This window comes from Lygodium microphyllum, chromosome 11 (genome assembly GCF_053477565.2).
Source record: "Lygodium microphyllum isolate KBCC chromosome 11, Lygodium_microphyllum_v1.1.10, whole genome shotgun sequence".
NCBI lineage: Eukaryota > Viridiplantae > Streptophyta > Polypodiopsida > Schizaeales > Lygodiaceae > Lygodium > Lygodium microphyllum.
In genome coordinates, this window is record NC_141145.1 from 113,237,376 (window position 1) to 113,309,464 (window position 72,089).

The following is a 72,089-nucleotide window of genomic DNA, read 5'->3' on the forward strand; positions in this document are numbered from 1 at the left end:
GATGGAAACCCGCCAATATCACCATCATTCCAAGATGATGGCCAAGATGGACTTACTCATAGAGCACATGGGTGCCTACATCCCCGCCATTGCCCCCCCTCGGATCGACCCAAGAAGTATGTCCCTCCCCATGAGGCTAACTGCCCTCCCCCCTTGGAGACCGGGCGTAGCCCACAAGGTCTCGGTGGTACCCATGGCATTCCCCATAGCACTTATGAGATGGGTGAGCCCTCCACTCGACATGATGAGCCCCTCCTTCCCTCCCCCATTACGAATCCTTCAAGCCCATCCTTGGCACCCCAACTCCCCTGTAACGAAAGCTACTTCACTCAGGGGAATGGCTCCAATGCAAATCTTGGGCAGCATGGAATGCACGGAGTGCATGGGCAGCATGCATATGGCAATGGGCAGCATGCATATGGTAATGGGCAGCCTGAAGAAAGCCTTGTATGGATTGAAGCAAGCACCTAGAGCATGGTCTGACAAGATAGGACAGTATCTTGTCACTATTGGCTTTCAGATTTCCAAGGCAGATTTCTCACTTTATGTGAGAAAAACAAAGAAAGGTATCATGCTACTTGTCATTTATGTTGATGATTTGATTATGACAGGCGACAGTGATGAAGATATCCTTCATGTGAAAATGCTATTGAAGCAGAAGTTTGAGATGAAGGATTTGGGAGAGCTGCGTTATTTCTTGGGCATTGAGGTGATTAGATCACCAAGTGGGATACAGCTTTTGCAGAGGCAGTATGGATTGGACATGCTGTCCAAATATGGGATGACAGGCTGTAAGCCTATTTCAGTTCCTTTGGAGCAGAATGTGAAGCTGAGCACAGATGCAGGTGAGCTTCTAGAAGACCCTACTATGTACAGACGCATAGTAGGAAGTTTGATTTATATGACTATTACCAGGCCAGATTTGAGCTATGCTGTTGGACTGGTAAGTCAGTTTATGCAGGCTCCAAGGAAACCACATTTGGATGCGGCTAGACGCATACTCAGGTATGTGAAGTCCACATTGCAGTATGGACTATTTTATGAGACTGGGGTTCAGATACAGTTGCATGGATACACTGATGCTGATTGGGCTGGTAGTATTTCTGATAGACGATCTACCAGTGGATATGTGTTCTCTTTTGGGAGTGCTGCAGTCACTTGGAGCAGCAAGAAACAACCTACAGTTGCCTTGTCGAGCACAGAGGCTGAGTACAGGGGTGCAGCAATGGCTGCATGTGAGGTAGCTTGGTTGCATAAGCTACTTTATGATATGCATCAGTCTACAGATGGGCCAGTTGTCATTTATTGTGACAACATGAGTAGTATACACTTGGCAAATAACCCAGTCTATCATGCTAGAACAAAGCACATTGAGGTGCATTATCACTATGTGCGAGAGAGGGTTTTACTAGGTCTTATTGATCTAGTTTATGTCAGCACAGAGGATCAGGTAGCTGACATATTCACAAAGGCATTGGGCGCAGAGAAGCTGTGCAAGTTCAGAGACCTGCTTGGTGTGCAGGAATTGGGATTGAGCTCGAGGGGGAGTGTTGAGATATCGAGCTCCACTCGTGATACGCCAGGGTGACCATTGTGTATTTATGTCACCGACTTGTCAGTTGCAAATGCGGTTGGTACACCGCCCATGAATAATAGCCACATGATAGCTATCCTTATCTACTCTAGTTCGTGGCTCAGTTAGTATGCCACTTTAGTTACTTGAGTTTTTTTGGCTTACACACAACTAAGAAGAGAAAAAAACGTTTTCAGCCTCCATCTCTGTGTGTCTTCCCCCATTGTGCAAGCGAGAAAGCTTTGAGCGAGACTCCTTCCTTCTCTCCCACAATCTTGACACTCGATATCTCAACACTCCCCCTCGAGCTCAATCCCAATTCCTGCACACCAAGTAGGTCTCTGAACTTGCGCAACTTCTCTGCACCCAATGCCTTCGTGAATATGTCAGCTACCTGATCCTCTGTGCTGACATAAACTAGATCAATAAGACCTAGTAAAACCCTCTCCCGCACATAGTGATAATGCACCTCAATGTGCTTTGTTCTAGCATGATAGACTGGGTTATTTGCCAAGTGTATACTACTCATGTTGTCACAATAAATGACAACTGGCCCATCTGTAGACTGATGCATATCATAAAGTAGCTTATGCAACCAAGCTACCTCACATGCAGCCATTGCTGCACCCCTGTACTCAGCCTCTCTGCTCGACAAGGCAATTGTAGGTTGTTTCTTGCTGCTCCAAATGACAGCAGCACTCCCAAAAGAGAACACATATCCACTGGTAGATCGTCTATCAGAAATACTACCAGCCCAATCAGCATCAGTGTATCCATGCAACTGTATCTGAACCCCAATCTCATAAAATAGTCCATACGGCAATGTGGACTTCACATACCTGAGTATGCGTCTAGCCGCATCCAAATGTGGTTTCCTTGGAGCCTGCATAAACTAACTTACCAATCCAACAGCATAGCTCAAATCTGGCTTGGTAATAGTCATATAAATCAAACTTCCTACTATGCGTGTGTACATAGTAGGGTCTTCCAGAAGCTCGCCTGCATCTACGCTCAGCTTCACATTCTGCTCCAAAGGAACTGAAATAGGCTTACAACCTGTCATCCCATATTTGGACAGCATGTCCAATCCATACTGCCTCTGCAAGAGCTGTATCCCACTTGGTGATCTAATCACCTCAATGCCCAAGAAATAACGCAGCTCTCCCAAATCCTTCATCTCAAACTTCTACTTCAATAGCATTTTCACATGAAGGATATCTTCATCACTGTCACCTGTCATAATCAAATCATCAACATAAATGACAAGTAGCATAATACCTTTCTCTGTTTTTCTCACATAAAATGAGAAATCTGCCTTGGAAATCTGAAAGCCAATAGTGACAAGATACTGTCCTATCTTGTCAGACCATGCTCTAGGTGCTTTCTTCAAGCCATACAATGCTTTCTCCAACCTGCAAACAAACTCATGATGAACAACATACACATAACCTGGTGGCTGCTCCATATATACCTCTTCTTGCAAATCACCATGCAAGAAGGCATTCTTTACATCCATCTGATGTAAAGACCATTCCTTTGATGTAGCCATAGCAATGATTGCTCTTACGGTTGCCATCCTTGCAACCGGACTGAATGTTTCTTCATAGTCAATGCCATATGTTTGTGCATACCCCTTGACTACTAATCTTGCCTTGTATCTGTTCACAGAACCATCTGCATTGTGCTTCACCTTATAAACCCACTTACAGCCAATTGCATTCTTATCTTTAGGCAAAGGTACCAATTCCCATGTAGCATTTGCTTCCAAGGCATCCATTTCTTCATCCATGGCTTTCTCCCATTTTTCTTTTCCCATGGCTTGCTCAAAAGAAGTGGGTTCTGGTTCTTGTATCACTTTGACCATATAGGCATAGTGAATGGCTGTAAATCCATCATATTTCAACCTATCCACAGGATACCTAGCTTTGGTAGACCTACGCACAGTAGGTTCACTCCCAGGTGCTCTCAAAACATCCCTGGTCTTCCTTACTCCAGGTGTAACAATAGAAGGAATACCCAACTCATCATCAATGCTCTGTTCTGAGCCACTGGATTCACCATCCACATAAGAGTGACCTGCATTCACATCAAACATGGGCTGATCTATCTTCTCTTTTCCTTTTCGTGAAACCTGCATACCACTATCTGCATTATTTTGAGGAGATTCTCCTTATCTCAATCTGCCTGTCCATGGTGAAGAATGTGAACCACTGCTAGAGGACACTCCAGGTCCACTAATATTTTGTGACTACTGCTGTGAATTCTGTGCAACATTACCATTTTATGCATCTACATCATCAATCACATTTACTAGTTTATACCAGCTACTCATCTCATCAAAAACAACATCTCTGCTCACTGTAAACTTACGAGTAGAAGGGTTATAGCATCTATACCCTTTTTGCCTGCAGAGAGTAACCAATAAAGATGCACTTCTCAGCTTTTGGATCCAACTTGGATCTCAACTCATCTGGCACATGAACATAGGCAATGCAACCAAAAATCTTCAAATGAGAAATATCTGGTTTCCTACCAGTATACCTCTCCTCTGGAGTCATCCCATGTATTGCTGCAGTGGGAGTCCTATTCATTATGTAGACTGCTGTAGCAATTGCTTCAGCCCAGTAAAAATCTGGCAAGTCTTTTTCGTTGAGCATGACACGAGATACCTCTCCAATATGCCTGTTTTTCCTTTCTGCAATTCCATTTTGTTGTGGGGTATGACTGCATGAATATTGCTGCTTTATGCTATGCTCCTGCAAGAACCTTGCAAACTCATTTGATAGGTACTCTCCCCCTCCATCTGACCTTAGGCATTTTATTTGCAAGCCTGTTTCTTTTTTAACCACAGCTTTAAGAGTTTTGAAATGCCCAAACACTTCACTTTTTCTTTTTCATAAAATACACCCAGACTTTTCTGCTGTAGTCATCAATAAACGTGACAAAATAATGACAGCCTCCAATAGATGTAGCTTTAGTAGTCCACACATCAGAGTGGATTAATTCCAATGGCTTCTTACTCTCTTGAACATGTCTAGAAAATGGTTTCCTTGCTTGTTTTCCAAATTGACAGGCTTCACATACCTTATGCATTTCTGCAACCTTGAATTTAGGCAATTCTACAACAATATTTTGGGCTTGCATTGATTTAAGTCGCTGTACATTAACATGACCAATGCGTTTATGCCAGATATCAATATATGCAAACTACACCAGTCCCATATGCAAACATTGCTGCACTCAATTCAGGCATGTCTACATCCAACGTAAACATTCTGCCCTTCTTCTTTCCTTTTGCTATCAAGCGACCTTTATTTTTCATATCCTCAACAAAGCATCCATGAGAATTAAATCTGACCTGCAAGCCCTGCTCAACCATTTGGCCAACAGAAACCAGGTTCTTGGTGATATTCGGGACATGAAATACATCCGACAGGTATTTCTTTTTTCCATCTTGCATAGACAAAGAATTTTTTCCAATCTGCACAATAGGATATGCAGTATCATCACCAATCTCCACAAATCCTAGGTTTTCCATTTTCCTTGCATCCTGCATCCATTCTGCATGACCTGTCATGTGGTTTGATGCACCTGAGTCAACATACCACACATCGTTGCTTTCTTCTGCACTTGTCACAGAATTGGTCATGTGCTGCACCATAAACAAATGCTCATTTCTGTCATCACCTTGTCTACTAGAAAATGCATAATTTCCTTGTTGCAATTTTCCATTCATGATGTCATTCTGCTTTTTATAGCAGTCTTTAGCCATATGACCCATTTTACCACAGTAGTAGCATTCAACATTGCTGTTTGCATTTTGGCCTCTTTGCCATCCACCACGACCTCTTTGGCTCCCCCTGCCTCTAGAGTTACCATGTCCTCCTCCATAGGACTGGTTTTCTTGAATTTGTTGCATATTTTGTTTTCTACCATGGCCTCCAGATCGGCCTCCTCTACCTTTGCCTCTAGCTCTTCCAGTATTTGAGTAGAAGACAGTTTCTTTTGAAGTTCCTCCTGAAGAAGATGCACCACCATTTCTCTTCTCCTCAAAAATTAGAAGAGCGATCAACTCCTCAAAATCAGGAAATCTTTCATGGACGGAAATGGATGTTTGGAACTGTGCATAATCCTTTCCTAGACCATTCAAGGTCACAGAAACTAAATCATCATCTTCCACTGGCGACCCAATGGAAGCAAGTGCATCTGCAATCTTCTTCACCTTCATGTGGTAGTTATTGATGCTCATACTTTCTCTTTGCACATTGTGCAACTCTTCCTTGAGCTGCATTTTCCTGCCTTGCGTATTTGTGCTATACATTTTTGACAAAGTATCACATGCCTCCTTTGGCATACTTGCATCCTGAATATGCACAATCATAGAGTCTGAAATAGTGATAGACAGCCAGTACATAAATTTTCTGGCTCTCTCATGCCATCCTTTAAATGCCTGCATTTGTTGTTGATTGGGAACATCAGGAAGAACTGGTTCTTGTTCGTTTCCTGCAACGAATTCCCAATATCCTTTTTCCATAAGGAAATTCGTCATTCTAAACTTCCATGCTTGGAAGTTGTTCTTGTCAAGCTTTTCAGTGACAATCTGTGAAAGAGAATCAGACGCCATTACAGAACACTGCAAAAAATTATGTCATTGTAAAAAACACAGCTTCAGCCTCACAAGGGCAAATCTGCAAAACTGACGAAAGTGGTATTTGACCACACAGTCACTTCCTAGTGACGATTTTGCATCAACTGGCAACAAGGATGATTCTGTAACTCCCAATGTCTTTGCGCATAGGCATACGATGCAATTTCTACAGTAACTTTTCACTGACCTGTAGAACAGTGGTCGCACAGCATAAAATAGGGCCTTTTCTTGAGTGCGTGCGGAAAACTTCCGCCTCCAAAACAGGCCCCAAAATGGCCTCGAATCAAAAAAACAGGGCAACCAAGGTATAAAGCCCTATCCGCAGCATATACTGCCCTCTTGCTACACCGCGAAGGGCGTCTCAATCTGAGACAATGCACTCTTGCACTTTTCGACTGTGCTACTTGCAGAGACTTGCTCCCAAACTCGAAAAATGAAAGCAACACTGGTCCTCTTACTAGAACACCATGAACTTGGTTTGCTTTCTTGAGCTCCTTACCACGAACCAGGCTCTGATACCATGTCACGATTGTGGGAGAGAAGGAAGGATTCTCACTTGTAGCTTTCTCACTTACACAATGGGGGAATACACACAAAGGTGGAGACTAAAAACAGTTTTTCTCTTCTTAGTTGTGTAAGCCAAAAAGAAATCTAGTGCAAAAAGAAATAGAAGAACCCTATATATGGGTCTCAAACCAAACTCAACTAACTAAGGTGGCATACTAACTGAGCCACGAACTAGAGTAGATAAGGATAGCTGTCATCTAGCTACTATTCATGGGCGATGTACCAACCGCATCTGCAGCTAACAAGTCGGTGACATAAATGCACAACGGTCACCCTGGCATATCATGGAGCTCGATATCTCAACATGTGGTAGTTGACCGAATCACTAAAGCAGCCCATTTCATCCCTACAAAATCCCTGTTTACAGCATCTCAATTTGCCACTCTGTTTATGAAGCATGTTTTTAAGTTGCATGGCTTACCCCACGTCATAGTACATGACCGGGACACCAAATTTATGAGTCAGTTTTGGCAGATAATTTTCAGCTCCATGGGGACCAAATTGGCTCCGTCTATAGCCTATCATCCCCAAACGGATGGGCAGACCGAGAGAGTCAATAAGTGGCTTGAAACTTATTTGCGACATTTTTTTCATGACGTGCAAAATTATTGGGACGTATGGCTACACTTGGCTGAATTTTCTTACAACAACTCCACTCATTCGAGCATTGGAGTCTCTCCCTTCAAAGCATTGTATGGTTATTGGGTGCCCCTTCCTACCGTGATCTTCAATGAAAAGCTCAACCCCCTTGGAAAAGAAGAATTGGACCGCATGCATTTTTACTTTAACAATGCAAGGTAAACCTCAAAAGGGCTCAAGAGCACATGAAGCTCCATGCTGATGCAAAAAAAAGACCCCTTGACTTTCAAGAGGGTGAATTGGTACTCCTCAAGGTCCCCAAGTCCCGTTATGCCACACTAAAGGACAGTTCTTGCAACAAGTTGGCACACCATTACTATGGGCCCTACAAAATCATTAAGAAGGTCGGGGACTTGGCTTACCATCTCCAACTCCCTCCCACTACTAAGATTCATGATGTCTTCCATGTGAGCCAATTGAAACCTTTCATTGGCACTCCCAAAGATCATGTAGAGGAGCTAGCACCCATAGATGAGGAGGGCCTTATCCATTACATTCCTGAAGCGGTCATTGGGCAACGTGAAAAGCAACTCCATACTTGTTCCATACATGAATACCTGATCAAATGGCAAGGCCTACCAATAGAGGAAGCCTCTTGGCACCTAACATCTATTTTGGATGAATTTTCACACCTCAAGGAGGCCGTATTGGCTGGAACTTAACCATGACACCTGTTTTGGGCTGCAATTTGCATCTAGACAGCCACCTGTTTTGTACCAGTTTTGGTCCTGGTCCATTTTCAGCCCCATCCTCCATACATGGGCTGAAAGTACACCTTGAGGGCTCCGTGCCAACACCTTACTTGCCCCGATCGAAGTTCCCTAGTGGAAGTTATGGCTGTTTTTCTCCAGCCATACCATCTGGGATAGCACACTAGTAATTCCTGAATAACCCTCTATTTTGTAACAGTTTTGGTCCTGACTTGATTGCAGCCCCACCCCACCCACATGGGATGAAAGTACATCTCATGGGCTCTATAACAACACCTCAAATGTCCCATTCGAAGTTTCTCACACAAAGTTATGGCTGATTTCCTACAGCATACCCTTACAGTCCATGACTACATCCCTTGTTTTTTAGGACAAAAACTTTATGAGACGGGATGGTTTGTAATGAATAGGGATTACGGGAACAGGGCATGGGAACATACCAGTCACACTAACGGTATATAAGGTGTAAGAGGGTATTTTGAGGCATCACAGAAATTATCAAGAAACTCTCTTTTCACCTTCTCAAGCTTCCATGTCCTCTTCTTCTTCCTCCTCTTCTTCTTCCTTTCTCCCTCTTTCTCTCTCTTCTTCTTGCCTTTCTCTCTCCTCCCCTTCAAAAAGGCGATGAAGTGTGAGGCTGACTATGGAGCATAGAGGATACACTTGACACTACAAGGTGTGAGGATAATCACAACCTTTAGTAAGGGTGACCTCATCAAACCTCAAGGGAAAGACAATGAATATTCTAACGTACCAGGCAAGCCTAGTAATGAGGACAAGGACTTGTTGAAGGAGTTGATACAAGCACATGTTGAACAGAGAGAAGCAATGAGCGAGGCCATGCTTGAAACAAGAAGGTCAGAAGACAATGCCAAGGATAGGCTTTAGACTTTAAAATATCATGCAAGACCACAAAAGAAGCCCAAGCCTTATAGACAAAGATATCGATGGAGAGCCAACACAATGCCACAATGGATATCTAAAGTGTTGCTACATTCTCAAGGGTATTATGCAGGTAATTGATGGATTTGGGTACCAAAACCCCCTGCTAAACCACCTCTGTCAACTGAAGACCAGGTTGTACCACCAGAAGCGAAGAAGCATAGGAAGAAATCTAAACAAAAATCCAAGTCTGGAGTCAATAACATCAGAGTGACTGAGCCCCTCACAATTGAAATCAAGAAATGAATATTAGACGTAATCATTGAGTGTGCACAAAGACCACTAGTGCCCAAGGAGCCTTTGACTTCCCAAGAGGATAAGGAGCACCACATGCGCAACACTGCTCATGATAAGACCGATTGCTCAACAAAGCAAATGGCAGAATCGTCTAACAGCCACGAGAAAATCTAGCCAGTGCCAAGTCCATCTAGGAGTTCCAAATCTCCTAAACCTTCTTTCCCTAAACGGACACATGAAGCACAATAGCAGTTGTCAATTACAATTGCTGAATCCCAATATCTATCTACATCTAAGCTTCCAAATGTCCAAGATGCAGGACATGATAGCACCCCTAATTCTCAACCTAGGGATATGCCTGTGAATCCACCGTGGCTAGCTCATTTCATGCTTGATCTGCACAAGTGAAATCTCAAAGGGAAACAAAAGACATGACCACTTCCGATCTTCCTAAGGACTTGACCCCGTAGTCTACCAATAGTAGCCACTCCACTGAACTAGCCGCTACTACTTTCAATCACGAATCACAGCAGTCATAGAAGTTCGGCGGTGATGATGCCCCTTACAGAAAGTGTCCTTAGCAATTCACCAATGAACCTAGAGATGAAGTGCATGATGAAGCTTGATCACAAGTTGATAGCCATCACATGTGCATACGTCCCTATGGATATCGAAAGGCCAACACCAGAGCACAGAAAACTCATAGTCAAAGAACCCCTAACTTGGGGTGAGCAACAACATGTTTGCTCCTGCTATGTATGTTGAGAATCTGCCAATCACACCCTATGTATGCCCCTTTGTATGGAACAACTAGGCTAGGAAGGTGCAGTTCATTCTAGGAAGAGAGACAGATCCCATAGGCACAGTGATGAAATGTGCTACCAAGCAATCCTATATAATGATGTACTTGACTATCACTTTCATATGATGATAATGCAATAGTATTTCTCTCTTTTTGTCAAGACTCTGTGTCATTGTCAGTCCTACACAAGATTGTGTTTATGAGTTCAAGTCTCAATCTTGAAACCTAATTCACTTGTGTAATAGTTGTCTTCTTTGTCAATGTCAACATGAGTAGTATCTTCATCTTCCATCCTCCATAGCTTCCGCCTTTGCCATGCTCTAGATCCCGCATTTCTCACATGGTATCAGAGCCCAGTTGGGCATGGCATTGCTTCTCCAGCCTCTCTTGATTCCTCTCAACCTCAATCTAGCTCAATGTCAGCTCATGACTCCATTTTTTTCTTGACCTTCATCTTGAACTGTTGTCTGCCATAGCCAGGACTGCACCCTGCCTCCTTGGAGCTCCTTGATCTCCTTCCACACTCAATATTTTGACCCGCTTTCTTCTGGAGATATCTTGCCTAGGTCAAGGCACAGCCTCTTATTACATCACAGTTCAACATTGCGCACATCAAATGGTAGCATTGCGGAAATTTGAGCTCACTGTAATTTCTGCGCCTGTTTCAGTCCGTACATCGATTCTCTCTCCACGCTGCGTGATTCATCCTGCAACCATAGGGCATTTAAAGGTTGACCCATGAACCTACTCCCTGAATATCGCGCGTGATCATTGCATCTACGAGCTGAGCCAGGTTGAAAACCAGTCGGGAGTTGTAATCCCTAAAAGCTCCACCATAGCTATTTTCTTTCAAGCTCATAAAACCATTTTTTTTCTCAGTCATGCTACTTGGATCACCCTATTGACATCCAGATTCACTGATTTAGTCAATGCCACACATCAAGGAGGGGAAGTTCTTGGAGATCCTTGGATATTTTCAAAGATTGGAAGACCAAGCATTCAACAACCACATCAAGCTCCTCTTCCAACTCATCCTTCTCACTCTTCTCACTCAACTGAAGGTTTTGCTAATCTGATCTGAGTATTTTCTCAGTGTTCAGCAAGATTTTACCAGCAAGGAGGGGACTCAAACAACGGGTTCATCAAGCAAAGGATCGGATCAAAAAACACCATCTTCAACTCTAGTATCCCTTGATACTTAAGAGTGTTGATTTAACACTATCTTCACTTGTGTTTTTTGACACATTGAAGATAAATTTGGTTGCCATTTACTCACAGATTTGAAGCAGATTCTTGGTCATATCTATGAGAACCAAGAAGATTTATATGTGGATACACTTTATGAAAAGTAACATGACTTATCTACACTACATAGAAGATTTTTGTGATCTACTTGCAGAGAGACATGGAGTTGCTCATACTAAAGTGCAATCAATGATTCCATCTAAAGTTTTTGAAGACACTCCAGTTACCTTGGCCATCATGAAGAATGAGATGTCTTTGCTTGAGGGGGACAAAGACATGGACATGAAGACTAAAGCTGCAAGCAAAGTCCATGGGGAACCAGACCAAGAAGACCATAAGATCAAAGAGCAAAGGAAGAAGGACAATAAGAAGATTTTCCATGCTGACAAAGAGAAATCGTATGGTGAAAAAGACCACAAGGGCCTATCGGTCCTTGTCTCTCATTTTTTGTTTTAAAAAAGCATTGTACCTGCCTTAATGTTCCTTTCATAAGCTTGAAAAAAAAACTCCTCATGTAGCCTTGTACTACAGCCTCTGTACACTTTGTGAGGCCCCTGTTACAGCCTCTGGATGTCCACCATGTTTATGGTACCCACACTTAGCCTTTTTCTGCGACAGCCTCTGGTGTTTTGCCATGTTTGTGGTATGCCCACACTTTGCAGGTGCTGCTCTCACTAAAGCCTCTACACACTTTGTACTTTCAGGTTGTGATTGAGGAGGGGTGTTGAGAATCTGCCAATCACACCCTATGTATGCCCCTTTGTATGGAACAACTAGGCTAGGAAGGTGTAGTTCATTCTAGGAAGAGAGACAGATCCCATAGGCACAGTGATGAAATGTGCTACCAAGCAATCCTATATAATGATGTGCTTGACTATCACTTTCATATGATGATAATGCAATAGTACTTGTCTCTTTTTGTCAAGACTCTGTGTCATTGTCAGTCCTACACAAGATTGTGTTTATGAGTTCAAGTCTCAATCTTGAAACCTAATTCACTTGTGTAACAGTTGTCTTCTTTGTCAATGTCAACATGAGTAGTATCTTCATCTTCAATCCTCCATAGCTTTCGCCTTTGCCATGCTCTAGATCCCGCATTTCTCACAATGTAGCTGTCACTGGAGAAGTCATAAAGGAGATCCCAAAAGCCATAGCTAGAGAATTGCGCTTGACACCCTCACTCTATACTGCTCAATGTGTAACAAACAAGGAAAAACTCAAAGCAATCAAACAAAAAGAGAAATGACAAGGTGATTTGTGTAGAAGTAGTACCCAAATCAAAGTTTGGTAGCCAAAATTGGCCACCGACTCATGACATTCACTGAGCAAAGGAAAACCCTTTGGACATTGACACATTATCCCACATACATTTCCCCAACCTCATTACGAGTGTTGGCAGCGGTCCATGAGGTCCAGCTTTCTATCATTGTCCAAAAACATCCCTTGTACGATAAATTGCTTGTAGAAGAAGATCTACACATGGCTAGCAGGCTAGGAGTAGGGAGCATGGTACTTGATGTTAGCGCATATGTCTTTTACCTCACTAAATACCCTGCAATCCTAGATCTCTGTTGGGGTAAAAGGCCCTTGGGCCTGCCCGTGTACACTAACCACCCATATTCTTTATTCATATATATGAGATAGTGCAATAAGGCTTTCATATATCATTCTTGACAACACCTACATTGTGTGTACTTTTCTCTCCCACATCTTCCTCTTCTCCTTCTCCACTGCCATTGCATCCCCTTTAATTGGTATCAGAGCTTTGGATCATATCTTGATCGTGGATCTTGGCCCGTACTTTAGCCTGTATTGAAGATCTAGAGCTTGGAGCTTCAATGCCAACCATGGCTTCTTCCCCCTGAGGTAAGATTTCATCTTCTGCCTCTCCTCGACCCTCATAGGGTCTTTGTAGGTGTTCCTTGGCTTCATTGGGCACCTTGTATGCCCCCATTTTCTCCCTTATCCTTAGCATAACTAGCAAGCCCCGCAGTAGCACCTCACGTTTTTTTGCACCTGTTTCAAAATTTGGCTCGAAAATCCCAAATTTTTCTCATATCTCAAGCATCTAGAACCCGATTTAGGCAAGATTTGAGTTGATTTATAGCAAGAAAATGTCATGCTCTTAGCTTATGTGATGCTCCCGAGGCTTAGTATTTGATGCCCAGATACTTTGGGGATGTTTGCACAATGTTTTGAGATGCTTTGGGACTTGGTTTGAGCTCCCATAGCTGAATTTATGCAGTGATTTACTGTTGCACATTGTTTGGGCAGCAAGGTTTTATCATGGATGGCTTATGCATTATGCTATTTGTTGACATTTGGGTGTCTTGTTGGATGTATTGATGCTTGGTCATCATGGTTTATGCCCGAATATGCCATTTAAGAGATATTGATCCTTGATTTGGATGCGGACACTTCATTGTTGGTTGGGATTTATGCTATCTTGGTTGACATGTTATTTTACCTCCAGTTTGGTTATGTCTATGGTCTATGGGTGCTCACGACTACTCGGGATGATATGCTGATGTATTTGGATAATGCCACTTTGATGTTTATGCTCCCGAATGTTTCTTGAGAAAAGAGTAGAGCTCAATTCTTGGTTCACTATCATTTTCTTTGTAGCTGGCATTTCACTTGACAAGGTTTATGCCCTGTGCTACACATTATCGTATTGATGTCTAATGTGGATGCTTTTGGGGTCAGTATGCTAGATGTTTGGGCTTGAATCAACTTGCATTTGAGAATTTTCTGGAGCAGTTTGCATTTGGTCAGCTTATCGCTTATGCAGATTGGATGTTATTTGGCCCTTAATGCCCCAATTATGGATCTTGGATTTAATTGGATGCAGATACATGTTTAAGTAGTGATTGCTCCATTCTTCTTTAGCAGTTGGTTATTGAGCAGTGATTGCTCATTGATACTTGGATTTATTATGGGTTATTTGGTCAATCAGTGGACTTTACAGTGCTTGGGCTGCAATTATGGCTTTCTTACTCCTTTGTTGTCTAGCTTCTATGCTTGTTGGGCTACTGTTGCCCGTCCATGTTAGAGAGCAGATGCTATCTATGCTTACCTATTTATGCACATGGTCTACTATTGTATACCTTACAGAGCACTAGTATGGATGATGTTGTATAGGTATTTGGGCTTCTCCTAGAGCTTGATCATTGTTGCAGGATCTTATGCCACTTACCGGTCTTGCATTGACTTGGATGCTACTACGTGGTCTGATGTATTGCAGAGTCATGTTTGCCACTATGGTTATGGGTTGATTTCATGGCTGAATACGATATGCTCTTATGACAAATGTCTTATGCTTTACCCTACTATGGTTGGTTATGTCATGCAGTTGGCTACGACTCTTCTTCATGTGGGAGCTTTTGCATCCTTGGTTGATGCCTTTATGTCCTCTCGTCTGTTGAGGTTTCATGAGCATTTGCAACATGCTTCTACAACTAATGTACTTGTAGATGATTGTCTTCATGAGCAGGTTTCCTCCATTGGGATAGCCCTCAACTCCTTGAGCTTTGTGGATGCTATGGATAATCCTATTCATGATGACTTGGATTCATTGTCGTCTTCTATAGGATCTTCAGTTTTACAGATGTTGTATGTTTCCATAGTGGAAAGCTTTGGCATGTTAAAAGAAAATGTTTTAGATGGATTAGAGAGAAGTAGAGACATAGACAGACTCAACATGAGCAAAGAGTCAGCGATGTAGCATGTGTTACCACTCTTTCTAATGGTGAGGTACATGCAGTTACCCATGATGATGCAGTTGAGCATGTCCTCCTGTCATCTAGTTTTCCTATAGCTTACTTGCTCAATAATCAGGCCTATGTCTTTGATTGGCTATTGGATTCTTCAGTCTCTTGTCATGTTACCCCTCATAGAGCATGGTTCTCTTCTTACAGGGAGGTTGACAGATGTATTGATTTGGGCCTTGAGAAGACTTATGCTATTGTTGGTACATGGGACATACACGTAGCTTTGCCGAATGGGACTTCTCTTATGCTCACGGATGTTCTACATGTTCCCATGCTTAGTAAGAGCTTGATTTTTGTTACTCAGTTGCATGATGTAGGTTACTCTGTTTCTCTTCAGAATAGACTATGGAAGATCTATCATGGTTTCTTGGTTTTGGCCAGAGGTTCTAAAGTTGGTTCTCATTACCCAATGCATGTCTCTCATGTGGGAGATTCTATGGTTACAATTATCCAAATACTACATGCATTGTTATGGCATTATTGCCTAGGCCATATGCACCATAGACAGATGGAGATCTTGTCTCATTCAGACTCATTGCTGCCTCCTATGCCACATGCAGATCTTGATGCTTGCCCCGATTGTTCTTATGGTCCTTGCAGAGCCCCTTTGGTTCATGGTGATCGTGAGAGGCATGATCCTCTAGATCTTGTCCATTGTGTAGTTTATGGACCTATGCCTACCTAATCACTTGGTGGAGCTTTGCATTTTATGACCTTCGTGGATCATGCTACCCACCGTGTTTGGGTGGACTGAGGATGCCACAATTATGCTTGATAGGTTTATGGATTCTGTTGGTTACATGTGGAGGTGCTTGCAGATGGATTATGAGAGTCATGCTATCTCTCCCAGCTTTTAGTCCTATTGTCAGCAGTCTAGCATTGATTTCCTATGCCCACAGTATTACGAGATTGCTTATGGCATCTTCCTTACTCTATATGCAAAGGTTGCTTTTATGCTTACCATAGCTGGGTTATCTTATGGTTTTTGGGCTAAGGCCCTTATGAGGCTAGCCTACTTGATTAATAGGAATCCGTGTCTATCTTTGGACGGTATTACACCACATGAGGCATGGAGTGGCATGAGACTCTCCTATGATTACTTGAGGATGCTTGGCTACCAGGCATATGTATGTATGCCAAATATGCCTATGACACACAGATGTATCCTCCTTGGTTATGTAGATGGTGACTTTCAGGCTTACAGGTTATGGGATTTGGATGCCGAGTAGATTATACGCAGCTGTCATAGTGTCTTTTATGAGACACAGACATCTCTCAAGCCTCTTGATGCACATTGTGCTTTATGGTTGATGCTATAGATGTATGTTAGTCTTCCACTTCATTGAGGCTACATACTATCTTGAGACCTCATCTGACATGTGTCCCCTAGGATGCTAGCCCTTTTTCTATGATTGACTTTGGAGAGTCTATGCGCTCTCATCTGTCTTCTATGCGCCACTCTAATGCTATGCAATACTCTGATGCTTATGCATTACAACCTTGCACTCATGAGTTGTGCTTGCTTCATGAGAAGCATTCTTGGATTGCTCCATTGTATGGAGCTGGGGGATCGCTTATCTCTTGGATGTCATGGACTCGGGGATGCTTGACTCTTCTTTCACAGAGGTTCTTATTACATAGCTCGCTTTCTAATTGGGCATTGGGTAAGATGTCATGATTCCTCACCTTGTCTCTTTTCCTTTTTCTTTGTTTTTTCACTCCCTAGCCCATTGGCCTTTTAGTGGGAGGTTGTTGGGGTAAAAGGCCATTGGGCCTGCCCGTGTACACTTACCACCCATATTCTTTATTCATATATATGAGATAGTGCAATAAGGCTGTCATATATCATTCTTGAGAGCACCTACATTGTGTGTGCTCTTCTCTCCTGCATCTTCCTCTTCTCCTTCTTCACTGCCATTGCATCCCCTTCAATCTCTATGCTTCCCATCAATACAACCCTGACTTCTTCAGCTGGTTCCGTCCAAGCCTACATGACAGAAATCCTAAACTACCTCTTGGTTCTACACTAGAGTCACCCAAACCTCTTGTGCAAGAGAAAAACAGCTCCAAACACAACATCCACACTGATAAGAAGCACTGGAGGCAGGTTCCAATGGGTAAGGACAAGAGCCTAGAGCAGATGCCCCCTGACTCGAAGCAACTATCGATGCATTTGGATGAGGAGCTAAATGCAGGGGAATTAACTGAAGAGCTAGACTCTCCAAAAAGAGAGGGAGTTTTACCCTCACAACCTAGCGAGGCTGTCCAGCAGTGGGTTGCAACTATGTCCCATGACGACACACCAGAAATAGAGAATGTTGAGGCTTGGCAAAGCACATCAATAGTTGACCTAGTTCAGGGTCCCGAGTCTTTAAGGATACACCTCAATTGCCCAAGAAAAAAAGAAGGAAACAATGAAAACAATGGCAGTTGCAAGTGGTTGTAAATGCCAAGAAGAATGAGAGCAAGAGTGCTGAAGAGCTGAGGAATAAAACATCGAATCCACCGATGAATGAACCCATTTCCATCTCTCCTAACAGTGGTGAAACCTCAGACACATCCATGTGTTCCAATAAGTCAAAGAAACCATTGCCATCAATAGTTTCTTGCAACACTCAATCCATCGACAACAAAACTTGCATTGACCAATCAAGAGTGGATACAACACTATCACAACAGGCGACAAAACTATACCAGTCACATGCGAGGAGAACCATGACACAATAACAGCAAAGCCTCACAAGAAACATGAAAATATCGAGGACATAAGCAACCCTAGCATTGACCAATCTTGCTCATCTAGGCAGCCCCTAGCTATGCTAAAGCCTAGGGAAACCCCAAGAACCTTACATGAGATAGCAACTGAGCAAGCCTTCATTGAACATAGAAGTGTCACAGAGTGCTTGACTGAGTTGGATGCTAAACTCAAATTATTCGCATGTGTCTATGTCCTTGTAGACATGGGCACATTCCCTAGGGATAAGCTTGAGGAATACTTTCCATATCCGCTATCTTGGGAAGGGCAAGAATATCTTAACAAGCACTATGACAAGCTTCTACATGAACGCATGCAACTCATCTTTGACGAGGAGGCCGACGAACTATGCTCAACTATGACATTTGAGAATGCACTTTGCCAACCAAATCTCTTAGAGATAAAGTAATTAAAGTGACAATCAGAGGGTCGAAGTCAATTTGAAAAACGTTCATTTGAAAACCATGATACAATGGCCAAACTTGGAGCCCATAAGTCTCAGAGGAGCAATTAGCCAAATGGCAGTCTCAAAGAGACCCAACCTATGTGGACAAACTTCCTTTAGAGTAGTGACTACCATTCAGGGTATGGACTTAGCCCGAACTAGCCAAGAGAACTCTCTGGTTGATAAAATTTTCACTGAGGAGGAGCTACATGTTGCCAGTAGACTCTCCCTAGGGGATAATCCGAGTATTATTTTTGTTCACAAGACATATTTTATTGGTTTGGGAGATAGGTCAAACTTCAAGCAAGCCTAGAGTGTTGTCTAGCACTTGCGGACCCAAACCATGCATAGATTATGGTGCTATGTTGACTTTAGGGAGATAGTTCTACCAAGAAATAATGGAATTCCTTGCTCTTGATGTGCCCTTAAGTGATGATGTAGGGAAATGGGCTAGGGGGTGGCTCCTCTAGGTGCTTTGCATATGATCTTATGCTTTTTTTTCTTGTCTCTTTCTTTCTTTTCTTTTTTTCCATTTTTCTTTTCTCTATTTTTTGGTGTGGACAACAAATAAGGGTAAGTGACAAGTAGACCTACTACTCAGGAATAGGCATGAGTGCATGCGCTGAATGCATCCCATACTAATCATGTATTCTTTCAATGAATGGCACAATTGCAAGGGCAATAAAGAGTAGAAGGGATATGTACATAGTGCAAACTGATTAACCACCATATCTTTGAGTAGCCAATATAATAGGGAGGCAATATCACAACTCAAAGATGGAGCCATATCATTGCCACCTAGTTAGTTCCTATGTTTACATCAAAAAATAAGGGTGGGAATTGCTCCTCATGTGGCGTGATTGGCCTCTTCCATTGAGCATTCCATAAGCTTATTTTTTCTCTTGGGTCTCTTCCATTGGGCATTCCATTAGTTCACTGAAGACAAAATTAGGAAGCTCAAGTAGATCTGTGGGAGGGGTCATAGCAACTAATGGTTCCAATGTCAGTGGAGACTTTGGAGGAGAATATTCTTCCTCAATTAATCCCATCCTTTCTATCTCATGTTCCTTGTATCACTTCTACAAGAAACTTCTTCTGATCTCTTGTCTTGTTGGCTTGATAGTTAACAAGCATAGCTCCTTTATTTGCTCTAGCTCCTCCAAGAGCTTTGCACAATCCTCAGTTATGCCTTAAGCTCATTGGGATTTTTAGAGAGTGGTGTGCAAGCTCTAGATGCTGCCTCCCTATATATTTCCTATTGTTTGACAAGGATACACTTATATGCATATGATTGGATCTTATATTAGTCGGTTTCTTGATATAAGGTGTTGTCTAGATGAGAGGATATTCTGAGGAGCATCTCTCCATATGCTCAAGGCTTCTTTTTCTATAGAATCCACTACCTACCCTTAGGCTAACTAACCGATGACGGTTTGTTGTAGGGCGTTGAAAGTATTTTTCCATTATTCTTGTTCTTGTAGATGCAATTGGTGGTCCCTTTCTTGCTATTGCACTTTGGCTTTTTCCTGGGAAATCACCACTTTACTTTCAATGAGTGTATGGCTCAATCATAGATTTTGTCCCGAGTTTTCCATTTTCGATCTCATATGCTTTGTAGCTCATTTGCATTTCCTCAAGTCTTTTCTTGGTTCTTTAGAGGGCTCCTTTATACTCGAGCTCTTTCTAAAGGGTTGCTTCACTTTGATCAGTGGCTTGCTCTTTCACCTAGAAGGCACTCTCCTTTTCCTTCATTTTCTTCTAGAATCACTCCTTTAAAAAGTTTTCTTTCTCCAACCAAAGTTTTTGGAATTCTACTTATAGGGACTCCTTTTCTTGTAATGCCCTTTGGATGTCCTTATCCTACGTATCTCTGGCCATGTCGATCTCTTCTCTCTGTGCTTAGAATTATGCTTCATTTTCCTCGAGCTCTTCTTGTAGTTCTACTACTTGTTTCTCTTTTTTTATAATGAAACTACTATAATTTTCCTGCAACTCTTCCTTTAGATCCTATTTCTCTTTAATTGCATTAGTCTTTGCCCTCTTGAGGTCTTTGCACATTCTCTCTAAGGTTTCTATTCCTCCTCCTTTCCCATGTCGTTTAGGATGGATATGAGCGCTTCTCCTAGGTTTTGCATGTTGCTACTTTTCTTGCTAATTGTTTGTGGAAGTCTTTTGTGGGATCTTTGCTTTTTGCCAATTCAAAGAACTAGACTTGTAGTTGGTCCATCTTTCTTTTCATGTTGAGCAAGAGGGATGAGGGGATGGGGTCTTCATTGGCCGTGTCCTTGACCTTCTTGGAGCTGTATTCTCCCTTTTCAAGGTTCATCATACATGACCTACTCTCGAATGGAGGTCTCTAATGATGTGTAGATAGCCTTACTAAGATCCTCCCTCTCTTGTTTTGCACGACCAACTTTCAATTTCTCAAATTTTGACTTCGAGATTCTTGTATATTTCTCAAAAACCTCATAAGCTTGTACCATGCACTCAAAAATGCACTCTAAACATAGTGCATTCAAATCATCCTTCATTATATTTCTTGTCATAATATCCTCCATCAAGAATTTTGGAATTTTTAGTAGGCTAGAGGTATGCTTGTTGTAAGTGAAGAGGTGGTGTAAGACTTGTGTAGTAGCCATCAATTCTTCATCCTTCGGTTGTGTAAAGATCACACCCTTTCGTGTCAACACATTTGGGTCCTTCCAAGCCTGGGATACCATTACTAGTTTTGTAGTTTTGTTGTATCTACCTGTTTTTATTTTCAATCCAAATTATGTTTGTTCCACTAGTCCAGACATGAACTAAATGGCCTTGTATCCATTCTTCTTGCAAAATCGCATCTAGAAGCCCTTTGATCCTTCTACTTGGTAACCATAGATAATAACTTCACAAGCCGTGAAATTAATAGGGTGGGTGGATGCTTTGATGAGGGTGAATGGCTCACAATTTGCTATCATTTCTTCAAATGCTTGATTATGGTTGATGAAGTGGTCGAGGCTACTTGTACCTCTAATGCAGATTTGCCCCACTTCAAACATGTTCACTTGGATGCCAAAGTTGGTGTCCCTCTATGAAAGAGACAATATGATTTTGTCCTCATTAAGGGAATGTTTGACTAATGCTAGTACATTTCCAATCACTCATTATTCTGACTCTTGTAGGCTAGGGAACATATTATGAGAAATTCCTTTTTGGATAAAGAAAACTGTTTCTTATGCACCAATTTTACCAACTCAATTCCTACATCTATTTATAGTTGGATTTCATAGCTTACCTATCACCTTACCATTTTGATGACTAAAAATATTACATGTTGGATGTGGTTGATTGGGTCAATGGGTTGCGTATCAATGATTCATTTCTTGAGCATGGATCAAAATCATTGGTCTACTCATGAGTCCATAGATTGGTGGGTTGGCCTGATCAACATGTTGGTTATTGGTGTGATCTCCCACCCTCTCTGTACATCCATAAATTTTTACAATCGTTGTGTATGATAGAGTATTATTGGTATGTACAAAGGGGAGAATTTATTTGTGTACAAGAGAGGGTTTGTGAATCGACTAGTCATAAAACTCAGGGTTGTACCCTAGTTCAGCAAGGGAGTCCAGCTCAGCTGATTGGACAAGAAGTTCACAAAGATATGAAGTTAATTTGTCCAAGAGAGTTGAGCCATTGAAGTGACTGGCAAGATGGATTTCTTCTTTCGTTAAATTTTTTTTGATGAAGGGATAATGAAGCAACTTTTGAGGTGGTACAAAGGTGCAAGATTTGATGATGGCATGAAGAGATATTATCTCATAGTAAGTGGGATCATGTTTTAGGAAGCTGATGAACTTTTGGTGTTTTGTAGTTGTAACCACTTTATTTCCAAGCATGGTTGCTTCATGGCAAAGAGTAGACCGTTAGTTTAGGAAGCAACTTGTGGAGTTGCTTAAATGTTGTAGCTTGGAAATAGTACTCGAGTTCTTGAGCGTGTTACTCTTGTAGAGGGGAAGTAATCAACATTTCATTAGCTATCCTATGGGATCTCATGTGCAAATATTTCTAGAATTGTGATGCTTTTGCGGAAGAGGTGCTTGTTCTCTTCCCATGTAGAAGACCATTTGGGGTGCAAATGAGAGCATATCAACATCTGCCACACCCAAGTCCCATCATGGAAAAGAGTTTAGCAAAGGTACCAGAAGTAGTGTCTAGCAAGACAAAGCACTCGGTGGAAGTCTTCTAGGTGTGGAATGATAAGTCCTTAGCCATTTGATATATGGATCAACATTGTTGGGGTTGAGGGATGTGGGATGGAGGGAGAGATTAATATAGGCTAATTCTATATAGGGTAGAGGAGGTAATGTTGGACAGAATGTTCTCCTAAGAGGGGAGTGGATCTTGATGTGGAGTTTCTTATTGAATTGGTTGTGTTGGTTCATGTGGTGGGGTTTGGGGTTATGGAAAAGGAGGTGAAAGATGAAGAAATGGGTTAGAAATAGGGCTCACTTAAAAGTGAAGCTTGTTATCGGGCAAGTTATTAGGAGGGTCAAGAGGTATACAAGCTTGAGGGTTACACAATTTGGGTATCCATAGCTTGTGGTCTCCTTGGTAATAGCCTTGAGCTTCTAAAAGCTGCTTGGGTACCTAGCATTGTGATAGGCATAAGTTGTGGTAGGATTGGCAGTGGTGGTATGGTTGGTGCTTAAGGCACTTGAGTGGGAAGTTTTTTGGGTGTCTCTGCCACTACATTATGTGTGAATAGGAGTTTTTTCCTAGCCTGATCTTCTAGAACTTGGGTCAGCAAGGTGGTGGTCTTTGTGGGTTGTGTAGGTGAAGGATGATAATTATCCAAATGGGATTTGAACCATCCACCTTGGTAGGCAAACATAGTAATCACATAAGTATCGATCAATTGAAGGTGGATGTGTTTTTAAAGGTAGCTAACATAACAATTGCTAAGAACACCATATTGGGGAATATGAAAATTTCCCATAAGTTTGGGACATGTGGTCAAATCTTTGGATTTTGTCATAACTTGAACATTATAACTCTAAATCAAGCACTCTATAGCTCAATAGATTCCATTTTTCCAGTGCTTTCCAATGATAGGTCACATCATATAGTTTTGAGAAACTTATGGGCATGTTATCTGGGTGCCCCCTCTTTAGTATTCAGAAAATGGGAATTGGGAGATTCCCAAACTCACTAATATTGTGTTTAAGATACTTGAAGATACTTCCCAAGAGAGTCTTAGTACTAACTCCTTCCCTGTTGGGGAAAACATAAAAGTAAAGAGGAATGGTTTCCATATCCATTGTGATTGCAAGCTTGCAAATGGCCCAACAAAGAGTATGGTTGTCCTCCATAGGGGTTAAACCTTGCATGGGTTGGCTATAATGTGGGTTGCCCTAGGTTCTTCCAATAGCAATGCATTAAGGTGTTATAATTGGATCCCTCATCAGTGAGAGCATCCACTGTCTCACACTAATTAGTCACACTTAGTTGAATCCAAAGATATGTATTGAGGATGAGAGGCTCATTTCCTAAGTCAGTACTATTGATGGTCACAACTCTTATACTCACTATTTTTGGCTCAAGTGAAGTCATGTGCCAACTCTGCTCACATTGTTCATACAATGTTTATTCTATGTGTAGTGCAAGACTCTCAGTGGTTACCACAAGGGGTTCATGGGAAGGGTGTCCAGGTGGGTATTACTTCTAAATTATCCTATCACTGTTTGGTGTGTTTTTTAACATTTTAATTTTATTTATTTATTTATTTATTTATTCCTTTTTTGGAGCGCAGATCGATCGCTATATGCTCACGTAGTGAATCCCGGAAGGTCCCCAAGAACAATGAACTCTACTTTTTGCACAAGTTACAAGGTAAAAAGCATGAACGACAAGAGCAAGAGACCAATTGGGTTCAATCTCCCCCCATGCCTTGTGTGAGCGCTTCACAAAGCATGTATTTTATGTATATTTCTTCTTCATGCTCAATAATAGCCCAATTTACAAAAATATATCAAGCTTTTAGCTTTTGAGTTTGCTTTTACAAAAATAGGAATAAAGCTAATGGACGGTGCCCAAAGATTCTGGCACACCCAATACAATGTCCAAATAGAAATAACATATCCGTGCGCATAGGCACATACAAAATAATGATAAATAATCGATGCCTCAATAGACATAACAAAATATAGGCGTGGCGCCTATCAAAATATAATCCATAGGTCGAATACTCGCTAGACTCCAATGCTTTCCTCCGCCTGCTGCTATCTCTACACATCAACTGAAGCATTCACAATCGTTAGTAAAATAATACAATTAAACCGACAAAAGTGAATACCTAGCAGTCTTCACCTACATAAATAAATCAACTGGTTAGAAATAAATCCTAACCTTAATTTATTACGAGTGCGCACTCTAAACTCATAAACGTTTATTAATTTAATATGCATTTTGCGGAATCACCCGCTATGGAATCACCCATGTACACACTAAATTAATGAAACGCCCGAAAAGGACAAGCGTCCCCATCAACTTCTCACACAAAGAATCCACTTTGTGTATGAGCCCCAGTCATCAAAGTTGATGGAATCCACCGTAAAACCTCACGGAATCCACTGTGGCACGGAATCCACCGTGAAATATGCCTCCTGGCATCACACCCCGGGGGTGGGATAGCAATTGACCTCAATTGCTATTAGCTCAATGTGGAGCTAACAGAGTGGGGAAAGCATTTAAGTCTCTAGCGTGCATCCATTGTGCTTCTTCTACAGGATGGTTCTTAAATTTAACTAGATATCTAGAATACCTTCGGCCAGTTCTAGTGGTCATAAAGTCAGTGTTTATGATAGCTTCTGGTTCAAGTATTTCAGTCTCTTCCTCTAATAAAGGTGGGTTTTCATAAACAGGGTGGACAGGTAATTGGCCTCTAAATGGTCTCAATAAACTAATGTGAAATGTATTGTGAATTTTCCAATGAGATGGTAATTCTAACTTGAATGCATTGTCATTAACTTTATGAATGATTCTAAATGGTCCATAGAATCTAGGAGCTAATTTGACAACTGGATGTCTATCTACACTTTGTAGTCTACGTTTTTCTATTCTCAGCCCAACATAATCATCAACTTTGAAATTCATGGCTTGTATTTTCTTGATGGCTTGTTTGGTATATGATTGCTGGGCTTTAGCAATCATATCTTTAACCTCATCAAAAATACTGTTATGTATACTAGCAATATCATCAACACTCTGAATTCTATTAGACAAAGATGCAACAGGTGTAGATAATCTATATCCATAAATGACTTCAAACGGTGCTTTCTTTGTAGATGTGTGCAGTGTATTGTTATATGCAAACTGTAATAAATGCAAATGAGTGTCCCATGTCTGAGGTTTAGAGATAGTATATGCATGTAAAAGATCTAGAATGGTGCTGCTTGTGGCTTCTGTTTTTCCATTAGTTTTTGGATATGGGCGATACCCAGTCTGTGTGCTCAATTTCGTAAATGAATCCCGCTCTCATCAGCTTATCAATCTCTTCTTTGACAGCATGAGTGTGTTTTGGATTCATAAGGTACGGTCGCTGCTTGACCGGCGTTGCGTTTGGCGTCATGGGTATGTTGTAAGTCACGACACTCGAATCCACCCCCTTAAGCTCTTCTAAAGACTAGGCGAGCACGTCTATGTACTCTCGCAAGAGAGCGACAAGCCTCGTTTCTTCTTCATCAGTCAAGTCATCGGCAATGAAGACTGGTCGGGGTGTTTCCCCTTCCTGGGCTAGGTCCATCTCCTTGACCTTGGCTGTGGTCCCTCGATTGGTTTACTCATCTACACTTGACGTTTTGCACCTAACAGAACTACTACCCTATCCCCTTTTTTGAATTTCATAAATCGTTTAGGGAGGTCCTATGGTTTTCATTGTTCTTCCGTTCGTGTATGCTTGGGTTGTTTTGCCTTTTCCTACCTTAATCGTCCGCGCCTCAGGTGGATGGGTAGGTCCCCCTTGGTACGTCTGGTTGTGGGTGGCCTAGGGATTTCTAGATCACTATCCGAACTAACCTCCGATTCAGAGTCGAACCCTCCGTCTGCACTAGAAGAGGCGGTCTCCCCTGGTGGGTGCAGTTCAGATGGTGATTCAGTCCTAAGTACTTATGTCATTCCTGGCTGGGCAAGGCCTACTTGCTCAAGGTCTATGGCTTCTACGTGTTCTAACTAGGCACGATCACATTCCATACACATGACTCCTCGCTCCATCTCAAAGATACTCTTTTTCTACGGCTTGGAGTCTACTTGTATTTGCTCTATTTCTTGTCCTTCAGTGTCGTATTCCACGGTATCTACCTCACCCTCACTTTCATCACTGAAGGATTGGCAGTCTTTGTATTCGTCATTAGAATTCTCTTCATCAGACTACTCGTTGTCTCCTAGGGCTTGGTATATCTCTAGTCGTTGGTCAGGAACCAAGGCCCAGTTATACATGAGGTTTAAGTCAGTGAGGTATTCCAATATCTCCTGGAGTTTCCTTTTGTTGGTTGGGACCTAGAAGTTGACGGGCTTCGGTTTTCCACGAAGGCTTCATGCCATCATGCAAATTGGTACGGAGGGTGTGTCGTTAGTTTTGCTGATTGTTTTGATGGCTTGCTCATACGCCTCGTGATCAGAGAACGGCAGGTCAATTGTAGCAAGGATATGCATCCAATTGCGCTCGTCCTCTGGGCATGGGATATGCTTGGTCAAGGGCCCATAGGACTTCTTGACTTGAGCATTATCCTTGAGCATAGTAGAGATGGCATCTAAGTCGACTGGTGAGGTCTTCTAAGTGTGCATCTCTAATATCACGGCGTCCGTCCTATTGCCAAGGAAGATCAAGCCGTTACCCTAATCTTCGATGACTCTAGCGTTGCACATCTAGGGTCGGCCTAATAGGATGTCGTAGTCCACTCCCTTCATGACTATAAAGTCAACAGAGAACTGGACACCTGCGATCTGCACTGGACAATTCTTAAGCACCCCGAATGGCTTGACTCTCATACCGTTTGCTAGTGTGACATTAAACCTAGCAGTCTCAACGGGTGGGTTTCCCCAAGTCTGAAGCACTATGTGGCTAAGCACGCTAACCCCAACCCCCGTGTCCACGATTCCCTTTCTCATTGTATCGCCTAGGGCTAAAACCGGTAAGACTGCATGCATATCGGAACCTTCCCAGAAGGCATTGACATGCAAGGATTTAGGCATAGAGTGCAGCGTCAAACTCGATATTTGCATCTCTGCATCATGGTCATGAGGGTCTGCCGTGACCTACTCTTGTGACCCTTCAACCCACTGCTTAAGATCTTGCCATAGGGTGGGGTGCTGCCTACGCACATCTCCCAGGCTAAGTGTTACAGGGGTAGTCACCAACATGGTCAGGAGATCATTGGGTGTTCGTCTCTCTCCTAACCTGGATCGTCCTGACCAGTGGTGGCCGTGACTGAACCGTGGCCCTGTAGCACCGAGGCTTGGCCTTAGCGGCACTACTTGTGGTGTAGTTACTTCTCCTGACTTTGGTTGTGGAGGTGAGGTTGGCGTACTTACGCTGGAGAGATCATTGATCTCATCCTCTATGATGGGCTCAGTGTCTTTTAGATGCTCTTGGGCTTCCTTTACCCATTCCTTCACCTTTTCTATGGCCTCTAACTGTCGCTTCAGATGCGGGTATTCCCCTACCTTAGCACTTCCCTTTTCGACCGTCTTAGGGGCTGACGTCTCTACCTCTGCATCAGAGACCTTCTTTCTAGTAGGCAAAGTTATAGCACTCTCCGTTTTTAGTGCGATTTTAGCTTTCGATCTCTTCCTCCTCCTTCCCTATTGAGGCTGCATTGAGATTGCTTAATCCTGGCAGAGAGATGCCAGTGTGCTTCGTTTGGGCACGGATCATGACCCGAAATGGGATAGGCGTAGCCTCCCCATCAAGGTTCTTGACACCAAACAGGCCCAATGGGACAGATGGCACGTTGGTTGAACTCAAAGATGGCTTCCGCTTTGGGCAATCAATGAAGAGTGAGTGATTCTGCACTCTCCACATCTTTGCTGAGGCTTGTCTCTGTTTTGCTGCTCCCTTTGAGGGCAGCGTGATGACACATGACCTAGGTGACCACAAGTCCAACAGGTAATTGGATCCTACGTTTGCCCTCCTAGGCCTTTACCTCGTCCTCTTCCTAACACCATCACCAGTACGGGGCAATAATCCATGAGGACAATATTGCCCTCATCATCATGCGAGACTTAAGGACATATGTAAGCTTCTTTCTCGTTTGGTTCTTCAACATAGTGGACAGGAGTGTCACTCGGTGGATGGGTTACGTAAGGACCAGGAGGTCTAGGAATGCCTGTAGGATTTATTTCCATCCTAGGAATAGCTGGCTTAACGTCGTTAGGCGCAGGGAGGGCCAATGGGGCTCCCCTTCCAAAAACTGGATGCGGCCTGTTCACTAGGTAAGGCTAGCCATATGGTTGTGAGTATGGAAGTCTTCTTGGCAATCTATAATGCGCGATGTCATGACCAAACCTACCGCAGTTAGCGCAAGGACTTCACCTAGGGTCTTGACACTCAACTGGCAAGTGGTTTCCGCCATAGTATACGCATTGGACATGTGGGCACGTTGGTTGTCTCTCCTAGCTAGCGCGTCTCGCTGCAAGCTCGAGTTGCCTGCCAAAGCCTTATATAGTTCCTTGTTCTGAACCCCGTTGCTAATGAATACAATTGATACTGCTCGTTTAGTCGGCTGCTCTCCAGTAGGGATCCTCTTGAAGAGACTCCGCACATGGGTCACGTAATCGTGAATGTCCTCCTTCTCTTTCTGCTTGACGTTCATCAAGCGCACTAGTAGATTATTGGAGTATCCGGGCGCGGAAAATCTCTTAATGAAGAGATCCTTGAGGCCATCAAAGTTGGCTCGCTCTGCGGTATCTAAGCTCGTATACCACGTCCTACCCTTGTCGCCCAAGCAAAGCCCGAATTCTTGAGAGCATTGAGTTAGGTCATTGAGGCCGTTGGCTTCGCAGACTTGCTCGAATTTCTCAACAAAGCTGTATGGATTGTCATGGGGTTGGTACTTATCGAGTTGTTTGGCAACAATAGGGATTTTAGATTGGCTCTTTGAGCCCTGCTTTGCTCCTAATCCTGTGAGCAACGATGTCACTAGAGCCGTGGCACTTTGCTCTGTAGGCCGTGTTATCGAGCAGCCGCTTCATGAGAAGCTCACTCAGCGTTAAGTCTCCTTCTAGTGCTCTCTCATGGTCCGTTCGATTTCTGCCAGCTAGGTTCAACACCTGCTGCACCTCTCGCAACTCCATGCTTTGCCTTTGGCTCCTAGCCTGCTGATCCCTATTGTATTCAGCCATGCTTTGCAATGCTTTGCGGGCCAGCTTTCTCTCCTCTTTTAGATTTGCGATGATAGCGTCTGCTATCCTACGCGGTGCTCATACCGAGCATGAGCATCGTAACTGCTGACCAGCTACTAAATAGCATCTGGAAAGACTCCTAAATCGAATTCCTTGTTAGATCTATGGTCTGAACTTTCTTCTGTCATTGTCGAGTTATCATGCTCTACCAAGCTATCGATTAGATGCAGTAGACTTGTCAAATCCACTTCATTGGCGCCCCTTGCTTGGTCCTACTTTTGTGCGTTGATGGTTTGTCTATGTCTTGGGTCCTCTCCTATTGGTGGGTTCCTTGAGTGGTTTATCTAGGTGAGTTCCTTCAGTTATTGAATACAATCCTCAATTTATGGCCACTCAATGTGTGTGTCTTTTCCTGTGCACTTGTGCTCAATCAGGCTTTCAGTTTCCTTAAGTGTACTTCAAGTGCGGAAATTCAGGGTTAGTGCAGCAACCAATTTCTAGGCGTCTTACACACTCTCGCGTTTTTTTTGGGCTAATAGGCTTGTTGGTCAATTTTCTATCCGTCTTGTTGTATTTTATTCGGATCAACGCGGTCATGGTAGTGTAGAGGTTATGGTTTTGGAGAGGAGTCAAGCAAAATGTATCTTATGGTGATAATAACTAGCAGGGTTCAAATGCATGAGGAGGTGGAAATTTCAGAGGCAGGGGGAGATCTAGCCCTAGAGGTAGAGGCTCCTGGCAACATTAGCAATGCCCATCTGACAATCCTAATAAGTGTCAAGATTGTGGGAGAGAAGGAAGGAGTCTCGCTCAAAGCTTTCTCGCTTGCACAATGGGGGAAGACACACAGAGATGGAGGCTGAAAACGTTTTTCTCTTCTTAGTTGTGTGTAAGCCAAAAAAACTCAAGTAACTAAAGTGGCATACTAACTGAGCCACGAACTAGAGTAGATAAGGATAGCTATCATGTGGCTATTATTCATGGGCGGTGTACCAACCGCATCTGCAACTGACAAGTCGGTGACATAAATACACAATGGTCACCCTGGCGTATCACGAGTGGAGCTCGATATCTCAACACTCCCCCTCGAGCTCAATCCCAATTCCTGCACACCAAGCAGGTCTCTAAACTTGCACAGCTTCTCTGCGCCCAATGCCTTCGTGAATATGTCAGCTACCTGATCCTCTGTGCTGACATAAACTAGATCAATAAGACCTAGTAAAACCCTCTCTTGCACATAGTGATAATGCACCTCAATGTGCTTTGTTCTAGCATAATAGACTGGGTTATTTGCCAAGTGTATACTACTCATGTTGTCACAATAAATGACAACTGGCCCATCTGTAGACTGATGCATATCATAAAGTAGCTTATGCAACCAAGCTACCTCACATGCAGCCATTGCTGCACCCCTGTACTCAGCCTCTGTGCTCGACAAGGCAACTGTAGGCTGTTTCTTGCTGCTCCAAGTGACTGTAGCACTCCCAAAAGAGAACACATATCCACTGGTAGATCGTCTATCAGAAATACTACCAGCCCAATCAGCATCAGTGTATCCATGCAACTGTATCTGAACCCCAGTCTCATAAAATAGTCCATACTGCAATGTGGACTTCACATACCTGAGTATGCGTCTAGCCGCATCCAAATGTGGTTTCCTTGGAGCCTGCATAAACTGACTTACCAGTCCAACAGCATAGCTCAAATCTGGCCTGGTAATAGTCATATAAATCAAACTTCCTACTATGCGTCTGTACATAGTAGGGTCTTCTAGAAGCTCACCTGCATCTGTGCTCAGCTTCACATTCTGCTCCAAAGGAACTGAAATAGGCTTACAGCCTGTCATCCCATATTTGGACAGCATGTCCAATCCATACTGCCTCTGCAAAAGCTGTATCCCACTTGGTGATCTAATCACCTCAATGCCCAAGAAATAACGCAGCTCTCCCAAATCCTTCATCTCAAACTTCTGCTTCAATAGCATTTTCACATGAAGGATATCTTCATCACTGTCACCTGTCATAATCAAATCATCAACATAAATGACAAGTAGCATGATACCTTTCTCTGTTTTTCTCACATAAAGTGAGAAATCTGCCTTGGAAATCTGAAAGCCAATAGTGACAAGATACTGTCCTATCTTGTCAGACCATGCTCTAGGTGCTTGCTTCAATCCATACAAGGCTTTCTTCAACCTGCAAACAAACTCAGGATGAACAGCATGCACATAACCTAGTGGCTGCTCCATATAGACCTCTTCTTGCAAATCACCATGCAAGAAGGCATTCTTTACATCCATCTGATGTAAAGACCATCCCTTTGATGCAGCCAAAGCAATGACTGCTCTTACAGTTGCCATCCTTGCAACTGGACTGAATGTTTCTTCATAGTCAATGCCATATGTTTGTGCATACCCCTTGACTACTAATCTTGCCTTGTATCTGTTCACGGAACCATCTGCATTGTGCTTCACCTTATAAACCCACTTACAGCCAATTGCATTCTTACCTTTAGGCAAAGGTACTAACTCCCATATAGCATTTGCTTCCAAGGCATCCATTTCTTCATCCATGGCTTTCTCCCATTTTTCTTTTCCCATAGCTTGCTCAAAAGAAGTGGGTTCTGGTTCCTGTATCACCTTCACCATATATGCATAGTGAGTGGCTGTAAATCCATCATATTTCAGCCTATCCACAGGATACCTAGTTCTCGTAGACCTGCGCAAAGTAGGTTCACTCCCAGGTGCTCTCAAAACATCCATGGTCTTCCTTACTCCAGGTGTAACAATAGAAGGAATACCCAACTCATCATCAATGCTATGTTCTGAGCCACTGGATTCACCATCCACATAAGAGTGACCTGCATTCACATCAAACATGGGCTGATCAACCTTCTCTTTTCCTTTTCGTGATACCTGCATACCACTATCTGCATTACTTTGAGAAGATTCTCTTGATCTCAATCTGCCTGTCCATGGCGAAGAATGTGAACCAATACTAGAGGACGCTCCAGGTCCACTAATATTTTGTGACTGCTGCTGTGAATTTTGTGCAGCATTACCATTTTGTGCATCTACATCATCAATCACATTTACTGGTTTATACCAGCTACTCATCTCATCAAAAACAACATCTCTGCTCACTGTAAACTTACGAGTAGAAGGGTTATAGCATCTATACCCTTTTTGCTGCAGAGAGTAACCAATAAAGATGCACTTCTCAGCTTTTGGATCCAACTTGGATCTCAACTCATCTGGCACATGTACATAGGCAATGCAACCAAAAATTTTCAAATGAGAAATATCTGGTTTCCTACCAGTATACCTCTCCTCTAGAGTCATCCCATGTATTGCTGCAGTGGGAGTCCTGTTCATTATATAGACTGCTGTAGCAACTGCTTCAGCCCAATAAAAATCTGGCAAGTCTTTTTCATTGAGCATGGCACGAGATACCTCTCCAATATGCCTATTTTTCCTTTCTGCAATTCCATTTTGTTGTGGGGTATAACTGCATGAATATTGCTGCTTTATGCCATGCTCCTGCAAGAACTTTGCAAACTCATTTGAGAGGTACTCTCCCCCTCCATCTGACCTTAGGCATTTTATTTGCAGACCTGTTTCTTTTTCAGCCATAGCTTTAAGGGTTTTGAAATGCCCAAAAACTTCACTTTTCTTTTTCATAAAATACACCCAAACTTTTCTGCTATAGTCATCAATAAACGTGACAAAATAATGACAGCCTCCAAGAGATGCAGCTTTCGTAGTCCACACATCAGAGTGGATTAATTCCAATGGCTTCTTACTCTCTTGAACATGTCTAGGAAATGGTTTCCTTGCCTGTTTTCCAAACTGACAGGCTTCACATACCTTATGCATTTCTGCAACCTTGAATTTTGGCAAACCTGCAACAATATTTTGGGCCTGCATTGATTTAAGTCGCTGTACATTAACATGACCAATGCGTTTATGCCAGATATCAATATCTGCAACTACACCGGTCCCATGTGCAAACATTGCTGCACTCAATTCAGACATGTCTGCATCCAGTGTAAACATTCTGCCCTTCTTCTTTCCTTTTGCTATCAAGCGACCTTTATTTTTCATATCCTCAACAAAGCATCCATGAGGATTAAATCTGACCTGCAAGCCCTGCTCAACCATTTGACCGACAGAAACCAGATTCTTGGTGATATTCGGGACATGAAATACATCGGACAAGTATTTCTTTTTTCCATCCTGCATAGACAATGGAATTTTTCCAATCTGCACAATAGGATGTGCAGTATCATCACCAGTCTCCACAAATCCTGGTTTTTCCATTTCCCTTGCATCCTCCATCCATTCTGCATGACCTGTCATGTGGTTTGATGCACCTGAGTCAACATACCATACATCATTTCTATCTTTTGCACTTGTCACAGAATTGTTCATGTGCTGCACCATGAACAAATGCTCATTTCTGTCATCACCCTGTCTGCTAGAAGATGCATAATTCCCTTGTTGCAGTTTTCCATTCATGATGTCATTCTGCTTTTTATAGCAGTCTTTAGCCATATGACCCATTTTACCACAATAGTAGCATTCAACATTACTGTTTGCATTTTGGCCTCTTTGCCATCCACCACGACCTCTTTGGCTCCCCCTGCCTCTAGAGTTACCACGTCCTCCTCCATAGGACTGGTTTTCTTGAGTTTGCTGCATACTCTGATTTCTACCACGGCCTCCAAATCGGCCTCCTCTACCTCTGCCTCTACCTCTTCCAGCATTTGAGTAGAAGACAGCTTCTTTTGAAGTTCCTCCTGAAGAAGATGCACCACCATTTCTCTGCTCCTCAGAAATTAGAAGAGCAATCAACTCCTCAAAATCAGGAAATCTTTCACGAACTGAAATGGATGTCCGAAACTGTGCATAATCCTTTCCTAGACCATTCAAGGTCACGGAAACTAAATCATCATCTTCCACTGGCGACCCAATGGAAGCAAGTGCATCTGCAATCTTCTTCACCTTCATGTGGTAGTCGTTGATGCTCATACTTTCTCTCTGCACATTATGCAACTCTTGCTTGAGCTGCATTTTCCTGGCTTGCGTATTTGTGCTATACATTTTTGACAAAGTATCCCATGCCTCCTTTGGCGTACTTGCATCCTGAATATGCACAATCATAGAGTCTGAAATACTGATAGACAGCCAGTACATAACTTTCCTGGCTCTCTCATGCCATGCTTTGAATGCCTGCATTTGCTGTTGATTGGGAACATCAGGAAGAATTGGTTCTTCTTCATTTCCTGCAACAAATTCCCAATATCCTTTTCCCATAAGGAAATTCGTCATTCTAAACTTCCATGCTTGGAAGTTGTTCTTGTCAAGTTTTTCAGTGACAATCTGGGAAAGAGAATCAGATGCCATTACAGAAGACTGCAAAAAATTCTGTCACTGCAAAAACCACAGCTTCACCCTCACAAGGGAAAAACTGCAAAACTGGCGAAAGTGGTATTTGACCACACAGTCACTTCCTAGTGACGATTTTGCATAAACAGGAACCAAGGATGATTCTGTAGCCCAATGTCTTTGCACACAAGCATACGATGCAATTTCTGTGGTAACTTTTCACCAACCTGTAGAGCAGTGGTCGCAAAGCATAAAACAAGGCTTTCTTCTGAGTGCGTGCAGAAAACTTCCGCCTCCAAAATAGGCTCCGAAATGGCCTCAAATCAAAAAAACAGGGTCGCCAAGGGCTAAAGCCCTTACCCGCAGTATATACTACCCTCTTGCTTCACCGCGAAGGGCGTCTCAACCTGAGACAATGCACTCCTGCAATTTCCGGTTGTGCTGCCTGCACAGATCTGCTCCCAAAACAGAAAATGAAAGCAACACTGCTCCTCTTACCAGAACACCGCGAGCTTGGCTTGCTTTCTTGAGCTCCTTACCACGAACAAGGCTCTGATACCATGTCAAGATTGTGGGAGAGAAGGAAGGAGTCTCGCTCAAAGCTTTCTCGCTTGCACAATGGGGGAAGACACACAGAGATGGAGGCTGAAAACGTTTTTCTCTTCTTAGTTGTGTGTAAGCCAAAAAAACTCAAGTAACTAAAGTGGCATACTAACTGAGCCACGAACTAGAGTAGATAAGGATAGCTATCATGTGGCTATTATTCATGGGCGGTGTACCAACCGCATCTGCAACTGACAAGTCGGTGACATAAATACACAATGGTCACCCTGGCGTATCACGAGTGGAGCTCGATATCTCAACAATAAGGATAAGGATTGTCACTACTATGGAAAATATGGTCATATTGCCAAGGACTGATGGAAGAAGCAGGGCAATCAAAGAGGCAAACATCATGGATATTATGCTTCGTCTAGTCAGGTAGAAGATGCATTTAGGGATAGATTGTTTGCCATGACATATGTGAAAGACAGGGATGTTGAGAAGTCTCGTGAGGATACAATTTGGTACATTGATTTGAGGGCATCGAATCATATGATGACTCATGGTGACTAGTTTATTGACATGGTTCTTGAGAAGAATGGCTATGTATGCACAAGGGATGACACGTAGCATAGTATAGAACATAAAGGAAAAGTGCATTTGGTAATCCATGATGGCAGGAAGAAGAACTTACATGATGTACTGAATGTCTCGTCAATTACTAAAAATCTATTATCTGTGGGTCAGATGACTGAGCAAAATTTTCCGGTTCACCGATTTAACAAGCATGGATGCTTCATTGAGGAGTTTGGTAATGGGTGCAAGCTGCCTCCAATGTTTCTAAAGTGAACAAAGTACTAAATGACTGGGTATGTACATCACATTTGATAGATGATCTTTGACGTCGAGAAGTGCTTGAAAATAGTCAAAATATTCAAATTTCAGGGAAAAAATAGACTTCATCGAAGGCAGCAGCTACAATTAGTACGATTTTAAGCGGCAAAGCCCCAAAGTGCTTTAAAGACCCACCGAGCGACGGTTGGGGAATTTTCATAATTTCTTTCGTATGTCAAATGAGACTCTAGGAGATGCTTGGAAGTGGGGGGGCTTTTCGGAATTTTCGGAGGTCGATTTGGACGCCGGACGCAGTAGGAGTGCCAAGAATTTTCGGAGGTCGATTTGGATGCCGGACGCAGTAGGAGTGCCAAAAATTGGCCAACCTTCTTGAGAATTAAAAGGGTGTGACCCTTGGGGGCTCCCTTTGACCCCCCTCCCCCTTAATTTTTGATTTCATGGGGAGGGGACTTCTTTTTTGCCTGAAAATTTTGAGGGGAGGCACCATCTTTAGAGGAGGCAATAATTTTGGGGAATGGAGGATATGGGGGCTGCAACAAGCAACCCCCCCAATCGATTACATGCTTGGCCATGTGTGTTTCTTTGCTCCCTATTGCCAGTATTCACACATCAAATGGTTGCCTGGATGGCCCAATCCAAAACCAATATTTCTCTCTCCTCCCTCTCTCTCCCCTTAAGGGGTAGTTCATGCACATGAAGAAGAATGAAAACCGGTTGAAGGATGCTTGCCCAGCATGAACCATATTGCTCCAAGCTCAAGAGGAGGCTGAGAGGAGATGTTCATCATTGAAGATTTTCTTTTGGTCAGTCCATTTGCAACCCGAAAAAAATTAATTACAAAACCCGCAACACGCAAATAAGCGGTATGCCTCATTTTTACAAAGGAAATTTGCTTCTTGTTGATGTTTGATGGTTGAAACGGAATTCGTATGGAACAAAAATTTGTTTGGATATTTTTTTCATTATGATTGAGGGCTGTGCATTAAAAAAAAGCAGATCCATAATAATAAATAGTCACAATAATTAATTTATGGCCCTAAAAGTGCATTTTTAGTGTAAAAATGAAGATTTTATTGGTTTTGGGTGGGAAAAAGAGATGCGCATGAGATAAAATTATGGGAAAAAATATCTTTCAGCTATCATAATCACTCACTCATCATAAATAAGAAAACAATCTATTTTTATGCACAAATAAATAGAGAAAAATAGCTAAAAATGGAGAAAAATAGGATTTTTGTGTCATAAAAATCTAGAAAATTATGATTCGTGATTGTGGCAATATAAAAAAACTGAGGCATGAAATTTGGCTTCATTTTGACTTTCTTTATGTGTCATAGTTCATATTTGTTCCGTTTTATGCAAAAAATATATACAAAATAATACCCTACACCTATGTAACGCAGCATAATCTAAATGTCAGAGGGAAAGGGTGAGGTTAAGAGATTAAGAGGGATGAGATTTTGCTTTTTGAAACATCTGATTGTGCGTTCCATTTAGAATTGCGATAATTCAGTTTAAGGGGCTAGTCGCACGAGAAATTGGTGCTAGTCTCCATACATCGAAGCATATGTTTAGTGAAAATCATGAAAGGGATGTTTTTTCCACATCACAAAATGCTGATTGGATAAATATTGTTTGTGCACTAGGATCATATGCACTATGCATGATGCATGGCATGGTATCAGTCCTGGATTGCATAGCAATTGTCTTCCTAGGACATGACTTATACATTGAGTGGAAATGAGTCTTTGCTGTAGGTTAGTTGTACGCTTTCCTTGGGATTGTTTGGTGAGGATTTATATATTCTTGGAGTGTGAAAAATAAGGAAAGAGTGGAGTTTGTGCATTATGTATTATATGTTGGAGCGACGCATCTTGGGGCCAATCCCTGAGGTGTAGGAGAGTCGTAATGGAGCCGCGGCAATTAGCCGAGGGGAGCTTCTTGATGTTTGTGTGACAAGGCACTATGCCTACATGTTATGGGATCTCCCTCTGAGGATAAGGGAAGGTAAATGTTGGACTACATATCAGCTACAATCACATAATTAATTCTATTTAGTGTACATCGGGGTATTGCAGACGCTCCTGGCCTGTGAGGCCATGTGGTGGGGTTGTCTATTTTGTGCATGAGGTCCGGGTAGTGCCATAGCTAGTGCCTACTCATTTTAGGTCCCATCAGTGGTGCGTTTGCTGGTAGCCACCAACAAATGGTGGTTTCAAATCTAGGGTTTGTAGGGACCAAATAGTTGGTTTATGTCCTTTGACAAGAACCATCAAGTCGAAATACAAAAAGTGAAACATACTGAGAGGGCTAGATGGCAGTTGGAGATTGTAAGGCATTATTCCCCTCAAAGAAGTAGCCCACCATGCATAAGCGGTAGTGGTTCTAATAACCTAAGTGTATAAGTAGCCCTTTGAGTGCAAGTGGAAGTCTTAGTACTTCCCCACTTCCAGTCAATCAACCCACTTCAAGTGGGGGTGTAGTTTTACCTACACAAACTCCTGTTGTCATCTGGTTGTAGCTATGGCAAAATCCATTGCAATTCTAGCAGGGACACCGGATTTACCGGCATTAGGAGTACCTTTGCCCATTTTCCATGGGTTAGTAGAAGAAGATGGAGAACTTCATATCAGGGAGTTTCAAACACTCATGTTCAACTATTGAATCCAAGACGAAGGACACCTAATGATGTTCTTCAATATGACGTTAAAAGGAAGGGCAACAGTATGGTATCACGGTCTAGAGGCCGGAACCATAACTAGCACTAACCAATTCTTCACGGACTTTTATAGAGAGTTTGCTCCTGAGAGGGGTGGATAGTATTGGTTGTGTGTCTTGAATGTAACACGCCAAGATCCAAATGAGAATGTCCAATAGAAACAATAGAAGTTCCATCTAGTAGTGAGATGCCATTAAGCGATGGATCTAAAGAAGGGTCCACTACAGAGAGGACATTTATCAGATAACATTGAATGAGCTGATAGAGCCTCAAGATTGAATAAGAGACGCAGACGTAATTGAGTTGGACCTTAGTATACCTAATGATTCATTGCCAATCAAATTAGGTTTCATGCTCAGTATGTATGGAAGAGAGAGAGGACTATGTGTCCTTGATTCAGGAGTTCCATGACATCCTCACTTGGAGCTAGACAAACTAAGGGGTGTTCCCCCCAGTCTGGCTGTGCATACTATTCCTGTAAAGGAAGGAACCCGCCTTGTACGTTAGAAAATAAGGCGTATGCCTTTTGAACTAAGGGTCGGGTTGTTTGAGGAGCTACAGAAGTTGTGGAAAGCAGGTAGATACGGTGTTCTGATATGTTTTGATGATGTCTTGATAGTATTTGATTGATTCTATTTGGGTCTATTGAGCTTTTATTTTGCTCTATTTTTCTTCTGGTATAAGAGGTTAGAATGATGATTGATGGAGTTTGAGAGTGTTTGGAATCTTATTGGTTGATTCTTCATGGTTTTGAATTATTAAAGTTGAGCTCAAGGCTTTCTGATAACCTTCTGTATGGTTCTGTAGTCCCTCTGTTGAGCTTCTGTAGAGCCTATGTTTATGTTCTATTATGTTCTATATACCTCTATTGTGAGATGGGATGAATATGTAGCTCGAGGAAGTTTTTCCAATCTTGGGAAGAGATGAATAGAAGAAGTTGTTTTTCCAATCTTAGAAACATATAAATAAGTTCAAAATAACTCGAAGAAGGTTCTTCGAGTTATTTTGAACTTATTTATCTCTTCCCAAGATTGGAAAAACTTCCCCAAGCTACATATTCATCCCATCTCACAATAGAGGTATACGAAACATAATAGAATAGAAACATAGGCTCTACAGAAGCTCAATAGAGGGATTACAAAACCATACAGAAGGTTATCAGAAAGCCTTGAGCTCAACTTCAATAATTCAAAGCCATCAAGAATCAACCAATAAGATTCCAAACACTCTCAAACTCCATCAATCATCATTCTAACCTCTTATACCAGAAGAAAGAAAAACAAAACAAAAGCTTAATAGACCCAAATAGAACCGATCAAACACTATCAATACATCATCAGAACATATCAAAACATCACATCTCCACTATAGAACATCATGAGTTTTTAAAAAATAATCAATCTCATCCAAAATATCCCCAAACACAACTAATCAACATTTAAAATCCATAAAAAATCAACCATTCAGTCTTCAAAAACAACAAAAATTAGCCAAAAAATCAAGTCATTTCAACTCTCAACATATCCCCATACTTAATCAGGTAGCATCCTCTCGAGACCTAGGAATATCAGTCCCATATCCACAATAGCATGATCCACTGATATTCCATCGACATATGCTGCTACCCTTGGACAATGCTTTTTCAACATGTTCAAACCAATCATCTCCTACTCCTCGAGCTATTCCCAAGGACTCCATGATATACCCAATGCGAAGAATCTTCTTAAAATCTTTACGTACTCCTAGAGACAACTTAATCAACTGCAAGAGGTTTACATTCGGCTTAACTTCGCAAAGAGAACTCACTAAATAAAATTCATGATAGGTAGCCAGAGCTTGCTTTTCTTGCCATGCCATTCTCTCCTTTTGATGCACAGATCGGTCGCCGTATGCGCATGTAGTGAGTGTCAGAAGATCCCCAAGAACAAAAGACCTCTACTTTTTACACAAAAACCAATGAAGAAAGCTTGCACGACACGAACAAGAGACCAATTGGGTGCAATCTCCCCCCCATGCCTTGTGTGAGCCCTCCACAGAGCATGTATTTTATATATTATTCATCTTCAAGCTCAAGAAATAGCCCAATTTACAAAATAGCATGCTTTAGCTTTTGTGTTTACTTTTGTGCCACTAAAGAATTAAAGCTATTGAGCGTCCAAAAAGTCAGGCGGTACCCAAATACAATGTCCAATACAAATTTTTAAGTCATGCGCCCATGCGCATACACAAATAATAAATAAATATCAAGCACTTTAATAAACAAGCGCGATAAAATATAGGCGCCATGCCTAAGATACACACCCATAAAAAATTAATGATAATTTGAATACACACTATCCTCCAATGCTTCCCACTACCACCGCTGCTTGCTCTACACATCAACTGAAGCATTCACAAATGTTAGAAAAATAATACAATTAAACCGACAAAAGTGAATACCTAGCAGTCTTCAGCTACAAAAATAAATTGGTTAGAAATCAATCCTAACCTTAATTTATTACGAGTGCACACTCTAAACTCATAAACGTTTATTAATTTAAATATGTATTTTACGGAATCACCCGCTATGGAATCACTCATGTATATATAAAATTAACAAAACACCCGAAAAGGATAGGCGTCCCCATCAACTTCTCGCACAAAAGTCCCCATCAACTTCTCGCACAAAGAGTCCACTTTGCGTATGAGTCCTGCTAATAAAATTTTACGGAATCCACCGAAAAACCTCACGGAATCCACTGTGGAATATGCCTCCTAGCATCATACCCCCGAGGTGGGATAGCAATTGTCCTCAATTGCTATTAGCTCAATGTGGAGCTAACAGTGTGGGAAAAGCACTTAGATCTCTAGCTTGCATCCATTGGGCCTCTTCAACATGATGATTTTTAAACTTGACCAAATATCTAGAATATCTATGGCCAGTTCTAGTGGTCATAAAGTCAGTATCTATAATAGTTTCAGGCTCAAGGATTTCAGTTTCATCATCTAGCAAAGGAGGGTTTTCATAGACAGGGTGTACAGGTAGCTGTCCTCTAAAAGGTCATAATAAACTGATATGGAAGGTGTTGTGGATTTTCCAATGTTATGGTAATTCTAATTTAAATGCATTGTCATTGATTTTGTGTATGATCTTGAATAGTCCATAAAATCTAGGTGCTAATTTGACAACCGGGTGTTTATCTACACTTTGTAATCTGCGTTTTTCAATTCGTAACCAAACATAATCATCAACTTTAAAACTCATAGCCTGTCGTTTCTTGTTTGCTTGTTTTGTGTATGATTGCTGGACTTTGGCAATCATATCTTTAACTTCATCAAAAATAGTAGCATGCATGTTAGTAATATCATCAGTAGTTTGAATTTTGTTTGACAATGATGCAACAGGTGTAGGCAATCGATATCCATAAATAATTTCAAATGGTGCTTTCTTTGTAGCTATATGTGGCGTGTTATTATACGCAAACTGAAGTAAATGTAGATATGTATCCCATGTGTGTGGTTTTGAAATGGTGTAAGCATGCAAAAGATCTAAAATAATACTATTAGTAGCTTCTGTTTGACTATTTGTTTCAGGATGAAATGTAGATGAAAAATCAATCTTTGTCCCTAAGTTAGCAAACAAAGTAATCCAAAAATTATTGCAGATTCTAGAATCACGATCAGAAATAATGACTTTTGTTAAACCATGATTAGTGAAAACAGTTTTCAAAAACAATTAAGCAGCTTGAGATGCAGTTTAAGTTTTCTTGCATGGAATAAAATATGCTTGTTTGCTAAACCTGTCTGCAACAATCCAAATCATATCATGATTAGCTTTAGTGTTAGGTCGACCAGTGATAAAATCCATTGAAATCTGTTCCCATGGTCGTGATGGAATGGATAATGGCATTAGTAAACCATATTGCTTACCTTGGTGTCTTTTAACTCATTGATAAATTAAGCATTCAAATACAAAGTTAGAAACATCACTGTCCATATGTGGCCAGTAAAAATCTTCAATCAATGTACGCAAAGTAGATATAATTCCTCTATGACCTTGATATGGAGGACAATGAATTTCATGCAAAACAAATGATCGAAATGGAACAGTCACACATAATCTTTTTTCATAAAACATAAATCCATTAGTGTAAGACAATGAATCAATAGGAATCCAATTATTTGCAACTAGTTTATTCCAATCAGCTTGAAAAGTAGGATCCTGATGATAAGTATCTTTCATAGGAATAAGGGAATCAAATGATATCACACAAATATTTTGAATTGTCGGTCTTATACTCAAAGCATCAGCAACAACATTCTCTTTTCCAGGTTGATATTGTATAAGGGGATGAAAACTTTGAATAAAAGCGGCCCATTTAATGTGTCGGTCATATATTTGTGGTTGACTAAGGAGATGTCTAATGCTTTGTTGGTCAGTTTTGATCATGAATTTAGATCCCATTAGATAATGTTTCCATTGACGTAAGGCTTGTACTACGGCTAGCAATTCCTTCTCATTGGTAGAATATTTAAGTTCAGATGGTTTGAGTTTGCAACTAGAGTAGGCTGTGGGATGAGAATCTTGTATAAGGACTGCTCCTTTTCCAGATCCACTAGCGTCAGTAACTACTAAGAAGAATGGTCTATTGAAGTTAGGTAATTGTAATACAGGAGCATGAGTTAAAGCATGTTTCAGCAAATCAAAGGACTTTTGTTGATTGTCATACCAATTATACACAATACGCTTCTTTAAGAGTTTTGTCAAAGGTAATGCAAGTAATGAGAAATTCCTCACAAATTTTTCGTAAAAGCTAGCAAGACCTAGAAAAGAACGTAATTCATGCACATTTTTGGGTATGGGCCAATTTAAAATTGCTTCTATATTTTTAGGGTCGACTTTAATACCTTCTGATGAAATAATATGTCCTAGATATTCAATTTTTGTTTGGAAAAATTCACTCTTTTCTGGATTAGCATATAATTGATTGTCTTTTAATAACTTAAGAACTAAAGACAAATGTTTATAATGCTCATTCTCATTTTTACTGAAAACTAATATGTCATCAAAGAAAACAATGACACAATGCTGATGTTTAAGAAATATGCGATTCATCATACGGCTGAATGTGGCTGGTGCATTAGTTAAACTAAAAGGCATAACCAGAAATTCATAGTGTCCAAATTGTGTTCTAAATGCAGCTTTGAATATATCAGATTTGTCCAATCTTACTTGATGATATCCAGATTTAAGATCTATCTTGCTGAATATGGTAGATCCTTGTAGCTTATCCATAAGATCATCTACCCTAGGAATCGGATATCTATTCTTAACAGTAATTTTATTTAGGGCACGATAATCAATGCATGTGCGATAGGTATTATTTTTCTTTTTCACTAATAAAACAGGTGCACCAAATGGAGAACTACTAGGTCTAATTAATCCTCTGTTAAGCAATTCTTCTATTTGGTTTTGAATTTCTTTCTATTCAATTTGGTTATGTCTATATGGTGCTTTACATGGTGGTTGTGTTCCAAGAATTAAATCTATCTTATGATCTTCATGTCGTGAAGGTGGTAATCCAGGTGGTAAATCAGCAGAGCAAAATAATCTTGAAATTGGGAAAGAAATTGTGTATGCCTAGGATGCATCTTTTTTTCTTTAGCTTGAAGTTCATTCACCCATATTAAATAAAATTTGCTACTTTTACGTAATGCACGTTTAGCCTGAGTATGAGTAAGCAATGGAAAATTGTTGGAAGCGTGCATACCATGCAATGTGATTTGTTTTCCTTGAAAAGAGATTTTAATTGAATGCGTAGAATAGTCTATATCAGGATTGTATTGATGACGCCAAGGCATTCCTAAGATAGTCATGTAAAGTCATGTGTGCTTCCATCATCATGTAAAATAGTCTTTTCTTTACCATGCACAAAACATTTCATTGTTAATAAAGAATGGGGAGTTGGCATACCTGGCAAAGTATCTAAAGTAGTACCAATGCCATCATCGTCTTCTGTAAAGTCCGACATTTCCTCACGTTCTTCATCTTCTATTGCTCCCAGATAATTGATATTGGACGGGTGGCTTTTTAGATTGACAATTGGCTGCTAGATGTCCAGGTTGATGACATTTGTAACAAACTATGGGTTTTGCTTTGGATACATTATTGGTAATGGCAGGAAGTTTAGGAATGTTGGGATTTGACTGAAGAGATGGCTTAGGATTTGGATTTGTGTTTGATGGTAAGGCAGGTGGTCATGTCCAAGATTTACGGAATGAAGATGGAAGGAAACAACTTTGATTGAATCTTTGAAAATTTGAATTGAATTGTTTGGAACCATAATTACCATTAGTTGGGAATTTTCGTGGTTGCTTGTCTCGTCCGCGAATTGTTGTGGTCGCTTGTCTCGTCCGCGAATTTTGTCTTCAGTTTCATGGGCCAAGGAAATTGCATCTTCAAGGGTTGTTGGCTTGAACATATTGACTTCCGCATAGAAATGTCCAAGTAGGCCAGACATAAACTTGCGTTTATGAGTTGCTTCAGGTACATCTTCGAGCATATGTAGTTGCAATAGGGCATTCCAAAAACGTTCAGTGTATTGTGAAATAGGTTCACGATCCCTTTGTTGTAGAAGATCCCATTGCTTAATGGCTTTTTTCTGGAATTGGGGAGGAAGAAAATTCTACAAAAATTTCTTTTGGAAAGTCTCCCAAGTAGTGGGACAATCAACGCTTTTGCGGATCACAGTCCACCATAAGGATGCTCGGTCAACTAAATGGTTAGTGACACATTTAATTTTGTCTTTCTCAGCATATGTTTCTTCATGGAAATAATCATCAAATTGATTGATAAAAGCAAGAACAGTATTTCCATCGCGTGATCCATTGAAAGTACAAAATTTGAAGTTTCTTTTACTTATCTTTATTTCTTTGCGAATGGATTGAGCTTCAGTTGCATCGATGGTACGTTGTATAAGATCTTCAGGTTGCGATCCATCTTGGTCGGTGGTAGATCGTTGCAGATTAGCCAATTGAGCTTGCAAAGTTTGTCGTGCTCTTCATTCCTCTTGAAGCTGCATCATAATCAAATCCAACTTTTGCTCCATTGTTGGTTTGGGTAAATCACCTTCATCCATAAGATCGTCCATGTTTTGATCAGTCATCCTGCAAAATTCCAAAAGACCTCACACACTCAAAACCTTGTTAGCGGGATGAGCGTAGCTCAAAGGCGGGTTTACAAGGCTTGTATATATATTTTTTAGTTTCGCTTTTATAGTATTTCTCCTTTACGATTGCAAAATTCGATATCACAACTGTCTTCCAAGAAAATAATTGTGCGTATAGACTGTGTATAGATTGCGCATAGTCTACGTGTTGATGATTGCTTGCTGTAATCTGCTTCTGTCAATTCACAGGTGTGAACAGGGGCTTCCAGAGAATAGTAAAGTGGGTCGTGTGTAACTAAATACGAACTACCACTATTGTAGTTGTTGGAGATGACTTGTTAGACTTTAGTAACTTGTGGAACTTGGAGGATTTGGAACTTTAAGCTTTAGTGACTAAGCTTAATTTTCGTGGACCAAAGGACGTTTTCAGCGGAATCGACGGCACAGCCAGTTCATACTGCCGCTGTAGGCGGAATAAAACGACTAGTGAAGATTTTTTATAAGCTTCTTTTGGAAGCTTATAAGCTTATTACTTAAGCTTGAAAGGCTATGGCTAAAATTTATTATCTGTATCAATGACTTGATGAAGGAAGTATCCGCGTGGTCCTCCGTTTACAAAAGCTGGTTCCTCGTGATCTGAGTGTATAGTAGGGGGTTCTTGACTGCCAAGAACATGCTAGTATTGACCGTTTGCCACGAGACTGACTGTAGAGCTCAGTCGTTCCAGGAGCTCCGCCTTCGCGCAAGATGGTAAGTGATTGGAAGCTCTCGATCTCAACTTCGCTCTGATACCACTGGTGCACAGACCGGTCGCCGTATGCGCACGTAGTGAGTGTTAGAAGGTCCCCAAGAACAAAAGGACTCTACTTTTTACACAAAAACCAATGAAGAAAGCTTGCACGACATGAACAAGAGACCAATTGGGTACAATCTTCCCCCATGCCTTGTGTGAGCACTCCACAAAGCATGAATTTTTACAAAATAGCACGCTTTAGCTTTTGTATTTGCTTTTGTGCCACTAAAGAATTAAAGCTATTGGGTGCCCAAAAAGTCAGACGGTACCTAAATACAATGTCCAATACAAATATTTAAATCGTGCACCCATGCATATACAAAAATAATAAATAAATATCAAGCGTTTTAATAAATAAGCACGACAAAATATAGACGCCATGCCTAAGATACATGCCCATCAAAAATTGATGATAATTTGAATACATGCTATCCTCCAATGCTTCCCACTGCCACCGTTGCTTGCTCTACACATCAACTGAAGCATTCACAATTGTTAGAAAAATAATACAATTAAACCGACAAAAGTGAATACCTAGCAGTCTTCAGCTACAAAAATAAATTGGTTAGAAATCAATCCTAACCTTAATTTATTACGAGTGCACACTCTAAACTCATAAGCGTTTATTAATTTAAATATGTATTTTGTGGAATCACCCACGTACACATAAAATTAACAAAACGCCTGAAAAGGATAGGCGTCCCCATCAACTTCTCGCACAAAGAATCCACTTTGTGTATGAGCCCCGGTAATAAAATTTTACGGAATCCACCACAAAACCTCATGGAATCCATCGTGGAATATGCCTTTTGGCATCACCTTTGGTCTATGAATCAACTTTGGTGCCTCCTTTTTGGCTTTTTCCTTCTTATTTAGCAATTCCTTATCCTTCTTGGGATCAGTTTTACTATCAATAGTTGTTAGAGGTCGACCTTCCATATCAGGGTTAAGGACTTGTGTCCCCTTATCATCTTGCTTCGAGTTTTGCCTGCCAATAGGTTTTACCTTGTCTTTATTAGCTTATTTACCCTTTTGACCTCTTCTAATAACCTGTAGGTTATAAGCTTCAGTGTCATTGGTACAAAAAACTTCAATAAGGCTAACTCCCTTGCCACTAGGTAGTAACTTCTCTACAATAGCTTTCCCTCCTTGTAGTATTTGTTTCGGTCCCTCATCTTGTTGGAGATTATTTTTTTGTGCTCTATGATTAACTAGACCTATTGTTTACTTCTTCCTTGCTAGAGAGAGCTAATCTTACTCCAACAAGTACTGGCTAGGTGGTTGGACTTCCCGTATATGTCATATTTAACATTTGGACAATTCCTAAAAAAATGTTAGCCACCACACAACTTACAATTGAATCTTGAGGGGGCACCCTCTTCAAGGCGTCAACTCCTTATCAAATTCTACTGCTTCTTAAGGAAATTGACATTGTTAAGCATTTTCCTAAAAATTGAAAACCCCTAGTCAAATTGTAGTTAGGTTTGATCTCTCTTAGCTTAGTTGTTTGTGTGACAGTTTGCATTGTTGTTTTGTAATTCGATTTCTTGTATTTGTTCAGCTTAGGATTTGTTTATGTCATTTTGTTTGATTTGTTGAGTGTGAAACTTGATAACCTTGGTCGATCTTGGTATTTTCTTGGATAGGTTGATGTTGGAGTTTGCTAGAAGCCGTCGAACATTGTGGAACAATGTATGTTTTCTTGTCGAGACTCTTGCACTTCATGGGGATAATGGGTTCACGAGCACTTCATGTTGCACTTGTTTGTTACACTATACTCGAGGGTCATCTCCTGAATTGTTCAAATACTTCCATGTCATGGGTTGGGATTATGCACATTTTGCACCATCATTGAGCACTAGCACATAATGAGGCCCACTGTAGCTATATGCAGTAAATCCTAGTTGCACACACACATGAGAGAGCACTTGTCATTGAGCACACACATTTCTTGCACGATATTTGGGATGTTCATCACAAAGTTAGGAGCCTTTGGATGAGTGTGTAAGGTGGCTAGGTGAATTTGAGGGTCGTGAAGGACACTGCCAATTGTGAAATGGGTTGTTTATATTTAGTCAACAACTTGAGGACCATCATTTTCTTGTGTTTGTGAGAATTTGGGTGGCGCGGAGCATGATATCTTTTTTATGAGAGTTGAGAGGTGAGGCTAAGGATTTAAACAATCAAGGAATTTTATTTGCATAATGCATGATGCACGAACACATGTAGATAGTATAGTCACGGTTCTTCAAGTGCATACATAATTTTTTATGTGAAGCATCGCTTGAATGGTTGCATAGCATGGATCCAACATTGCATAATTTTTCAAATCATGAATGATTGGGCACTGGGTTCATTTCAAAAAACCATATTCCTACTAGGACACACTACATAAAAAATAGGTTCATATCCAAAGAATGCTTATTTTAAAGACTCAAGGATCAAAGGAAAAGGTCGTAAGTTTTACATCGTCAACGAGTATTTCTTAAAGAAAAAGAGAACATGTGTGCTAAAAGTGTGTGCAACTATAAGAACAATAGGCCAAGGAAGGGAATAAGTCGTCCAAGATAAAAGATGGAGAAAAGTGATGCGATTTACGAAAATCGATATTTTTGCCTATGCCCACTTTGGCTTGTCGACCAGATGCATTCCAATCGTTTTGAGTACCCAAATGACTATATTTCAGAGTTAATATGATGAAGTTATGATCCAAATAAGTTACAAATAGGCATAGGGTATAATAAACGAAAATAGTGAAAAGCAGTAGAAAAGAAAAACCCAAAAGCTGAAAGCAAAAGTCCTAATGTATGTGAGAGAACTTGTGAAAACTATATAAGGATGAGGAAGACAAGAGTAAGGGGCATTCCCCCTCAATTCCAATTGTATCTTATGAGAGAGAAGAGAGGAGGATCGCATGCGAGTGTATACTCTTGACGTGCTAATTTGGAAGATGCAGAATTCGGACTTTGTGGTGCCGAGTGATGGCTCAAGGCTTTCAAGGTATGAGAATACAATTTACTTGGTTTTTTCTTCAAATTGTTGGTGTTTTTGAAATTTGAGTTTAAGTGATGCTCTACCGCATTCGTTATTTTAAGTTGTTTTAAGCTACGAGAGGCATTACTTATTTGGCATGTGGTTCTGTGTGTGGTATGTGAAGTGTTTGTCGAAACATTAAAATTTCTTATGTTGTGTTGTGCATCGAACAAAGTCAATTCTCCTAACACTAGCACTCCTTAATATCTCGTTATCGGGTTGTGAGTGAGGCTTGCTCTCGATTACCGCTCACGTAACAACGTCAACAAATATTTGTCTATATTGTTCAATGATTATGTCAGTATTGTGCTTCATCATATCCTCCTTAACTTTGCCAACAAGGACATTCGTGTTGAGAATCTGCCAATCACACCCTATGTATGCCCCTTTGTATGGAACAACTAGGCTAGGAAGATGCAGTTCATTCTAGGAAGAGAGACAGATCCCATAGGCACAGTGATGAAATGTGCTACCAAGCAATCCTATATAATGATGTACTTGACTATCACTTTCATATGATGATAATGCAATAGTACTTATCTCTTTCTATCAAGTCTCTGTGTCATTGTCAATCCTACACAAGATTGTGTTTATGAGTTCAAGTCTCAATCTTGAAACCTAATTCACTTGTGTAACAGTTGTCTTCTTTGTCAATGTCAACATGAGTAGTATCTTCATCTTCCATCCTCCATAGCTTCCGCCTTTGCCATGCTCTAGATCCCGCATTTCTCACATGGTATCAGAGCCCAGTTGAGCATGGCATAACTCCCTTATCTGCTCTCTCAGTCCCTCTTAACCTCAGGTTAGCTCAAGTCCAGCTCATGGTTCCATTTCTTACCTCTATCCTCACTGAAGCTTCCATGGCAGCCATAGCCAGAAGCACCCTGTCAACTTGAAGCTCCTGGATCTCTCTCCATAGGTCATATCTGAACCTACTCTCTTCTAGACATTTGTTCCTTGACTCCCAAGGCTTCTTTCTATCACTTAAGAGCTTGACATTGGCCACTCCATAGCTCAGCATTGCTTAAATTGTCAATCTCTGCTCTGTGTCTGCCATAGCCAGACAGGACATACAGCACTTGGAGCTTCTATATCTTACTCTACAAGCCATCTTAGTCCATGATTCCTTCTAGAGAAACATTCCTCTACTCGTGGCAAAGCTCGCTAATGCATCACAGTCCAACATTGCTCATCATCGAGCCCAGCATTGCGGAAATCGCAGAAATCTGTAAAAACTGCGCCTATTCACGGAATTCATCTCTGCGCATGTAGTACGGGCTGCGATCTGGACGATGAGATTAGGGCTTTGGTAGAGCATCTCATAAGCTACATTTCCATAAAAAAAGTTTTGAAAATGGTCCACCATAGCTCCTGCAATGTTAGAAAAACCAGGCCCCTGTCTCGGAAACCCTAAAATCCACCATAGCCAAAATCCTTCAAACTCAAAAATTCTTCATTTTCTCTCTCCTGACACTCAACCCAAGTCACTCTGATCCACTGTGTTACTGAAGTTCCCAGCAAGAAAAAAGATTCAAGAAGATAAGCATCAACAAAATCAAACCATCAAGAATCATCATCAGTTCAACCATAGTATCTTTTGATACTACATAGTGTGTTTTCACACTGCCATTTGTTGTGTCTTCTGACACATTAGATTTCAACTTTGTGCTGGAAAGTTTCAAAAATTTTAAGCTGATTCCATCATGGAAATGCCAAGCATGAAGTCTCTTGGGTGGTTACCTATTATAAAGAGTAACATTACTCTTGTTGCCCATTTACATTGCATGCAAGACTTGGCTATCTTACTTGCAGAGAGACATGGAGTTGTTCATACTACAGTGCAATCAATGATTCCATCTAAAGTTTTTGAAGACACTCTAGTTACCTTGGCCATCATGAAGAATGAGAAGTCTTTGCTTGAGAGGGACAAATACATGGACATGAAGACTAAAGTTGCAAGCAAAGTCAAAGAAGAACCAGACCAAGAAGACCATAAGATCAAAGAGCAAAGGAAGAAGGACAATAAGAAGATCAGCCATGAAGACCAAAAAACCACATCATTCAAAGCTGAAGAACCAAAGATGAAAGACAAGAAGATTTTCCATGCTGACAAAGAGAAATCATATGCTGAAAAAGACCACAAGGGCCTATCGGTCCTTGTCTCTCATTTTCTGTTTTAAAAGCATTGTATCTGCCTTAATGTTCCTTTCATAAGCTTTGTAAACTCCTCATGTAGCCTTGTACTACAGCCTCTATACACTTTGTGAGGCCCCTGTTACAGCCTGTGGATGTCCACCATGTTTATGGTACCCACACTTAGCCTTTTCTACGACAGCCTCTGGTGTTTTGCCATGTTTGTGGTATGCCCACACTTTGCAGGTGCTGCTCTCACTAAAGCCTCTACACACTTTGTACTTTCAGGTTGTGATTGAGGAGGGGTGTTGAGAATCTGCCAATCACACCCTATGTATGCCCCTTTGTATGGAACAACTAGGCTAGGAAGATGCAGTTCATTCTAGGAAGAGAGACAGATCCCATAGGCACAGTGATGAAATGTGCTACCAAGCAATCCTATATAATGATGTACTTGACTATCACTTTCATATGATGATAATGCAATAGTACTTGTCTCTTTCTGTCGAGTCTCTGTGTCATTGTCAGTCCTACACAAGATTGTGTTTATGAGTTCAAGTCTCAATCTTGAAACCTAATTCACTTGTGTAACAGTTGTCTTCTTTGTCAATGTCAACATGAGTAGTATCTTCATCTTCCATACTCCATAGCTTCCGCCTTTGCCATGCTCTAGATCCCGCATTTCTCACAATTCGAGGCAGTTGACTCATAGTTGTGGTCGCCTACTTGTCATTCCATTGGACCAACCACTTGATTGGGAATCGATTGTTGATTTCTTGGAACAACAGTAGGATTTATCATTTGGCTTCCAATATTTGGTGGAGCCATTTGACTAGCCATAGGCATGGTCACATTGGGAGGAGCTGGCAACATGGGCACATTTTGAATCATGCTTCCTCTCTCATTGGAGGTACTCATGGGCATCTCTTGGCCTCCATTCCTCAATGCTAAAGTATTTCGAGCAGCTAGACTCGGATTCTAGTTTTGCCTAGAGGTATAGGCTTCTTATAATCCTGATTCTAACTCCTCTTTTCTTGTAATAGCCGTATCAATGTCAACAAGAGCAACATTGCTCAACTGCACTTGAATGTTAAAGTCCAGCCCATTCAAAAAGTATCGCAACTGAGCATCAGGCTGGAATAGAAATATAGGTTTGCAACTTACGGAATACTTCCTTCAGTTTCTTGGCATACCACGAACATTCTTGTGAGGATTTTGACGTGTTACATTGAGAACATGTAGCCAATACTAACCTCCCCTTTCCAGGGGCAAACTCTCTTCAAAAGGCCACAAAGAAAAAATCAATCGTAGTTATGATTATAGCTTCTAAACTCTGATAGCACACTACACCTCGTCCTTTCAATGTCATATTAAAGCACATCATCAAGTGTCCTTTATCTTGGATTCGATAGTTAAACATTAACTTTTGGAATTGATTGATATGAAGTTCGACATCTTCCTCTACTTACCCATTAAAACTGGGTAGAGGAAACACTAAGGTTGGCAAGTTTGGTGTTCCTACTGGAATTGCAATGGGTTGCACCATAGTAACAATCGGATTCATTGAAGAGATTTGAATGATGGGAACTATTACTCCACTCGAAGTGGGCTGGCCAACTAGAAGGGGGGAAGTACTCGAACTTCCTCCTCTTAACAGACTATGTGTGGGGGTAGGGTTACTAAGACCCCTCCCTTGTAGGGATATCAAGCCACTCTTCTTTTGCAAAGAACATCTTCTAATAACTTTTGCCCATCGTCTAGCCCGTTCATCTCTTTCTTGCCTTTGAAGCTTGTCTTGACGGTCTTTTGAATCTATCTCACTACCTTTTGGCATACACTAATAAACTCGTCCCTATTGACCCAAACTGAGAAACTACCACTTATTAACGTCTCCTGGCAAATGCACCACCTGTCGAAACCTAAAACGGGCCCGACATTGGGTCTATGTATGGCACTAGCCAGGCCTCTGCTACTCACCCCAAAAAATCACTCCATACGGTCTTGTGGCCATGAGCATCTAAGGGATATACTCATCTAACCTCGAATACAGAATTTTGCATTTTTATGGTTTTTTAGTCCAAAAAATATCATTCTCCACACTCCTCAGAGAGGGAGTCCCTAAACGTATTGGTGTTATACACCACGACGTAAGTACATACAAAGGGAGCACCCCTTGGCACGATTGATCACCGCAGCTCCACTACAGCTCTCCTACACCTCGAGGATTGACCCCAAGATTCACCGTGAGAACACATAGAACACATTCGTAAAACAAGCCCCACTCTTTTGAATGATCAGTCCGCGAAATAATAGATAGTCGCCAAGGAACCAAATCTCTAACCCTACAGCTTCTTAGGGTACCTCGTACTCTCAACGTAGGTTATCGCTCATACAAACAAGTGCTATGTATCCAAGATGATACCATATGGTGTGTGCAATACAATTGTGTATGTCTACAGTGCTCAAATAAGTTTATTCATTAACAATCAACCATTAGGAAAAAAAATTAACTCTCAAATGGGCCTTTTAGCCCCCCTCTCTTCTCCTTAAAACAAGGAAAAAAGGAGAGATGAATAGTAAAATAATCCTCTTCTCTCTCCAGTTTTGCAATATCGTTTTTTCTTTTTTATATTATCTACAAAAGACATACTCAGATTCCTTCTCTCTCTCCATTCAAGAAGTTCTTTTCAACCAAATTTTATATTAAAAAATGAGTTAGTTACGGGAGTGTGGTGCTTTGTTTTCAATGCAAAATGATTAGTAGATACAAGGTAATTGATTTTTTAATTAAGAACAAGGAAAATGAAATTTCAAAAGTTCCTTTAAGATATTTTAGGTATTTTTTATATTCTAGATTTTGGTCAAAAAACAAACCAACAAGTCAAATTTTGTGTTTTTTGGAAATGTTTTTGGAGGTAAAATAGAAATGTCTAAAATACGAAAAGTCTTGGACATCTCTACTCTCTAAGCTATTTTTCCCCATATCTATATTCTCTCATGGCTCTATTGTGACCTCTTCTCTGTGTTTATGCGACCTTCATTAACAGAGTGAATTACTTACACTCTCCTTTCCCCTGGCACCTTTGTATTCCTCTCTGTGCATCTCCACTCTACCTCTTATGACAACCAAGTAGACTCCCCCTCTCTATTAATAGTAATACTAATACATGAAAGAAGGAACTGCATATTAAGGTAGAGATTGAATATGCCCCATTATTTAAAAGAACCCAACATACTAGTGCCAACCCTCAGGTTCTGTAGAGTTACACTCAAATGGGATTGAAACATGTGGACTTGTGGATTGATGGGGGAATCTACCCAATTGACCCCTTAAATAATAGACCTCCAACTTTCTCAGGAATAAAAAATCTATTGAAGTATGTGTGCGAGGGTGACAGTGGGTTGCTTGGTTACACTAGGAGGCTCAATGATCAGGCGTTCAAAGTATTTACAACTTATTAAGCACCATTAAAAAATTTCATAATGTGATCACTGCACATCAACTTCATATACAACAACTCATAGGACAAGTGGTATTGTTGAATGTCACTATAATTCAACAAAACAATCAAATTATTTCAATGCAGGACACTATCCATGACATTTGTATCTCATATGAGGTGGCAAAGGCACAATTGGATGACATGAGAAAGATTAAAAACAAGCTAACATAGGAGCGCAAACAAAAGAAGAAGCCAATCAATGAGTTAATTGTGAATAGTGGCCAGTGGAAAAGCGACATATCAAAGCATGTAAGGTAGCTCTGAATGAGAAACTAGGTGAGGGTGAGGTTGGATCATGTATTAGTAGATTATTGAATGCAAGTACATTGGAAAACATTTTGAGCAATCCTAAGTTTAAGGCTGTGAAGGAAAAGGTGACTGAGTACACATTAAATGATGTATCAAATGAGTTCTCAGCTGTGAATGCACAATCCATTCGTGACAGGGCAGGTATTAGCATGACGACTTAAGATATTCAAAGGTGTGAAGACTGGGTTTGGTCGTGAGCTGAAGAGAAATAGAATCGTGCCTCTTCCTCAACCTTCAAAGTTAATAGAGGCCCAACAACAACTTAATACAAAGGTTTTGGAGTTGATAGGAGATTCCATGTATGTTCGATGCATGGAAACACTTAAGGTTGGGACAAAAAATGCATATGAGGTGAAGTTCACCAAACTCAACAATTACTCTTTAGATTTGTACAAGGTGCAGTCGGCAATGGTAATGTACTACAACATGTATGTTGAGGAATGAAATGGTAAATTGCAGTTTATTATAAAATTGGATAAAAGTGAGGTCGTCAAAGGAGTAAAGCTTGAAAGAGTTAGTGTAACTTTGATGAATAGAGCTTTTTTACAATTTGATAAGAACAACCCATGGAACTTTGGTGTTCAATTCGAGCGCCATGTGTGGTGGCTCGTTACATTTGAAGTTTCTAAGGAAACATTTGAGGTGATGTAGTTGTTCTTTATGCACACAAGTATTTTAAACATCATCAATCATCATGAATATGGTGAGATGCTCTCAATTGAAGGATATGGTCAATACTTGGTTGAATGGCATCTTGTAGGAGACTTGAAAACTTTAAAATGCATGTGTGGAATCTCCAATGGTGCAAATACAAAGAATCCATGCCTATACTGCTTGATAGAGAGGGTGGAAGGAAATGACAGAAAGAAGAACTGGTAAAAGGTGACAAGTGTTGTACCGACGCTCAATAGAGAAGATTCCACTTGGAAGCCCATCTTCAACATTCCATTGGATCGTATTCACATTTGTTCATTGCATGCTTTTGTCAGAAGCATGGAGAAACTTGTATATGAATACATTTTCTTTGCTTATAGGAGGCAACTAGAAAAAGAAACCATTTCAACGTGTAGAAATGTGGAGCGGGTGCTATCAGAAATTGGGCTACACAAGCATCAATTAATGATTGAAAAAGATGAGAAGTGATTAGGAAAATCTCATAACTTGCCAAAAAAGCCTTACTTTGGAGGAGCAAAGCCTAGGAAGTTTCTCTTAGCACCCATCAATGAGGAAGGGAATGTCATGGTTCATAGGCCGCAGGACTACGATGGGTGGAAAAAGTTACATTTTGTAGTTCCTAATCAAAGTAATGGAGGAAAAACAAGGTTGGCCAAAGCTAAGGTTTGGATAAGTCTTAGCAAATTGGCTCCCTTACTTTGCAAGATGGTGTTTAACAATGAAGATAAGCAAGAATTTATCGATGGTGCGCATAGCTTCTATGAAAACATGGTGGAAGGGTGGGGCAAAAGCTATATCACACATTACATGGTGCGTACTAAGTTAATATTTTTAAAATGGATGAAATGTATAAACTATTGAGCATAGTTTTACTCATGTGTGATACATGTCTTTGTAGCATATCCTTGAGGCATATGGTCCATACTTTACAGAAAATAGAAGCATCGAAGTTTCGTCCACATGAGGGATGGAAAATTCACATTGAATAGTGTGGTGCATACCAAAGAAAAACCGATCATGGTGGAGGGGTGAATGGTAGCAATCCAATGATTCAATTACTATCTTTGTGGTATAAGATTATAGTAGCAAATGAAGTTAAATTGTAATATTCCTACAGAGTGCTTCATAACAAGAAATGAATTCGGACTTGAGGGATTTTAAAAATTACTTGTGTCGAGCTATCACATAAGTGACGGCATGTAATTTTCTTGATATTGAGTCTCGCATTAAAACAATTCTGTAATCCAACATGAGAAGACACCTCAACCTTCCCAGCCAACAAGAAGCAAAGATGCCTCATAAATAGTATTTTGATGACTTGATCATAATTTTTCCTGCATTATATTTGATTTAGCATTCTCAATTCCATTTAATACGTCAAAGGTCGTATTGATTTCATAACCGCAAGACAAATCACAAAAGCCTTAATTGGTAGACAAAGAATGCGCAAGAAACAAGCATGATATTGAGTAAGTTAAGTATCAAAGAGTATGGCATGACTTTATAAACTAGATAAGTTTTGAGGTAACTAGGCCAAAAACCACTAGATGAAGTCGTTTTGAAGAAAAAAATATGTTTTTGGAAAAATGGGCCAAAATTCTTGACTTTTTTACACATGGAGGGAGAGAAAGAATTTTAAAATCATCCCCATGCCACCATCCAATAGGTAGACAATCAAAACACATTTTTTATAAAGCTTACTTAGCTCTTGACAAGTAGCCAAAAGAATGAGTCGAGTGCATGCTCCCCCTCATGGCTATAAATATACTACCTCTCCTTCAAAAAGAAAGCAAGAAGGAAGACCTCCTGATGATGGAAAATTCTCTCTACTTCTCTTTTCCATTCTAGCTTGAGTCTTGAAGAAGGAAAATACCCTTCTTCTATCTCATTTCTATTCTCTCTACCCCCAGTTATGCCTTTCTCCCATATAGCCAGATCGCAAAGCAAAACATTGGCGAATTTTTTCTAGATGACCACCAACTCTTCTTGAACTACCATGTTAATTTCGTTTGATATCCATGGCTTCGTGAGGTCACATAAATTTAAAAAATCCATTTGAAGCAAAGGAAGCAAAGAATGCGGTCGATGGAGAAAATGACGTGGTAGGAATTGACGAAACCACTGTTAGAGAAAACTTGAGAGAGGTAACATCTCATCGGTTTGAAAAAAAATAATTTTTTATAGCTTATCACTATATTTGGCTTTAAACAATTATAAACGTATTCTAAAGAAAATACATATGAAATGCCACTTAGTAAAATAGCCTAAGTAATATAAAAATTAACTATTCAATGAAAAGACTATTTTCCTTGGAAAAGTATTATATGCATGTGATTAAGAAAATATATTTATTATGGTTTATTTCGTGATATCTATTGTTATTTCATTAATGATGCATGTGATCAAAATATCAAAAAAATAGTATATGGTGTTAGAAAAGAGAATATTTTATAATTTTTCCTTGAAAGTGGCTATCTCTAATTTATTTTGCTACTGATAAATAGACACATATGATTTTTATAATAATTTATAGAAAACCATTTAGATAATATCATGAAATAATCAATGCATTAAATCATTAGAAAATTGTATATAGAAAAATATGTATTAGATGCCCATAAATTAGATGCGTAGTAATATAGTTTAATGTCTGAAAGATGAAGGAAAACTTACACTTACATTTTTTGCATTGCCTAGAATAAAGTTTTTAGAAAAACAATCAACATTGCACTTAGGACATAGCTAAATGAAAATTGATCTTTCTAGATAACGTTGAAAGTTCGGTAGACATCATCGATTAAACCATAGACTATGAGTAGAATAAAATAAAAATTATTTTCTTGCTAAAAACACACACAATGTTAATATTAATGATTATATTAGCAAGAGTGTCAATATCATGAGTTGACCCACGCATGAGACAACGAGAAAACCTAACCTAAAATATTGAGAATGTTGAAGCAAAAACAACTATGAAATACTCAACAACCTTGAAACTATCAGTATCATGAAATTAAATAAATATCGCAAGTCTATAGGACTTATTGGACATTGATAAGAATTTTTCAATATGAATTCTAAAGCCTAAATAGTCTTGGAAAAGCATTTGAAATCTTGCTAAGTGCGTGTTAGGGTAGGTCCATGCATGAATTGCCTGCCATAGGTATAAATGCCCATATTATCTTTGAGGGCAGAAATACCAACTTTTTCATATGGATAAAATAAACTTTAGATTTGTGAAATAAACTACTACGGATTCGAAAAAGAGTTGCAAGTAGAAAATGAAACCCTAAGAATAAGGTGGGACCTGGAAAGAGAAACCCTAGATTTGGGTGGGACTGCTTCCTATGCCAAAAACACTTGCTATTGTTTCTTGTTTATTTGTACATGCATCGATGGTTGCACATGAAATATTGATTGTGCTTGCAGTAGTTAGATCAGATTGTAAATATATAATCAAGATGATAAGAGGAAAGATCGTGCTATGCCTCCCCCATGGCTAGAAATGGAACCCTACTCCAAGGGGGATTGTTTTGTTTCATCGCAAGGAGCTTTGGACTGGCCGGACGGTGAGAGGTCGCTCGACGAGGAATCCATTAGGCAGGAGAAGGTGGGAGTGTGAGGGGGGCTCTCATCGTAAACCTCATGATCACTCCTAGGAACTGTCTCACCCTCACATGAATCAAGATGGGATCCTGGAGTCCTCAGTACTAGTGAAGGGACAGAAATCTTGGAGTGTTTCTTCTCTTCTGCATAGACAGAAGGAATTTACTAGTAAACTGAGGTTTATCTCCTGCGTAGGCAGAAGGAAATAGTCATTGTAAATAACTTTGCAAAATAATAAATAAACATATTTTTCCAAAAGATTTTTTTCTCTATCTTTATGTTGTGTCGTAAAATTACGCGAAGGAACCTATAATAACAGGTTAATTAACGAATCTGCTTTCATGTCATAACTTAATGTAATAGGTAATTAGAACACTAAAGAAAACCATTTGTGGAAAGCGGGTGCACGAGATCCTTAACAGATCCATCCTACCAAAGGGTGGTCTTGGTAAGCTAGGAGCTTCTCTCAAGAGATTGAACGAAACGTTAATTAGGAAAAATTAGGTAGAGTCGAGCATTGAATTACCTAGGGTCAGGTCTTAAGACCTTGATCAGTAATTATCTTAGGGAAAGTTGTGGCGGCTATGCCAAAATTCCGTTAAGGTTCCTTGAATCTCAACCAGTTACTGGAAAAAAGCATTACACTCCATGAACCAAGGGTAACTACGATCACTCCAGTCAGAGGAGAAGCCCTTGTGGGACACCTCTAATGGAGCTAGTTGATGGATCGAGACCTCAGTTGTCAAATTAGGACTTGAAGCTTGCAGGTTGATCCTCTGGGGATGGCTGGTACCTTCCGTCACGGGGTGGACTCTGAGAAACCTAGATGATAGACCCCATGCATTCTCGCAAGTGCCAGGTGAAGTTGTCTAGGATAGTTCCCTGATCGACCACTAAAACATGATGCGAGGGAATTGTTAGGTAGGCACGTGACACATGGTATTAGAGCATAATTGAAATTAAAAAATATCTATAGTTTTTGAGACCAAATATTTTAAGTAATAATTAGCCTACTAATTGTTAAGGGATAAACTTTGGCAGAATAATGAAGCTTGGAACCAATTCCTTGTTTTTCGAGCAATGTACACATCTATGTTGAACTCCATGGATGATGAGTGGAGAAGAGAAACGATGAGGATACTCGATCGCCTATATGATCCATCCCCTTTGAATCGTGAAAGAAGATGGTTCTAAGATGAGCATTATTGTTACATGGAGGCCGATCAATTCTTCAACGTGCAAACTAATCTAAAATGCCTTGAATGGATGGAAAATTTAAAAGTAGTTGAGGCCTTTATCTTTTGTCTGTCCAGAAGGAATCCACTTATGATTACCAGTGGTCAGCAGATATGTCTAGACCGTTATGTCTATGACAAGGTACTAAAGGTAATCCTAACCGATAGGATTATAATCCAAGGACGTCACAAGTATTGAGATTACCATATCCGTGGTTTTCCAAATCTATCATTTCCACAGTATATGTTTTTGGACATAGAAAAAAATTGGCCTACTTTTTTCTACATGAATGTAACTCATATCCATCCCAAAAAAAAGAAAGATATAATGATACCATGTTTGGAAGTTGTACATAGCATCTAGCCTATCCTATCGATGCTATCTCTACTTGTAAATATCTTCCATTTGTAAATATCCCTTACTTGTAAAAATTGTAGCATATGGCAATTGACAATAAAAGATAACAATGACTAGATTTTGCAAAAATGTTGTGCTCTTTGGCCCATCATTGTTTTACAAAACTAGTAAGATATGTTAATGTGAAAACTAAGCTAAAAATTTTAAACACTAAACTAATTCGTGAAACTTATGATAACCTAGGATACAACTATCGCTAGTCTGACTAAAATTGAGGAGAAGAAGTATCTCCTTAAGCAGGTTAAGCCACGGGAATTCGATGGCAAGGGCAAAGACATTGAAACCGAGATAGATATTTGGATTGAGACTATGGAGGACTACTTTACTGTTGCGAGAAACTACCCGTGCTAATCAGGCTATGATAACCAAGTTGAAATTGTGTAACAAGCAAGATACACATCGACTAGACGCCCCGTCACATTGACCGGGGTATTTAAGGTGTAAGAGCCCCAGATTAGGGTAACCAGTTATTATCAAGTAAGATACACAGCAACTAGGGTTTAGACGCCCCATCACACTGATCGGGGTATTTAAGGTGTAAGAGCCCCAAATTAGGGCAACCAATTATTATCAAGATCATACTCTTCACCTTCATCTCCAGCTTCCATGGCTTCCTTCTTCCTTCTCTCCTCCCTTCTCTCTTTCTCTCTCTTCTTCTAGTCTTCTTCCTACTTCTTCTTGCTCTCTTTCTCTCTCCTCAGCTCTTCTTCTCTCTCCTCTTAGCTTCTTTCATTACAAGTGGTATCAGAGCTTCAGTCTTTGGTCCTTTTCCTCTTTTCCCTTTCTCCATTTTCAAATCCCAAAAACCCTAGTTACTCAGCTTACAGGTACAGGTACAGCAAGAAGGATTGCAGTTAACTTCAGCTTTTTGGAGCAAGCAGGAGCTATGGCTGGAGACTCAGACATATTTGGAGATAAAATAGTTAAAATAGCAGGTTGTCACTTATTTTCATGCAAATTTTAAGGGTTCCAGGCTAATTTTAGGGTCCCAGGAGTTGGAAGAGGGTAAAACCTAAGTTACTTTTTGCTCCAGCCCCTTTCTCTCTCCTCCCAGGCAAGCTACCATAGCCATACAGCAGTGAAGAACTCTTCTTTTCCCCCGGAGCAGCCATGGGAGTCCCCATCTGAGGGTCTAGGATCCTTCCCCACTTGCCCTTGACCAAGGGCAGCACCCTTGTAGAGGAGCACAGCCAGGTAGAGAGCCTAGGGAATAGCCCGAAAATTGCGGCGCATTTTGCGCTGCTGTTCCTTGCTCTGCCTACCCTCCCCCAACCCTCTTGACCTTCTCCTCTTGCTGCCCTCCCCTCCCTGCCACTCCAGGAAACTGACAGCACATTGGCCTACCCCTTTGGCACTCTTACTCTTGGAATTCAGCCCCAAGATGGATAGCAGTTGGACTGTTTGAAACAGTTTGGGACAGCCATGGATTCTTCAAGCTGAAGGCATCCTTGGTCTTGAGAGCTCATACCCCAGCCCTTGAATGATTCTCTTGCCCGGATGATGACATTGAGTTCAGCATGCGTGGGAGTTTTGTGGGTAGCCATGAAAGCTTCATTTGAAGCTTTCCATTCTTGAAGCTCAAGCTTGGGGATAAGCATGGGAGCCTTCTTTATCAGCAGGAGTATTCAACTACTAAAGTACTCTTCCACCTATGCCCAACTAACAACCAGACTTGATCAATGGAGCAAGTGGCATCATGATGATTCTTGCTTCAACGGTCTTCCCAAGCACTAAAGAGGTATACCATTCTGATCTTAATCTCTCAATTTAGCCACTTGCTGAGCTTAATCCATTTTTGGAGAGATTCAAGATTGCATACAAGCATCATACCTCTTCTTGAAATTTATTGTAATGGCTGACATTAACCCCCTATCTTGTCTTGTGATCTTGGATGAATAATAGCCATTGTAAATTGGGTAAGTAGTAGCCAGTGAGTCACTGGACTGCCAAGGTAATCCATATCCCAGCCTCTATCATTCCTTGCATCTCATGAAACGGCCCAATGTTTTCTTTCCAATGCATCTTATGCTGATTGCTTATTAAAAAAGTCTTCCATGTATACTCTGGCTGAGGAAAAAGGCCGATGCCAGGCGAGGTGGTAAGACAAAAGAGAGATGACCCTCCCTTACTACTTAAGACCCTGAGGGGGTTCACAACCCGGCTCAAGGGGAACTTTGCCTACCTCCCAGTGATCCAGAGCCCAATACTTGTATGCAGGTGTAGTTACTTCCATGAGCTCCACTCCCCTGCCCAATGATCTTTCTTGGATACCCCACAATGCTAATGGCACCCATATATGACACTTGAAGTACATGCAGTCAAAGGAGATGTATGGCAGTGAATGTATTTATGCATTAATGGTAGAGCTGATGGGTATGCAATGATGCTTGGGATTATTTTCAGCATGCTCAAGATGCTATTGATGTGGTAGATCATGCCCCTTGAACTATGCTCTATCCATGTAAGACCTTGGTACTAAGGGATAGGCAGTGTTTTTGGTCACAGTCCTGCAGGACTGTCACAAAGATCCCATTGTAAAAAAATTTGTCCTAAATTTGGGGGTGAACCCTATAGCTCACCTCAAAGAGGGCTTTGTCCCCTCCAGTTTGAATCAAAAATCTCCCCGATCGGAGCTACGGTGTGAAAGTTATGCCCATTTTTGTGCACTAGGGTCACTGTGGAAAGGATGCAGACCACTCTAAGACAGGCACTGTAAACCCCTTACAGAAAATTCCGGTCATTTTCTGTCTTAAAGATTAATAGCTCATATTGAATAGGCCATTGTACCCTCCGACTTGAGCCCGAAAAAACCTCATCAATCGGAGTTTCCTACAAAGAGTTACGCCCCTTTTACTGACAACAGGTCTTGTGGACTACATCCAGATGGTTGGCCAAAAAGGCAAAAGAAAGGCCCAAGAGGAACTCCATAGGGAGATTAGAGACTCGCGGACCTCTATGAATGAGGAACCAAGCTCAACGCAAGATTACCATGGTGGCATATAGGAGGAAATGCTGACCCATATACCCTTCTCAATGACACCCTCTGCCAACATGAGCTCTGTCATATGGAACGCCAGAATGATATGGTCACCAACCACCACCAAATGATGTCCAAGTTTGATGAAGCGATCAAGCACATGGCTATCTCAAACTCAAAGACTCAACAAACCTTAGAGCAATTTACTGTTCTTGTTGCTCAATTAGCGACCGCTTCATCCCAAGAGAAGACCAATGACTCTAGACATGAGTCTAGGCATCCTCCACATCAGGAACCGCCGCATGGCCCATAGGGTATACTTGACGCTAAGGGAGTTTCCCCTTCTACCTATGAGATTGGGGAACCCTCTCATACGCATGATGAGCCCCTATTGAATTCCCCCGTCCACCATGCCGGCAACATCCACTTGAGGCCTTCTCCCACAATTTCACCCGCTCTACCTCCCCATGCACCCCATACGAATCAGCCCCATCAAGGACAATATGGTACAAATGGTCAGCCTGGCAATCATGGACAACATGGTTATAATGGACAACATGGGCTTAATGCACCATAAGGGATGTATGGACAGCAGGGCATGTATGGCCACCACGGGCTGCATGGACAGCAAGGATTTAATAGACAGCATGGCCCCTGTGATCTGTGTGACAAGGTTATCCTAACAAAGTACAATGGGCAATCCCCCTCACCATCTAACCTGGAAGAATGGACGTCCAAGTTGGAGTCCTGCTTCAACATCTATCCCTGCACTGATGATCAAAAAATACTTTTTGCTTCTCTCCACTTGGAAGGTTTTGCCCACACTTGGTGGCTCTATATCAATCGAGAGAATCAACAGTTCATTGATTGGGAAGATTTCAAAATGCATATGGTCCAAGTTTTTGTGTCCGGTGTGGAAAAAGAATGGTTGGCAAGACGATGGTACACTCTTGACCAACATAACCTCACTATATGTGACTACACAAATCATTCATGAACTTGACCATGTATGTGGAGAGAATTAGTGATGATGCTAAATTGCACAAGTATATCTATGGGTTGGAACCGATTCTACTGATGTCATGGCCCAAAAATCTACCACACTATTTGATGCAATCGAATTGGCTAAGAGATATGCAAGAAAGTACTGTAAGAATGAGCATTTTCAGCAAGGTGTTGGACCTCCTTGCATTCCTTCATGATCAGCCCCATATGGAGGTGGTTTTTGGGGCACTTCAATGCCTAATAACAGCCCCAAAGTACCCATTTACCCCGCTTTCCATGCTGAAAGAAAAATGGGCACTTTTGGGACAACATCGGGCTCTCCTGCTGAAAATAGGTATGCTGAAAATAAACAGTCCATTGCATCACCTTCCCCCCCTTCACGCAAAAGATCATGGAAGAAATGCATTCTTGCCCCACTGCCGGTCACTTGTGTGTTTTCAAAACGTATGATAGATTGCCAATAGCTTTCATTGGAAAGGTTTATGGAGGGACGTCAAGGACTTTGTGACCAAATGTGTTCCATGCCAACAGAACAAGGATAGTACACTCAGGCCCGCTGGCCTCTTGCAACCTCTCCCTATACCTGAAGGGAAATGGAGTCACATCACAATGGACTTTATCACTGGCCTTCCTGTGACTAAGAAAGGGTGAAACAATATCTATGTGGTAGTTGATCACCTCACCAAAGCTGCCCACTTTATCCCCACTAAGATCCAATATACTGCCTCTCACGTGGCCACTCAGTTTATGGAAAATATCTTCAAGCTGCATGGCTTACCACAAGTCATCGTACATGATCGCGATGCAAAGTTTATGAGAAACTTCTAGCTTCACCTCCATGGGGACCAAGCTTGCTCCATCCACTGCGTACCACCCTCAGACTGATGGCCAAACTGAGAGAGTGAACAAATGGCTTGAGACATATTTGAGACACTTTTGCCATGATGTATAGCATAGTTGGGATACATGGCTTCACTTGGCTAAGTTTGCATATAATAACTCCACACACTCTAGCATTGGAGTTTCCCCTTTTGAGGCCTTATATGGGTATAAGGTTCCCCTTCCCACAGTCTTGTTTACTGATAAGATCAACCCTCAGAGTCAAGCTGAATTGGATCGTATGCAAGCTTTACTTCAATAATGCAAAATGAATCTTCAGAAGGCCCAAACACACATGAAACTCTATGCTGATGAAAAAAGAAGGCATTTGGAATTCCAAGAGGGGGAATTGGTCCTTTTGAAAGTTCCTAAGTCCCGCTACTCAACTCTCAAAGAGGGCAGCAGTAACAAGCTAGCCCATCGCTTCTATGGCCCATACCGAATCGTGAAGCGAGTTGGCGACTTGGCCTACCACTTAGAACTCTCCCTACCAACAAAATCCACAAAGTGTTTCATGTCAGTCAGCTGAAACCCTTTGTAGGCTCCTCAGTGGACTATGTGGAAGAACTTCCCCCCCATAGATGAAGAGGGCATCACTCAATATGTCCCTGAAGCAATCATTGGGCAGCGAGATAAGCACTTACAATCCCGATCCATCAAAGAATACCTCATCAAATGGCAAGGCCTACCCTTGAAAGAAGCCTCTTGGCGCCCAGCAACCATCCTCGATGAATTTCCCTACCTTCGTGAACCCCAACGGCTGGAAGACTAGCCGGTCATGCCCCGAATTGCCAACAGTCTGCCCGCAGACTGCACAATGTTTTAGAATAGTTTTGTACTTACTCAAAACACATGCATGTGCATTCTACATAGGCTGAAAGTACTCGTCATAAGCTCCATTTTGACATATAGTGCGCCCTATTTGGAGCAGCCTATCAAAAGTTATGACCAGTTTATTTCGGCAGACCGGTTCCGGACTGCATGCTGTCCCTAGTCTCTCCACACCTAATCTTCATTGTCAAAGGGCTCTGAGTAGTATTCTGCAACCCTCCCTTAGCCCACCCATCACTCCCCTCCATTTCTCCTTGTTTTTTAGGGCAAAAACCTTTCGAGTGGGGATGGATTGTAACAAGCGGGATACACATCGACTAGGGTTTAGACACCCCGTCACACTGACCAGGGTATTTAAGTGTAAGAGCCCCAAATTAGGGCAACCAATTATTATCAAGATCATGCTCTTCACCTTCATCTCCAGGCTTCATCGCTTCCTTCTTCCTTCTCTCCTCCCTTCTGTCTTTCTCTCTCTTCTTCTAGTCTTCTTCCTACTTCTTCTTGCTCTCTTTCTCTCTCCTCATCTCTTCTTCTCTCTCCTCTCAGCTTCTTTCATTATACAAATTGACCGGTGAGGCACGCCTGTGGTGGAAACAGTGGTGTAAAGACCACTGACTTGCTGAGACAACCACCAGCTTACCGTATACTAAAAATGAATGAGTTCTTTAACTTAAGATACCTCGGAATGAGCATGGAGGCATATTACTCAAAGTTTATCTCACTACTTAAATATGCAACTTCCATGACTATTGCTCAGTAGGTGTCTATGTTTTATCACTGATTGAATGCTCCTCTAAACACACCCTAATGACACATATATCCAGTGCAAAAAAGGCTAGATGACTTTTCAAAACCTAAAGGGCAAAAAAGTGACAACCCAAGGTGAGGCAGGAAAACCCAAGGTTCAACTAGCTAAATCATCTCACATAATAAAATGGTTAAGAAAAGGATTACGTGTGTATCTCATGAAATGAAATAAGGTTGAGTAGAATAAACAAGATGAGGGAGAGCTATATTGGCTGAAGGAATATAATGACATCTTCTTAGAAGAGCTGACTGAATTACCACCTCAAAGAGAAGTCGATCACGAGGTTAGACTTGAACCAGGAGTCGCTCCAATCGCAAAGAGTCCGTATAAAATATCTATCCCTGAAGTAATAAAACTGAAGGAGTGACTCAAGCAATTAGTGGATCAAGGATACATCAGACCCAATAATTCGACATGGGGAACTCCAGTACTGTTTCAAAAGGAGAAGGACGGATTTCTCTGCCTTTGCATTGATTACCGAGGTCTAAACCAAGTAACAATCAAGAATAAGTATATGATCCCAAGAATAGATGAGCTACTCAATAGGCTACAAGGGGCGAGAATATTTTCCAAGGATGATCTTCGATCTAGTTATTACCAAATAAGGATCAAGGAAGAAGATATCCCCAAAACTGCCTTCATTACCAGATATGGTTATTTTGAATTTCTTGTAATCTCTTTTGGTCTAACTAATGCCCCTGCTACATTTAATAGATTAATGCAGGATATTTTTTTACCTTATCTTGATGAGTTTATCCTAGTCTTCTTTGATGACACCCTAACATACTCCAAGAGAGACGAAGATCATGAGCTAAAATTGCGCACAAGCTCTATGCGAAGAAGAAAAAGTGCGCATTTTTCAAAAGACAGGTAGAATATCTCGGATTCATAGTATCTATTGAAGGAATCTCTATAGACCCAGCCAAAGTTAGAGATGTTCAAGAGAGAGTGGCAACCTCCAACGATAGTTAAGGAAGTTAGAAGTTTCTTAGGGCTGACTGGGTGTTATAGAATTTTTGTCAAAATTTATACCCTAATAGCTGCATCTCTCATTGATTTACTAAAAAAGCTAACTACTATTGTGTGGACGCCCATTGAGCAAGCCAGTTTTGAGCAGCTCAAGAAAATTTTGGTAACAACACCCATTTTAAAGCTACCTAACCTAAGTCAAGAGTTTAAGGTCGTAACAGACGCAAGTTCTCTTGCACTAGGTTTTGTGCTTATGCAACAAGGTCATCCAATAGCCTATTCCTCAAGGAAATTGAAAATCCATGAGGGGAATTATGCCACCCATGATCTCGAGCTGTTAGCTCTGATCTGTGCTCTCAAATTATGGTGACATTATCTGCTTGGAAGCAAGTTTACTTTGGTGATTGACCACAAAAGTCTCAAATGGATCTTTACTCAACCAGACCTCAACATGAGGCAGCGTCGGTGGATTGAAATGTTGCAAGAATTTGATTTTTAAATCAAGTTCAGACCTGGAAAAGAGAATGTGATTGTTGATGCATTAAGTCATAAAGCTTTTCTGAATGTACTTATTATGGAAGAGCCATCTAAAGGAGAGACTTTAGACACCATGATATCGATGCCTAGCAATCCAAAGCCAAAGAAGAGGTAGTCAAGGATCCTAAGTATCAGATAATGTTTAGAGAAATCCTAGTTAAGAACACTGATCCTAAGCTTAGATTCAAATATTAAAATTTCACTGTGGATGATGGGCTTGTCTATTTGAGGACAAGGCTCTGCATTCCCCTCAGTGAAGTGCTTAAAAAGAAGATATTATGGGAAGCCCATGACTCCCCATTCTTAGGATACCCTGGCTATAGAAAACCTCTTAATGCAGTCAGGAGAAGTTACTATTGGGAAAGATTGAAGCATGATGTACTCAGATATGTTACTGAATGCCTAAGTTGCCAATGGGTGAAGGTTCAGCATGTCAAAATGCCAGGCAAGCTTTAGCCACTTGACATTCCACAGGTAAAATGGGAGTTTATCAGTATGGATTTCATAGTTGGCTTACTTTCTATTCAAGGAGGGTATAATTCAATCATGGTGATTGTGGATATGCTGACTAAGGTTACTCATCTTGTCCTAGTCAAGACCAACTACAAAGCTTCAAATATTGCATGATTGTTTGTGAAAGAAATCTTTAGGCTTCATGAATTGCCTAAATGAATAGTTAGTGATCGTGACTCTCTGTTCACATCACATTTATGGAGAAGCCTATTTGAAGCAATTGGAACCCAACTTTACTTTAGCATAGCTTACCATCCCCAAACTGATGGTCAAACAGAGCGGGTTAATCAAGTCATTGAGGATAAACTGAGAGCTTAATGTTTCAGAGAACTGACAAGGTTGATATAGTATTTTCCCTTAGTAGAATATTCCTATAATGTGTCATATCACAAGAGTATTCGAATGACTCCATTGCAACCATTGTGTGGGCAAGGTGGATATAGTATTTTCCCTTAGTAGAATATTCCCTTAGTAGAATATTCCTACAATGCATCATATCACAAGAGTATTCGAATGACTCCATTGCAAGCATTGTGTGGGCAAGATTGTTTGAAGCCATTGAATTTATCTGATCCAACCCTAAAGGTTGAGGCTTCTAAGAAAATGCTAGAAGCCATGTATGATCAGGTGAAAACTATCAGACAAGACATCCAAGCTGCTAAAGACCGCCAGAAAGCTTATGCTGATCTAGGACAGTAAGAGCATATCTTCCAAGAGAGGGAGACATGGTTTTCATCCGTGTACGCCCAAAGAAGAGTTCTCTGTCATTGGGAAAGTTCAAAAAGTTGAGTCCAAGGTATTGTGAACCATACAAGGTTCTCAAATGCCTAGGAGCTAATGCCTACAAATTGCAACTTCCTGATCATGTGAAAGTCCACAATGTATTTCAAATTATTCTTCTGAAAGTTTATGTGGCCAATCAAGATCATATTCTTAATGACCACCAAAGTGTAATGCCTAGTCAAGGAGCCCTTGAACTCCAGCCTGATAAGATTCTAGATGTAAAAGAGAAACCTTTGAGAAACAAAACCATTAGGAAGTATCTTATCCAGTGGAAAGACTATCCTAAGGAGAATGCTACCTGGATAGAAGAGACATCTCTAGAAAAATAGTTTCTCCAGTTTTCTTTGAGATGAGGACATCTTGATTCCTCTAAGGAGGAGGGGATGTAATATTCCTGCCATAGCGCTTCATATCAACAAATGAATTCGGGCTTGAGGCGTTTTAAAAATTACTCGTTGAGCTATCACATAAGTGACCGCATGTAATTTTCTTGATATCGAGTCTCGCATTAAAGCAATTCTGCAATCCGACATGAGAAGATGCCTCAACCTTCCCAGTCAACAAGAAGCAAAGACACCTCATAAATAATACGATGGCTTAATCATAATTTTTCCTGCATTATATTTGATTTAGCATTCCTGATTCCATTTAATGCATCAAAGATCATATTGATTTCATAACCACAAGACAAATCGCAAAAGCCTTAATTGGTAGACAAA